At 42.3% G+C, this 72,089-nt stretch overlaps 1 protein-coding gene across 1 annotated transcript; it reads left to right on the forward strand.

Moving 5' to 3' along the window:
• Positions 1-2,262: 2,262 nt before the first annotated feature.
• On the forward strand, positions 2,263-30,322 carry EDEM1 (ER degradation enhancing alpha-mannosidase like protein 1). The gene is made up of 12 exons (XM_048857381.2): positions 2,263-2,914; positions 8,007-8,079; positions 13,835-13,938; positions 16,380-16,551; positions 19,255-19,438; positions 20,080-20,254; positions 20,896-21,016; positions 21,954-22,124; positions 22,787-22,860; positions 24,082-24,178; positions 25,643-25,831; positions 26,758-30,322. The coding sequence occupies exons 1-12, from the start codon at positions 2,472-2,474 to the stop codon at positions 26,845-26,847; spliced, it is 1,893 nt and encodes a 630-aa protein (XP_048713338.1). The 5' UTR covers positions 2,263-2,471; the 3' UTR covers positions 26,848-30,322.
• The last annotated feature ends 41,767 nt before the right edge of the window (positions 30,323-72,089 follow it).

The following is a 72,089-nucleotide window of genomic DNA, read 5'->3' on the forward strand; positions in this document are numbered from 1 at the left end:
AAAATATATAAATTTGCAATAGGATCCATGTGTGTAGATAGGACTAGATGGTCAGGAGACCGTGAACTGTCAGCTGACGCATTCCAACCGACCGCAGCAGCTGAGGTAAGGCAGGGGGAAGGGAGGGAAGCGGGGCTGGAGCTGGAGGAAGTGAAACAGTCCTTAATTTATCCAGGACTGAAAAGCCAATAGAGTTCTGTTGATCAAAATCCCCATCCCCTTTGATTTCACCCAGAAATGAACTGGAACCTTGTGTCATTTTTAATGCAAATCTGATGTGCACCAAGAGAGACACTCAGTAAATGGACCGCCACATTCAGCACTAGCTAACTAGAGTGATGTTCAAATGACAGTGACGCTATCTCTAATAAAAAAAAAAAAGTGCATTCCTGTTCTATTCTGCCACTATTAATAAGCCACATAGTAATCTATACTTTAATTAAAGGAACTGAGTTTGTGGCTCCAACTTAAATATAAACCCTGAAATTAGACACCCAAACGGCAGAAAATTCAGAACTTTACCCTTTTCTTTTGTGCCTATGTAGTATATTTCAACATAAGTTGTATGCATATGCACCCATTGTTTTGAAGCCTAGGCATATCCAATTTGGTAAGGGATGGAATTTTAGGCTTAAATCTGAAATTCCTGACCTTATTAGTTTCAGACAGAACCATACTTAATGGTATTTTGAAGATAATCAAGTTATTTTTTCATAGTTTATATATATATTTCAATATTTTTGGAGCCTTCTAAGCAATGTTTTCCTTGCTGGTGTCCCCCCCCCCCTTTTTTTTTTGATCAACACTAATTTCTCCCCACATTTGCCATGTTTTATATGACTAATTTTTGTCTAATTTCAAGATATTCCATCCCAAAATCCTGACAATGTCAAACACACTTCAGGGAGCAACATTTGTTAGTTAACTCTTGATGAGGTCATGTTTTTATTGTTCCTACAAAAAGTAGTTATTTTAAAAATTAGTAAATGGTTAGCAGATTTAAATACAAGTTACATAATTAGAATCAGGAGTATTTTCCATACCCAGATTTAAAAACAGGCTGTGTGTATTATATTTTATGGTTTTGTTTTGCTTCTCTGGTGAGCCTTTTGTCCAAGGACAAGTGCAGTATAGTCTAAATATTTGACAGTGCTGTCTCTGTGGAAGAATACATCCTGCATTTGTAATGTTGGACTCTATAAACTAACAGATCTTCCACATCTCTAACTTATATGATCTATATTTTTGGACTTCCGGCCTGACTTTTGATGTGGCCTACAGACCTCCCAAAAGCCCTTGGTTTTACATGACTGTCCCACTTTGACCTACACAATCCCCTGTCCACACTGAAGAACCTCCTGTCCTAGGGGGCTGGCTAAGCTCAACTCCTTAATTGAAGGCATAGGGACCTGGTGCATGGGGTTGCAGCGCTGATCATTCAAATTGGGTGATCAGGCCAAATTCGAGTGAGTGGGACTGCAGCCCCAGGCAGTGGGGTCAGGCGGTAATGCCCAGAGCAGGGATTTGAGGCTGCCAGCCCTGCAGGAGCTGTGAATGCAGGGTGAGTGTGGGGCAAGCTCGCTCTGCAACTCCTACCCCGCAAGGCTTTCCCAGCCCCCAGGGTCAGCATCCCCCCCCCTACAGTGGGAGCATCATCCATCCTGCTTTAGCCACTTGATACGGGGGGAGGTTAGCGGCTTCCTTAAAAAAAAAAAAACAACCCGGCGAAGCGCTCCTTTCTGGGAGTCAAGGAGCCGAGCAGGAGCCGGTCGCAGGATAGCAACGTGCAGCACCCTGGCTGAACCGCACCTGCGGACTCGACGCGCTTTTCACCCGGCTACAGCCCCCAGCCTTGCGAGCAGAGGCTGCAAGGGGCCCAGCCGCGCAGGTTCGAGCCCACCGCCAGCCAGCCGGGGAGCGGAGCCGGCCCCAGCGCGCGGGGCCACTTGCCGCGGCGGACGCTCCGGTGTGGGCCCTTCACAACCGGACCGGACGCTGCGGAGGCCAAGACTCCAGCTCCCCAGCTCTACCCCCGCCCCGAGCCGCGGGCGGCGGCCCGGAGCGGGCCGAGATAGGGAGGGAACTGGACCGGCGCGCCGCCGTCACAGCTTGCCACGTCAGCTCGCCGGCCCCGCCCCGCCCGCCCCGCCCCGCGGCGCTGTGCGTGCGTGCGTGCGGCCGCATCCTCAGAGTGGGGGGAAAGGGGGGAAGGCCTCTCCATTTGATTGACATCCCGCGGCAGCCTATGAGCGGAGAGGGCTGCCACAGGCAGGGGACGTAGAGGGCGACGCTGACCAACCAGGAGCCGGCACGGGGCGGCCGGATTGACCCCCGGGTCACAATATGTCCGTTCCCTTAAAGGGCCCGCCGGCTGGTTGTTGTGCTGCAGGGGAGAGTCGGGGTTCGCCTTTGGCTGGCGAGCTGGCGGCGGCGGGGTCCCTTTAAACGATGAGCGTGGGCAGCGCGCGACCATGCAATGGCGGTCGCTGGTGCTGGGCCTGCTGCTGCTGAGGCTGGGGCTCCACGGGCTGCTGTGGCTGGTGTCCGCGCTGGGGCCCGGCCTGGGCTTCCACCACCGCTTCCCCTTCGCCCTCCCGCCGCGCGGGGCCCCGGACCCGCCCTGGCTCGCGCGGGCCGCCGGCGGGGAGGCGCGGGCCGCGGGGCGCTGCGGGCGCGCCCACTGGGGCTGCCTGCTCCGGGGAGGCGGCTGCGGCGGCGGCGGCGGCCCGGCCGGGGGCGATGAGTACGAGAAGCGCTACAGCGGCGCCTTCCCCCCGCAGCTGCGGGCCCAGCTCCGCGACGCGGCGCGCGGCATGTTCGCCTTCGGCTACGACAACTACATGCGGCACGCGTTCCCGCAGGACGAGCTGAACCCCGTGCACTGCCGCGGCCGGGGCCCCGACCGCGCCGACCCGTGAGTGGCGGGGCGGGGAGAAGGGCGGGGGGGGGGGAGAGGAAAGATGTGGTTGGGGGAGCAGGGGGGCTGGCAGGGGGGTGGTTTGGCTGGGGGCGTTGGTGTGGGTTGCTGGCAGGGTGGGGGCTTGGTGTGGAGGTGGGTGGTTAGGGGAGGGAAGAGAGGGCGAGGGTGGGAGGGGGCTGGCAGGATGGGGGGGGTTGGTGAGGAGGCGTGGGAGCTTTAAGATGGGGTGAGGGAGGGAAGAGGGGGACTGGCAGGATGGGGATTTGGTGACGAGGTGGGGGCTTTAAGATGGGGGCTGGGGGAGCAGGGGGGCTGGCAGGGAGGTGGTTTGGATGGGAGGGGGTTTGCTGTGCGTTACTGGCAGGATAGGGGCTTGGTGAGGAGCAGGGGGCTGTCAAGATGGTGGCGGGGGGTGGCAGGTGGGGCTTTGGGGAGCAGCAAAGCCTGTCTAGAGGTGAGGGAGAGGGAGCTGCTTGGAGAGACCTGGCCATGGATACCTGGTTCATTTCCCTGGCCTTTGGTGGGTGTGGCTGCCTAGGGCCCAGCTGGGTCATGCACACCCTCTGCCCGAAACATGCAGAGCCTAAGGATACTGTCATCTTTACGTGGTGCCTTTTGTGTTGAAGAATTGCAGTCCCTTTACAAACTGTACCCAAGCATTGCTTCATTGCTCATGGACATGCAGCCATCTCTGGGGTGCAGCATGGCGGTAGCTCCAGGGTGCAGAGCAGTGCAACAAGCTAACTTCTCTACTATGGCTCCTTGCTCTAGTTGCACCTATCAGTAACTACTGAAGAGCATCCTCTGTTTCTCTGTGCATTTCTTCATATTCTTATTGTTGCTCTAATATGTATGTTCCTGTTGTGGTATCTCTGTCTCTCCTAGTGTATATCTGTAGATGAAGACGTGTACAGTAGCAGCCTGCCAGCCTATGTAGTTTAACTAGATGCCCCAATAACTCCAGGAAGTGTTTAGTGTTAAACCAGTCGAAGTCCAAGGCCACCCTCCCCTTTACACCTATCTGCAGGTTGTTCAGGAGGTGAGCATTAATTCTATCCCATCTGTTTTAAAGAATAGTTGTAATCAGAGAATTGATTGTAGAAATTAAAGTTGGCAGTGCAGAGAAGTGAAGTACCCAGCTCCTAAACTTTTATAGGGAACTGTGTGTGACTTGCATTGACTATCATGGGCATAGGACAGCTAAATCCCCTAATAATGCTTTTAAATTCTAGGATTATGCCTCTTGAGTCACATATGTTCAGCTTTCAATAAGAAAACACAGCAAGCATTGCTATAACTGCCAAAGAGCAAACTATAACTTTTAAAAATCTTGTGTCCAGTCAAGTTATGATAAATGGCATCTTTTCAGCTTTGTATTTCCCTTCTCCACCCAATACCATGTTAGAATGTTAAAGAGCAATAATTCAGTAATATAGAAAAATACTTCTAGGTAATTTCTGACCCAAGTCCTTTACCTCGGTGTACATTACTTTTGTGTGTATGGAAGCGAGCGGATCACTTGATTACATGCTCTGTTCAGGTTTCAGAGTGGTAGCCTTGTTAATCTGTATCAGCAAAAACAACGAGTCCTTGTGGCACCTTAGAGACTAACAAATTAATCTGGGCATAAGCTTTCGTGGGCTAAAGCCCACTTCATCAGATGCATGAAGTGAAAAATACAGTAAGCACTAATATATATCACAGCCCATGAAAAGATGGGAGTTGCCTTACCAAGTTGGGGGGGGGGGGGGAGGGGGTCAGTGCTAACGAAGCCAATTCAATTAAGGTGGAAGTGGCCTATTCTCAATTGTTGACAAGAAGGGTGAATATCAGGAGAGGGGAAATTACTTTTTGTAGTGACCCCATCCATCCACTGCAAAAAGTAATTTCCCCTCTCTTGATATTCATCCTTCTTGTCAACTATTGAGAATAGGCTACTTCCACTTTAATTGAATTGGCCTCATGAGCACTGACCCCCCACTTGATAAGGCAACTCCAATCTTTTTATGGGCTGTGATATCTATATAGTGCTTACTGTATTTTTCACTCCATGCATCTGATGAAGTGGGTTTTATCCCACGAAAGCTTATGCCAGGATTAATTTGTTAATCTCTAAGGTGCCACAAGGACTCCTCGTTGTTTATGTTCTGTTCATTTCATCTGGGGCACCTAGCATTGGCCATTGTTGGAAGACTGGGCAAGATGGACCTTTGGTCCGACCCAGTATGGTCCTTCTTATGTAATAGTGAGGTTTGGTTCACCTGTTTTTAAGGCTAGTGACTTGGACAATAATTTCCTTCTTTTAATGTAGTTGAATGAACTTGTATATGTGGTCTTGATTAAAAAAAAAAAAAATCCTCAACTGTTGTGAATCCAAATAGAATTATATCATGGTCCAGGTATCTTGTGATATATGTAGAGAAATGGCTTGGCTTTCAGCATTGTTTCCACTCTCAGATGTGTGCTTGTAAGGACATTATTAGTTTTTGCAAGCAGAATGTACACTTTAGTAGCACTAGCTGGTAATACTGCAAATGCTTATGTTGTTGAGTTAACATTAGATGTTATTGTTTCAGTTCCCTTAAAAGCAGCCTTAAAAAAGTGAGACTTCTTTTTCAATTAAATTTTCTAACTTTCATGCTGTAAATGGCAAAGTCTGTTTTTGTTTGGATTTTTCTATGTGGGGAGAGAGGGGGATTTGAATTGAGAATGAGTGCGGAATATGACCTATTAGACCTGAAGTGAGGCAAGTGTACTACCAGAAAGGATTTTTTTTTTTTAAATGCTCTTCTCCTCTACAGACATCGGTAGTCTCCTTTTTGATACTGCATTTTAGTAGCATTGAGTGTTGAAACAAACATGAAGGTAAAGCCACAGGAAGCACTTGGGTACATGAAAGTTCATCTCTGTACATTTTTGAAGCTGAAAGTAGGGGTTTTTTGGTGCAGGATATTTTTATTAGCAAGTATAGATTTACAACTATATGTATAACTTACTGGCATCCACTGCCCAGAGACATTTGGCCAACTTAAAAAACAAAAAGAAGTCAAAAAAAGGTCAGCCTGTCAAGTAAATTGCAGAGCAAAATATGCAGCATCCTCGCTCTACATATGATAACCAAATCAACCTTATATAAAACTATATAAAAGCTCTTAGCTTTTGTCTTGAAGAATGGCAGTCACAGGTCATCAGTGGATAATCCCAAAGAGCCACTTCAGCAAATACCTTAAAAACATAAACCTAGGCCATTGCTTAGAATTGTCACTGAGTTCTAGCTTTGAGAAATGAGAACAAATTAACTTTCTCTTATTCTAGAGAGAGCGGTGTTCAATCGGACATATTTTTCTTTAGAAATAGCTATTCACTGATGGCAGAAAAGAGCTAAAGCACTGTGCTATGAAATCTACATAGAATATTTAGGACTGCTCGGGGCAAGAATCACGTTCAGATTTCAGAAAATTTGTGCTGATAGTAGCAAGATAGCCATGGATGTTTTACTGTTGCTATTACTATGTCAGAGATCCTCTCTGGATGAAGGAAAGCCTCTGTTCACCAGCTTTGTGCAGGTTTCTTTCTGGTATTTTTGTAGTTTCTCAGCTTGTAGATGTTTGCATGCCTGTATGCTTTCTTGTATGCACAGCAAATAGCAAATGTGTGCAATGTGCTCTGTAAAGTCTCAGTTCCTACTGTTGATTTAAAACCCTGGAATGATGCCACACTTTAGATTAGCTGCCTGATTGAAAGCCCGTTGAAGTCTGGACTCTTAAGAATTGTAGTCTTTTAAAAAGAAAGCTGATAAATTTTTAAAGAAATAACTTTAGAGACTTGTCATTCTTTATAATGAATAAAGACACATTTGTAGTTGCAACAGATACACAGTTGAAATGAAGTTGTTTGGGTAAGTGTATGTGTGTTACCTGTTTACATGGTAGAGGTTTTACTAGTATAACAGGCCTGCATTTAATTCTTCTTCATTACATAAGCTGAACATTTGGTCTCGAATGCAATACTTCCCCACTCCAGCCCCCGCTTTTTTTATTTAAAATAACAATTCCAGATTTGATAAAGATATAACAAATGTGTCCATCTGACCTGTATATAATTTATGGTTCTGCTCACGTCTGACATACTTTCTGCACAGACAGTATCTTTTTAAAATTATATATATATATATATATATATATATAATTTTTTATATATAATTTAAGAAAACAGTTGATGAAGTTTGTTTTATTAAAATAAATATGAACTATTCTCAACTGCCCTTCTACCTGGCTGTCACAAGCAAGCTACTTTTTATAGGTGTAAGGAGCTCAGATCAAGTGTAAGTAGTCTTTTGGCCTATCCAAGGCCACGATCAAGTGTCTTGATATTTTTGGTCTTTTGGCCTCGAGATGAAAACCTTGTCTGTTTTCTCTTAAAGTGAAAAAATTATCTAAGTTAAGTGAAATGGATGGCGGCAACAAACTAATCCTGTCGCCCATGTTTATTTTAATAGAACAAATAGTTCACTGTGAAAAGGCTGCACAATGAATACACTATTTAAAAAAAAAAAGACATTTACACTTGAAGTGAATAGAGAAGATGGAAGTGACATGCTAGACTTGAAAAAACAGTTTGAACTCCATCATGACTTTCTCTAGGCCCTTGGCACAAAAAAAGAAAAAAGTTGAGTAAATTCACTGTATTGTAGCCTGGAGAGAGCCTAGGCTACAATAATGCATCAGAAACACCTTCAAATGTATCGGCTTGAGTCCTGAAGAGGAGTAAGAGGCCTTTGTAACCTGTTGAAAAGTACTTTTTTGCCAGTCAAGACAGGGTCATAGGGCTCAGTTTTACCCCCATGGGAATCCAAAGCAAACTCCTTAGCAGCATCAGACCCTTACACTCCCCCAAGGTAATGTTTTATATGCGTGGAAATAATTAAATACCCAAATACATATGATAGTACTTAGATTGGCAGCTTATTCTCAGACTTTATTAACAGAGCGTGGTGCCTGGTTAAATGTTTTTAAGATTTATCTTCTAGTATGGTGATTGTAACTAGATAATTCTATCAAGTAACATTTAACTGTATTTGTTTCAGTTCAAATCTGAATATCAATGATGTCTTGGGAAACTACTCTCTAACTCTGATTGATGCACTGGATACCCTAGCGGTGAGTTGTCAAAATATAAAAGTAAATATCTTCAAATTATTAGCAGAAGGTAAGAATCCACAAATTGCAGTGGCTTAAGTATTTTCCAAGAGGACATGGATGGTGACTGGAGTTGCTTTTTGGAGGGAGGGAGGAAGGCAAGTGGCAGGCTGGAGAGGCTAGCACACTCATTATGGAAAAGTCTAAAGGAGATTAACGGAATCTTTAAGCTCTTGTCCAGGCCGCAGTTGTTGATTGTGTTAGAGGTAATTTTTGATTGCAGTAGTGCTGTAAAGCATTCTCAAGCTGTGCAGATGCTGTACATATGTTAAATGGACAAAGCTCTATAATTTTTAAAATTGCAATTTTTTGAATCAACCTAAATAGATAGAAATCACCATGAGAGAAAAGGGCAACATAGGAAATTGAAAAGAACAAACTGAATTTTGCAAATTGAGTTAAATTTGTTTTAATGCATCTGGGTAGTGTTGTCAATGATGAGTCTCTTTGCTAATTAAAACCTGATGGCAGTGTCTTAACTGGGGTCAGAGGGACTGCCTGAAAAAGAGTAAAATCAGTTGGGGAGGAGGCTTGAGGGGAGAGAGACTCAAGACACTCTTGGAATACATGGTTCTCTTCCTGGCTTGGTTCCTTCACTATCCCAAGCTCCTGGGCCTTGATCCAATAAGTTTGGATCACTTTTTGTATGTCTCCTCTTCCATTGACTCCTATATCAGGCCTACTCTACCCTTAAAAGTTAGGTCAACATAGCTATGCTGTGCAGGGGTGTGAAAAATCCAGAATTCTTCCGTTGACCTAGTTGACCTCTCGGAAACAGAAAAACCCCTTCCATTGCTGTAGAAAGCCTCTATGCTATGGTGCTACGGTGCTGTTGCTCTGCCACAGTATGACCCACAATGTAGACATGGCCTCATTCTATATCTGCTTGAATGTAAGAAACATTGTTACATGTTGACCACTTGCACATACCTTTTCCCCCCTCTTCCCACCCTTCCTTTGTTTAAATATAATACGTGATTGTGTTCTGTGTACCTTCTTGGACAACAGGCTACACTTTTACGTGGTAGGCTTTTTCTCTTAACCAAAATTTTATATTTACTTCTGTGAAGAGTTTTCAAACTTTATGAAGTCCTGAGTACAGAAGGAAGAGTACTTTGCTGATTTGATACAATTTTAAATAGCCTTTCCATAGTCTCATTTTTTGCATTGCAAGATCAGGTTGGTTGTTTTAAACTGGATGCCTTGGAACGCAGTCAGATAATTACCATTTGTCTACAGCTATTGGGTGGACAATGTCTTCTGCAAATGAATTCTACAGTTGCATGGTTTTCTTCTATATACTGTCTTTCCTGAAAGATCACAATGTATTTTTGAAAACTAAAGCACTTCCTCATCACTAAAATGCATACGTATCTCTGTGGTGAAAAACTGCAGCTGTCTGATGGAACACAGCAATGGTTTAGAGAACTTAAAGCAGGAAATGAGGTGAAAAATGTTTTTTAACTGAAATGGTGGAGGGGATCTTAAAGTGCACTTACCAAAGCTTGAATCTGGCTTTCAAAAAAATGAATGTTGACATTTCTGATTTTGGTTTTAAACATAAAGTGTTACGGCATATTTAATGGCCACAGGTCCACTTGTGTTTTTAGTTTCCTCTCATTTCCAGCAGTATATTGCTGTTCAGGGCCACACTAGAGCATTGGCTCAATACTGGTAGAAGAGTGCCACCTACTGAATATCCATGGGCTTTTTCTGTAGCACCTGTAGGCCGTTTTCCCGTTGAGGTCTTCAGCCAACTACTAAGCCTGCTTAACTTGAAATATCATGTTACACCCTTATTCACAAGACTCGGCTTTCTTCTGAGATTCAAACCTTTTCCTTTAGGCGGTTCTTGAAGACAGAGACTTCCTCAATGCACAGCTACAAGCCAGCCTCCTCATGCAGTAGCAGCACTCATTCTGAATACTGGCTAGTCCAGAGGTGGGCAATCTACAGCCCGCAGGCCACATCCGGCCCGCGGGGCCATCCTGCCCGGCCTCTGAGCTCCTGTCTGGAGAGGCTAGTCCCCAGGCCCTCCCCCACAGTGATGCCGCCACGCAGGTGCAGCTGGCTACGTCTGGGCAGCGGGGCTGTGAGCTCCTGTCGCTCTGAGTGGCATGGTAAGGGGGTGGCGGGGTAGGGGGTCCTGAGGGTCCCGGGGAGCAGTCAGGGGACAGGGAGCGGTTGGATGGGGCAGAGGTTCTGGGGGCAGTCGGGGAACCGGGGGGGAGGGGGGTTGGATGGGGGGTCCCAGGGGGCCTGTCAGAGGGTGGGGATGTGGATAAGGGGTGGGGCAGTCAGGGAGCAGGGGGGTTAGATGGGTTGGGGGCTCTGAGGGGGGCAGGAAGTGGGTGGGGGCGGATAAGGGACAGGGGCCCAGCTGTTTGGGGGGGCACAGCCTTCCCTACCTGGCTCTCCATACACTTTCGCACCGCAATGTGGCCCTCGGGCCAAAAAGTTTGCCCACCCCTGGGTTAGCCCCACTGTAACTCACACGTGCCCACGTGCTATTCTTAAAGGGGCAGCTCCCATTTCTCTTATTACATAATTTATTTCACCATTAACAAAAATATATCATAACAAATATAAATCAATACGATTACTAAACACAAACAATATTCTGTTTTAAAATATCTATTCCAAGGGCCCCACAGGGTGGCAGAGCTGCTAAAATAGATCCCACGTCGCTGTCACAACACTAATGCAGCTGTGTTAAGGAAGTGGAGTATGTGGATGTCCCCTTCCTCATCCTGCTAGTGGTTCGCAGTAGCCTCTAATGGCAGCATTAATATATTAAAAATGCAGTTGCTGCAGTCTGCGATACGTGTAAGACAGATTTTCTGAGTCCTTAGTCAAACACGCCTTTGGTTGTCAGCACCTTTTGACTTGGTCAAGAACACCCCAAATAACGCATTGGGTACTTCCCTAACAGAACCTATGACACTCCTTTCTTCTTTTTTTAAAGGAGCAGGTTCTAGAGCTACATGTGTGAAGCTGGAAGTTAAGTGGGGGAGGGAGGAAAACAAGCTCTGTTTATCTTCATAGAAAACAAGTTCTGAGCTGGACTTGAGGCTTCATGGAAGGGCTGAATTCACCTCTCACCCTGGAATACATCTGGAGTAACTTCCATGATCTTAATGGAGTTACACCAGTGTGAGAATTTGGTTTTAAAACTCTTGATGTCAGTGTACATGGTTGTGGCTGAAAGAACTTTATTTTATATGTTTTGTCGACTCTTGAGCTTCTGCAGGAAATGTGGCTGTTTTTATGTTTCCCTCTACATAGAAAAAATTCCTCTAACTTCCTGTCACTAATGTTGTTGAAACCAGCAATATATCTACATCTACTTGCAGGTGTAGTTAGCACAGATCTTGCTAGCATTGGGTAAAGTAAGCCAAGCATTGCTTGTATTGTATTATGCAAACTGTAAGAAATGCATAACGGATCCTTAAAAACTAAACGAAGGCATATGAGTATCAACACACATGAGCGTAAATGAACAAAACGGTGCAGTAAATCTCAGTGCAGGCGACAGAATTCCAGATCCAGGGTGAGCCCGTCATCCCCCTGGCGGAGGGGCAGGCCTACCGACACCTCGGCACACTGACGGGTTTCCGTGTCCGACAGACACCCGAGGACACCATCCAAGAGATCCTACAGGATGCTGCCAAGATCGACACCTCACTGCTACCACCGTGGCAAAAGATAAACGCCCTGAACACCTTCCTGATCCCCCGCATCTCGTTCGTCCTAAGGGGATCCGCCGTGGCAAAGGTACCCCTCAACAAGGCAGACAAGATCATCAGGCAGCTGGTGAAGAAGTGGTTATTCCTTCCCCAGAGAGCCAGCAACGAGCTGGTCTATATCACCAACAGGCATGGCGGTGCCAATGTCCCCCGCATGGGTGACCTGTGTGACATCGTGGTGATCACCCACGCCTTCCGCCTGCTGACGTGTCCTGACACCATGGTAAGGAGCATCGCAGCAAAAGCCCTCCATGATGCAACACAAAAGCGGATCGGTAGAGCCCCCTCCAGCCAAGACACCGCCAGTTTCCTGAGCGGTTCCCTGGATGGCAAATTTGGCCGAGACGGGGGCAACATCGCTTCACTGTGGTCCCGCGCCCGCAATGCCACGCGCCGCCTGGGGAAGCGCATCGGCTACCGCTGGGAGTGGTGCGAGGAGCACCAAGAGCTGGGAGTCCTGGTGCCGCAGATCAGGTCTGAGGACAACACCATCGTCACCCCGAGCGCCAGGGGCCTGCTGGAGAGGACCCTGAAAGCAGCCATCCACTCGCTGTACATAGAAGCCCTGAAGCATAAGCCGGACCAGGGAAAAGCCTTCGAACTGACCAGCAAGTGGGACGCCAGGAACCACTTCCTCGCTGGGGGCGGCTTCACCCGCTTCACCGACTGGCGGTTCATCCACCGCGCCCGGCTCAGCTGCGGCCTGCTCAACGGAGCCGTCTGCCATGGGAACCGAGACAAGTGTTGCAGGAAGTGCGGCTACTCCGAGACTCTGCCCCACGTCCTGTGCAGCTGCAAGCCCCACTCCAGAGCCTGGCAGCTGCGCCACAACGCCATCCAGAACTGCCTGGTGAAAGCCATCGCACCGCACCTGGGGGAGGTTGCCGTGAACTGCGCCATCCCCGGTACCGACAGCCCGCTGCAACCCGACGTGGTTGTCACTGACAAGGCCCAGAAAAAGATCATTCTCGTCGACATCACGGTCCCCTTCGAGAACAGGACCCCGGCCTTCCGAGAAGCCTGAGCTCGGAAACTGGAAAAATACGCCCCTCTGGCCAACACCCTGAGAGCGAAGGGCTACGCGGTGCAGCTGGACGCCCTGATCGTCGGAGTCCTGAGCGCTTGGGACCCCTGCAACGAGCGTGTGCTGTGGACTAGCGGGATCGGTAGACGCTACACACGCTCATGCGGCGCCTCATGGTCTTGGACACCATCCGATGGTCCAGGGACATCTACATCGAGCACATCACCAGCCATCGACAGTACCAGGAGGAGTGAGCCGGTACAACGTTGTGCACCCACTGTGGGAAAAAGACTGAGAGACTTTCCCCATTGGACCGTATGAACTGGAACCATAAACCCACTGAGCATTAAATCCCACCAAATGAGGGTAGACCCATCCACACCATCGTATCCACTCACTATACTCCGCACCTGAACATAGCCGTTATGTGGCTAACTTACCCCCATATCTCAATGTCTGTACTCTGACCGGTTAAACTTTCACCTCCAGTCGGGGAGATGGCAGATTATTATGTAATCCTTACTCCATCAGCTCCTAAATCGAATTTCGCACCCCTTGATAATCTGTACTTTATCCCCTGACAATCAGAAACTTCTATGCTTGAACTCTGTACCGTTTCTTATTTTAGCATTATCTTAATAAAATTTTTAAAAAGGGCCAAAATGTGTTCTAGATACCCTTTCGTACTTCCAGCACTACAACTACTTAGTGAAGTATTCTTGGCTTGTGTAATGAGATAAGTTTCAAAAAGGTGTTGTACAGAGGAAAGGGGACAAGTTAGTGTTTATAAATAGAAACACTGACTATGAATATCAAAGCCACTATTCTCTACCCAGATGACTGACCTTTGTGGCTTAAAATAAAATCTGCATGAATTCTTTTTTCCTCTGTGCAATAAGCTGATAGACCCCTCTATGTTCTTTAATATTATTCTTCAATGTTAAAGGTAATGGGAAATTCTTCAGAGTTCCAGAAGGCGGTGAAGTTAGTGATTGACACAGTCTCATTTGACACAGACTCTACAGTTCAAGTCTTTGAGGCAACAATCAGGTATGTGGTCATAAATATCTGATTAAGTAACCGAGGTTTTACATGTGTGTGGGAATGATTCAGAGAGGTTTCTTTGCTCAAGAAGAAACTTACTGGTCCCAAAAACTTCATTGCTTCCTAATTGTTCACTAGGCATCCTTAGTCTCAGAGTGACTAGAAGGTGTACTCAGTGAACTATCTTTCAAGTGACACTATTGTTTCTTTAAGTGTCAGGGGTAAAACAAAAGGCAGGTGTGCTGTGGAGATCACTTTTTAAGGCAGTCTTTCTTTTAACTGTTCTTCTTATTGAATAACTTTTAATGCTGCTTGCTTAGTCATTTCAAACTGCAAGACACTATTTGGACAGCTGAACACTTTTTTGGAGAGTTTATTCAGTGTATTGATATAAAATATGTTGTTGCGCTCCCTAAAAAGGGGTTCCTGTCAATATACTGTAGACAGGCTTAGCATAACTGAAATCCCCACATCAAAGTAACACTCCAGTATAACTGAAGTTCAGCAGTGCCATTTACTGTAATCTATAATCTGCAAACCGTGCAAATGAAAAGAAAAATAATTTCCTGTTATAAATATAAAGGGACGGGTAAACCCCTTTAAAATCCCTCCTGGCCAGAGGAAAAACCCTTTCACCTGTAAAGGGTTAAGAAGCTAGGATAACCTCGCTGGCACCTGACCAAAATGACCAATGAGGAGACAAGATACTTTCAAAGCTGGAGTGGGGGAGAAACAAAGGGGCTGGGTCTGTCTGTGTGATGCTTTTGCGGGGGACAGAACAGGAATGGAGTCTTAAAACTTAGTAAGTAATCTAGCTAGATATGTGTTAGATTCTGTTTGTTTAAATGGCTGATAAAATAAGCTGTGCAGAATGGAATGGATATTCCTATCTTTTTGTGTTTTTTTGTAACTTAAGGTTTTGCCTAGAGGGATTCTCTGTTTTGAATCTAATTACCCTGTAAGGTATTTACCCTCCTGATTTTACAGAAGTGATTCTTTTTACTTTTTCTTCTATTAAAATTCTTCTTTTTAAGAAACTGAATGCTTTTTCATTGTTAAGATCCAAGGGTTTGGGTCTGTGGTCACCTATGCAAATTGGTGAGGATTTTTATCAAACCTTCCCTAGGAAGGGGGGTGCAAGGTTTTGGTGAAGATTTTGGGGGGGAAAGATGTTTCCAAACGGGCTCTTTCCTAGAAAATAAAACCGGTTAGACGTTTGGTGGTGGTGGCAGCGAAAGTCCAGGGGCAAAAGGTAAAATAGTTTGTACCTTGGGGAAGTTTTAACCTAAGCTGGTAAAAGTAAGCTTAGGAGGTTTTCGTGCAGGTCCCCACATCTGTACCCTAGAGTTCAGAGTGGGGAAGGAACCTTGATATTTCCCAACGCTACAATTCCTCTCTTCTCTCGTTTTGTTTCTTCTCCCAGACATTTGAAAAATATATGCTGTGCAGGAGTCCTAAATATTACCTAGTTGGGACCAATGGATTGATATTGACTACTATCTTACACAAAATCAGAATAAAAATTAATTTTGGTATAACTGGTATTTCAGGCAAGGTCTCACGTGGGTTAAGTTTGGATATTTTTGTCCTCATTTATAATTCCATTACAATCTCATTTTATTGTGTCTTCTCTTGAGTGAATTAACATTGTGGGAAGACACATTCTGCTCTCTAACCTGCTTTTAAAAAATCTTTTAAAAAAAAAACTTTTGATGTGGTGCATAGCCCTGTTTCATTTGATCTTGCAGATGCTGACACTGTATCAAGGTGGAGCTGTACTAACAGAAGAGCAAAAGTCCCTACCTAATCAAATTCTGAGGGAGGGAGTTCTAGGGCTCTTTCCAAGAGTGCAAGCTCTCCATTCCTTATGCTTGGTCTGTGAATCCCAAATGAGGCTCTGCAGCCCAGGACTGAAGTTATTCCTTTTTCCTTCTGCACTGTATACTTTGACTTTAATGATGCAGGAATGTGGGGGGGCCGGGTGGGTTGTGTGTATGCGTGTGAGAGAGAAAGGATGCCACCTTCTTCCTCCCAACTCATTACAGCTTTGCAGTGGGTTACGTCCTCTCTGAATCACTCCTCTTTTTCAACATATGTAATAGTCCTTCACCTCTCTCACTGATGCTTCCTTTTTGAAGCTTATTAAAAGGCACTGTGTGCCAAGATTCTTATAAATGTTCTCCCAGTTTAACTAAATCTGTTGGTATAGTAAAACTAAAGAGAAAATTCACGTATTGTGAATGGAGATGTTGAGATAACTGCATCCAGTCTTAGCTAACTGAAATTCAATAAGACAGCTATGGTAGGACCTTCAGACTGATGGAGTTTTACCAGTGTTTTTTGGAGCATTCGGTATTGGCCACACTGCAAGAGGCAGGATATTAGAGGTCATATTGCGAATTCTGTAGATTTTTTTTTTTAAGGTTCTGCAATCTCTTTTCCAATAGGGTTTTGGGAAGTCTGCTTTCTGCCCACATAATAATTACAGATACCAAGCAACCCTTTGGTGACATGACCATTAAAGATTATGATGATGAACTCTTACATATGGCTCGTGACCTGGCAGTGAGGCTGCTACCTGCCTTTGAGAACACCAAAACAGGAATTCCCTATCCTCGGGTAGGTGTGATACAATCTATTTTGATATACGGGGGTAACTTCCTTCTACTTGTCTTTGTAAGGAACTGCAACTTCTACTTTTTACAGTAGTGAACTTTTTCTTTTGTCTAAAAGGTACAGCTCTTGGCATCAAATGTGACTTACTATATTTTCCAGTACTATGCAGATTTGTTTTGAGCCCACTTTTCCACTCTGTAGATGCCAGGCTAAAGATTAAAAACTTCTCTGATATGCTTAAACTTTTTTTGTTCACAGAATGTAGAGTAGGTAGTTACCTTCTCCTTTACTCTAGCCAAACTGTACAGACTTATTTCTAACTCTTCCTCATTACTCAAGGTGCTACGTGTTGACTTTAAAGTACTGTATACATTAAATATCTTAAGTTACTGATACAGACAGAAGGTCCCAACTAAAATTAACTGTTATCATGCAGGGAGGCATGTCTGTAGAGTTACTTCAGTAGCATCAGTGAATTAATACCAAAATAATGCACATCCAGAATAGAAGCCTGGACATTAAATTAGTTTACATTATTATGTATTATATCAACATTCTAAAATGAGAGGTAATGCGTGGCAGTTGGCTTACCACTGACATACTTACTTCCTTTTTTATATATATATATCACTTAAATGAACTTAGCTGAGTTAGAAAAATCTACTCGCCTGTGGCAAGTTGAAAGGCTTATGGGGCGACTGCCATCAACATCTGCAGAATCCAGACTTTTGCTTAAAATGTTTCTAGTCTTCAGTGTTGCAAAGGAAACATTCCAATGCTGAATAGTAAATCAATGCAGTCTTTTTTTCCCCTGAGTCTGCAAATTGACATTTTTGCCAGGTTCATCTGTTTGAAACTGGGATGGAGGCTAAGGAAAGAACACGAAAAACTTTGATTTTTTTTGTGGAAACTTACTCCCATGTTTTGGCCAACTATATAGCTGTTCAGAACTTTCTGAATATTGACATTCTTAAAATCCTGGAGCAAGGGAAGAATTCTTATTACACTTTTTGCAACCAGATCTGTTGTCAGTTTTCACTTTCACCTTGTTACAGCCTGTCTGACAAGTGTCTTGTTAGTTTTTGCTGTTCAGAACATTGTGGGCAGCAATGAAATTGACAAGGATTTGGGACCGTTTCACTCTGATGGGTTGCTCTTGGGAAAGTCCAGTACATCCATATAATGCTGCTCAGGAGCTTCCCCAGAGGAAGCACTCCTGAGTGAAGGCTGGGAGAGGAGAAGAGTAGAGGAGATACCCCTTGAGTCTCCACCACCATCATGGCAGCCAGGAAATGAGGGAGTGGGGGTAGGAACTGAAGACAGCACAGGTAAATTTATCTTGTGATAGACATGAAGAGGTGGACTGAAGCCAAGAAAGGTTAATGAGTAGGGCATGAACAAGAGGTTTGTGGGTTTTTTAAAAAATAACTTATTGCCAGTTAACGTCCTGTTCAATAAGATTAATTTAATGGTGCATGAACAGAACAGCTGTTTCTTTACACTCTGTGTGCGTGCGCGCGAAACTATGGCCGGTCAGTTGTCTTTCACTCTGGCTATTAAGCTTAGTCCTTGGGCTTGCAGGTATCAAGTACATTTTCAAGGCCTGGAATTTAGTACTTGTTAATAGTGCTGCACTGACTGTTTTGCAGAATGAATGCAGTATGGTGGGTAGCAGGAGCCCAGGATTACCCCATAGTGCCCTCTAGCTAATGGGTTTCTTTTTCTGGAGAGAATTCTTATAGGGCGGAGATGGCAATCCTATCTTGATGGCCATTTGTTTCTTGGCTCTCTTGTGCAGATAAAACTGTAAGCCATTTGTGAGGGCCTCTTGCAGCTGCTGCAGGTTTAAGTTATCGCTGCCATTGAGATTCCTTATTTGAGTGTGAAAGCTAATTTCTTGTGCAGAATTATGAGATTCCCACTAAATTGTGCTTTGAGAATGAGAACATTATCTCTGCCATAAAGTAGTCATGGACTCAAATGTGGATACTGCAGTAAGATGATTTTCCTGTGAAAGATGATGCATTCATGGCAGAAGATTAGCTCGTCATTTAGGCAATTGTTTCTAGCTACAACGTTGCAACTTCAGAACGGCACACCTATTCTGCAGCTGAAATGTGGTGTCCTGGCTGAGCCCTCTTTATTGGGATGTATTTCTCTTCTTCACAACAACCAAATTAATTTTAAAGGATTATTGTAATTATTTTTCGAGCTGTTATGTTTGCATCTACTGCATGTAGTATGGACGTGTACATAACAATGTATGTAGTATAAAGAGATTGCCAGTGTCCTTTCATTCCCAGGAACAAGGGAACAAGTTCAGGTGCACCGAAGATTAAAGCTGTAATTCACAGTTTACAAACCTAAATGCACAAAATTAAGCACCTGAATTGCATAGGTGCTGAGCACTTGCAGTTTAGTAGTTGTGCGCTGAGCACTTCTGAAAATTAGGGGCTCTTTACTTAGGCATATGAATCCCACTTAGGCATCTAATTTTAGGGACCAAAGTTTGAACTTGGATTGCAATACATTCAGCTCTTGCTTCAAGTGGTGGGAAGTTGATCTCTTCTTGCTTTATGTAACTAATGCACACTCCATTAAAAAAACCATGGCGTCTTTAATACAGCTAAGAGTGGAACTTAGAACATTGTAGCACTCGTTGCTCAACGTGTCATGCAACTGAAGCTCCTTGTATCTGTTTCACAGGTGAATCTAAAGAAGGGAGTCCCTCCTGACAGCAATAATGAGACCTGTACTGCAGGAGCTGGCTCTTTGTTGGTGGAGTTTGGCATTCTTAGCCGGCTGCTTGGAGATTCCACATTTGAATGGGTGGCACGGCGAGCTGTTAAAGCACTGTGGAGTCTTAGGAGCAATGACACTGGACTATTAGGTAGTCAATGCTCCTATGTGATTTCCAGATGTCTTAGTCACTTCAGCCAGAACAGGATGTATTAACTGTCTTGTCTCCCATCCTTCTATTTTTAGATACCCGACTTCTTGCACAGTAGTGCTTCACACATTCTCCAGTATATAAAGGGCACCACTTATCTTCTATCTGACTTTGATATTGTGGGCTCTCTACATATGTACGCTTTTTATCTGTCTGTGATATTCTGTGGATGTACAGGGAAAGCATCAGAGATCGAGGACACAAACCCCTGATGGTTGGATTTTTCAAAAAAACCCCACAATTGTGAAATCAGTTTGAGTATGGCACAAACTTGAAGTTCCTACATGTGTAGGCCCTATTAACATAAATTAAAATAGCATGTGAGTAAAGGCTGCAGGATAGGACCTTCAGTCTTCGAATAACTGCATGAGAGTACTAAGCTTGATGATAATTAGTTCCTTGAGCAAACAAACATTAACTTCTTGGCAATACTTTTTCCTTAAAGTTATTTTGTAACTTGAATATGTGCAGATCATGGATTGGGACTTTAAAAATGAGTTGTCGCTTGTGCTTCCAACTAAAATATGCACCAGGAAATGTTTGACATAAATCTTTGTCTTTCTGTCTGTCTATCCCTGAAGGAAATGTCGTGAATATTCAAACTGGCCACTGGGTTGGAAAACAAAGTGGCTTAGGAGCGGGTTTGGACTCCTTCTTTGAGTATCTATTGAAGTCTTACATCCTTTTTGGAGAAAAGGAAGACCTAGAGATGTTCAATGATGCATATCGAAGTATTCAGAACTACTTAAGAAGAGGGTATGTTTCCCATAGCTATCATTTTCTTAAATTTACAAACGCTCCAGTGCTGGGTGATGAGTTGTATAGTGTCAGTTGCTCTCTTTGGAGAAGATGTGCTCTCAAAGAAAAATTTTCCTTGGTGGAATTATCTGGCAACTGTTGTTTTTAAATTGGTTTGAAATTTGCACCAATAAGTACTCTTATATAGATCAATTGATGGGGGAGAGGAGAAGAGAAATGGTAAATCACTGTACATTTAAACCAGTATTTACTACTTGGGACAGTAGTGAAAAAAGACAAACCATCCCAGAGGGAGGGAAGGGTGTATGGGTGAGTGCGAGAGAGAGAAACAGTACTATACATGCTCGTTTCGGGCCCAGTCTTACCCCTGTTGTCAGTGGTAAGGCTCCCATTGATGTGAGAGTAGGATTAGGCCCTGAATTTATATAAATAATTAATATTATCTGGGATTAACCCTGTTTTCCTAATAAGGTATAATAACATAGGCTCAAAAAAATATTGCATCCCCACATCTGTAGAACTCACTGTTTCTGTGATAGTTGTAAATTATGGCAATGTTGTAAGAATTTAGCATTAATGTGCCTTGTGCTCTCCTGAAAATGAAACATTCGTGTGGTGGTGGTGGTGTTGCTTTGCAGACGGGAAGCCTGTAATGAAGGTGAAGGAGACCCTCCTCTCTATGTTAACGTAAATATGTTCAGTGGGCAGCTGATGAACACCTGGATTGATTCCCTGCAAGCCTTTTTTCCTGGACTACAGGTAATCTCAATTTTCAGTCTTTTGGAGACTAGGTAGTACAGTGGGTTGGTTTATTAGAGATGTTCTTTCTAATGCTAGTTCTGGCGCCAAGTGAGAGTCTGAACGACAGGTACCAGTTTCTTCCTTTCCCTGGGGGTGCTCAGCCCCTGCCCCGCCCCTCCTCCCCCTCCTCCTGCATGCTGCAGAATAGCTGATACGTGGCGAGCGGGAGGTGCTGGGGGGTGGGGGGGGAGGGAAGGTTGATGGTTGGGGCCACCAGTGGGCAGGAAGGGAAAGGTGGAACTGACTGCCAGTGGGTGCTAAACACCCACTAATTTTTTTCAATGGGTGCTCCAGGGCTGGAGCACCCACGGAGTTGATGCCTTTGGGCTGAACGTATCCTAGAGTCACCTGCAAACCCAGCAACCAGTTTGTCATGGCTGACTGTCTGCAAAAGAGAGGGCCAAGACTAGATAGTAGGGTAACTCTCTGCCTAAGACTGAACTGCATCCACAAAGCGGTGCTGAGAAACTTGGCTTGCACTTCACTAGACTTAAACTATTCCCCAATTTTCAAGAATTAATTCTGATGCTAATCTTACCATTTAGGGATCTGTGATGTGTTGATGTGAGCTCCCTCGTGCCAGTGTTTGTGGTGTGAATGAAGTAACCGTATGATTCTGCTTTTATTCAGGCCTCTTCCCTCTTGAGGCGTATGTTACATCTGGGCATCCAATGCAATATGTGGGATGAAAAGTGAATTACTGTCTTTGCATCCAGTGAAGTGAGCTGTAGCTCATGAAAGCTTATGCTCAAATAAATTGGTTAGTTTCTAAGGTGCCACAAGTCCTCCTTTTCTTTCTGCGAATACAGACTAACACGGCTGCTACTCTGTCTTTGCATAATGTGAGCACAGTATTTATTACATGCACATGTTTATAGCTGTTAATTATTTCTAGGTTTTAATAGGAGATGTGGAAGATGCTATTTGTCTCCATGCCTTCTATTATGCCATATGGAAACGATATGGAGCTCTTCCAGAGAGATACAACTGGCAGTTACAGGCACCAGATGTCCTCTTCTATCCACTGAGGCCAGAGTTGGTGGAATCTACCTATCTTCTTTACCAGGTACTTCTCATTCTCTGAGGATATGGCCTATATAAATGTTGTGATTTCGGAATGCACCTCTGCTTTTTCTGTTATGTATTTGGTAATGGTCAGGCAGCAAACCTCATGCCAGTCCATAAAAAATATTCTTTTATACAGAAGTGTCCCTGGCTAGCTGTGTTTTAGATACATAAAACAGTATGTGCTGCTTGCTTTGAAAAGACGCTGTGCTATAATTCGTCTCTTACACAGTCAAAATGCCGCCTTTCAGATGTCCTATGTAGCAGATCCTTGAACAAATACTTATATGGCAGAAATAATGTTTAAACTTGGTGTGGCAGCTGTTACAGTGAAGCAGGATCTGTGCCAGGGCAGGTACCACCCCTCCTCTCAGGCTCACTGGCACAGTTTCTGATTTAGTCCAAAGGCAGCCATAATACTTCTTTTAAACCATCAGCTTCTCTCTGCCAGAAAAGTTTCCTGCATCTGTTCTTCCAGAGGACAGGCCCGGCAGGACCTTTCCACTGGGGCAAGTTAAGAAAAGCCCCAGGAAACAGTGGGGGCACTGAATAGCCTGCCTAGCAATGTCTGTCTTGAGAATGTGCTCCAATAAACCCCCACCATAATAAATACCAGCTTGACAATATTTTGAATTCCTGACTTTTTTTTCTTTCTCTACACAGGCCACAAAGAATCCTTATTACCTTCATGTAGGCATGGATATTCTTCAGAGTCTGGAAAAATATGCAAAAGACAAGTCAGTTTTCAGAGTCCTTACCCTTCTTTCTCCTGTCAGTGTGTATTTGTTTGTTAAAGACTCTAAATTATCTGAAAATGTAAAGAGGTGATCAATATTTTTTCAGAAAGATGACAAAGTACTTAAGTTACATTTAATAATAAATTCTGGAGGTTTCTTCTTTGAGTCAGCATATACATGTGATGTAACTGGCTTGTCTTCAGGTAGAAATCTGCATCTTCAACTGGGAAGAAATATGCAGGGTGTTTTTTGAATGATTTCTAAATTTTATTTATTTTAAACAAAAAATCCTTTCAGTAATGTCTTTTTGTCTTGATACTATTTTTTTCTGAGAATTGGGTCAGTTTTTGGCAAATGGGAGGAAACCGATTTGCTTAAGTTCTCGTAAGAGGAATATTCCTACCCTCAAACCAATCTCCAGTTTAAGTTTGGACTTAATCAATATTTAAGTGTTCTCTGATCTAGCATTTTGGTTTGAGACTACCTCCTTGTCAAAACAAAAGTTACTTTTAAATGTTGCCATTGATTTTAGAGTATGGGCTTGGTACCTATTTTACTAATATTATTGCAGGACTCATACAGGAAACTTCAGGTAATAAGGTTTTAGACCTATCTGCTAAAATAAATACAGTGATGCCAAATAAAACGCTGTGAAATGTAGCTTCTCTGTGTTGCACAATGACCCTAGATTATCTTTCACTTGCACATTTTTAGGCACAGAATTTGTTCTTTATTACTTTTGAAAAGTCATCCAACCACCAAATATTTGTTCAAAACTTGTAAAATATAACTGCAGCTAGAGTAATAGGCTGAATGACAACTGCCTTTATGTATTTCTAATGATTTGTCAAGTTGTGGCTATAAGGAAGACCAAGAGATTGTTGGCAGCCCTCTTCAGTTTACCAGAAGTTGTTAAACTGTGAAGTCGTAGATCAGGACTCTGGTCAGAGAATGGCCATACAATCTGGATTCTTGCTACAAGTACCGTATATTATATTGCACTGGTTATTCCAATACATGTGTTTTAGGGTAGTACCGTATAACGAAATTTGTGGTTTAGTACTGGCAAACATCTATCTTTTTAAAGTGTGAGATGTCTCATCTTATTTTAATTTTTACTTCAACCCATGTTTGGCATTTGGTCTGAATGAAGTTATGAATGTGTTTTGTTCCTTAATGTCAAATGTGATGGAAATAAATCCAAACTAAATTTAATTTTAGGTGTGGCTATGCTACATTGCATCATGTCATAGAGAAGTCGAAAGAGGACCGGATGGAGAGCTTCTTTCTCAGTGAAACATGTAAATATTTGTATCTGGTATGTATTTACTTTTATCACCACCACCAAAAAACTTGGGAACTTTATATTAAAAGGAAGAAGCTTCTTTGTAGGGACTGCAGGCAAGCAACAACAATAATAATAGAAATGCAGGACTGGAAGGGCCCTTAAGAGGCCATGAAACCTATCCCCCTTCCTCTCTCCCTTGCTGAGGCAGGATTAAGTATTCTTGGACCAGTGGTCACCAACCAGTTGATTGCGATTGCCGGTGGTGTAGCATGGCTGCTACTAAGGCAGACTCCCTACCCTGGGCCCACGCCACTCCTGGAAGTGGCCAGCACGGCCCTGAGGGTGGGCGTCTCCTTCTGTGTGCTGCTCCTGCCTGCAGGCACCGCCCCCAGAGCTCCCATTGGCCGGGAGAGCTGCGGGGGTGGTGCTTGCAGAGAGGTGCTGCAGGGGTGCGTTGGCCTCTTCTGGGAGCAGTGTGGGACCGGGGTAGGGAGGGAGCCTGCCTTAGCCTCGCTGCGCCGACCGGGAGCCGCCAGAGGTAAGTGCTGCCCAGCAGGAGGCCGTACCCCAGCCCTGAGCCCCCTCCCAGAGCCAGCACCCCATACCCCCTCCTGCACCCCAAGCCCCACCCGGAACCTCCTCCCGGAGCCAGCACCCCACACTTCCTCCTGCATCCAAATACTCTGCCCCAGCCCTGACCACCTCCCAGAGCCAGCGCCCCATACCCCCTCCAGGGCCCCAGTACTCTGCCTCAGCCCGGAACCCCCTCCCACACTGCGAACCCCTCGGCCCCAGCCCAGAACCCGCACCCTCTCCCAAACCCCAATCTACCCCAGCCTAGTGAAAGTGAGTGAGGGTGGGGGAGAGCGAGTGACCTGGGGGGGTGGGGAATGGAGTGAGCGGGGAGGGGCTTTGGGGAAGTGGGGCAGCCACGGAGTGGATCCTGGGTTGCCCTTACATTCCAAAAGTGATCTTGGGTGTTAAAAGGTTGGAGACCACTGTCCTAGACCATCCCTGACAGCTGCTCGTCTAACCTGTTCGTAAGAATGTCCAGTGGCCTAGCTTGCACAATGCTGGAGGGGAAGGGAAAGGCTGGCTGCCATAATGATTCATGTTATAAACTTATGAATTCCTCAGAAAAATATCTTTTGTCTGCACACTTCATGTAAGCACTTACTTTAGTGCAAAATGAATGCTTAAAGTATTCAGCTCTTGTACTGAGTCGTCCTCTTCTAACTACCACCAATTTTTCTGCTTTTAGAATTAAAAACAAAAACAACCCCCCCCCACCCCCAAAATTATAGTTTCCTTTTACTCTAATGGAAATCTGTGCCTCCAATCTCAAAAAATCTAACAAGATTGTTTGGTGTACTGACTTGTTTAGTGTCATGTTGAATTATTGCGCATGCATTTGATGAATGTCCTGATAACAAACATGAGTTTCATTAGATGGATAGCGTCATGCTTTCTCTCTTTTCCCTGCCTCTTGTTTAGTTGTTTGATGAAGAGAATCCAGTGCACAAATCTGGAAATAAATATATGTTTACTACTGAGGGGCACATTGTGTCTGTGGATAAACGTTTTCGTGACTCGCTCTGGCAAGATACCTTCCCTGAAGAAGAGGAAAGGAATGCAGAAAAACTAAAGCCTAATGAATTAAAAGCCATGAACTCCAGTTCTAACGTAAGCAGTGTATAAAGTGTCTCCGGCTGTGTGGTTGGAGAAAAGGGGTGGTGAAATATTACACCTTGAGATATCGGGGAGAGGAAAGCAACTTTGAAGTGGTAACTAATGAACTTTGTTCAGCAAACCTATATTCAGATGTTTAAAAAATCCTGAACCATCTCAAGAATTTGAAAATTACAGTGACTGCCTCTCGGAATGGGTCTGGATGGCTTGGAATACAGGAAATTGCACAACCTGTCAAATTGTAGGTCCCTTGCTCCAACTGTCCTCTTTCATAGTAATTGAAAGTAATTGTCATCTGATTGTTAGGGGATGTGCCCAGAGTAAATTGGTGCCCTCCATTCATTTCGTAGAGGTCAGCTTTGTGCATTGCCCAACCGCCAGCTCAGACTCAGACTTTAAAGCCAGAAGGGACCATCCTGATTATCTAGTCCGACCTCTTGCACGTTGTAGGCCACAGAACCTCACCCATCCACTCCTGTCATAGACCCTCTAACTTCTGACTGAGTTACTGAAGTCCTCAAGTCACGATTTAAAGACTTTAAATGGTGGATTCTCAGTAACTTGCTCTAGTTCAAACTTGCAAGTGACCTTTGCTCCTCCATGCTGCAGCATGTGAGAAGCTCCAAATACAAACCAAGAGAACACTACTTGTTGTGAAGTTTGCCTAAGACAGAATGTGCGGGGTACGAATCAAGGTTCAGAAGGGCGGGAGAGTGAGGCCCCGAACGCTACAAGGTACAGCAGCACTTACTGCCACAAGTAGTCCTGCTGGTCAGTGAGACCACTGCATCTGGTGCTAAGCTCTACACTTGTTAGTGTTTGCAGGGTCAGTGCCTGAGATTGTAACACTGTAGTACGGAGAATGTACATGATTGATTATACAGGTTTTTGAATTATATGATTTGTTGCTTTGTTCGCAGTGCAATAGGGTTCCTGATGAGAGAAGATATTTGTTGCCGCTGAAGAGTATTTACATGAGACAGATTGATCAGATGGTGGGTTTGATCTGAATTTGTTCTTCAGAGTAATGCTTCATAATATGCAAGGAGGAATGTGGACTCTGATTCTGATACAAATATCTACAACTGTACACCTGCGATGCGTCCTTACATACACTGAGTCACTTAAATAGCCACTATGTTTCTTAAGGATTTAACTATAAACTATAATAGTCTTCTAAAGTGAAATGTTATAAAGCAAAGGGAACTCTGAATACAATTTGATCAGAGTTCTGTCCTGATAAAATTTCATACAGTAAAGCTTGTATTGCAAATGAAGGCTGGATAATCTTGGAGTACAATTTTTTTTTTTTAATTTAAAAAAGCAACTGGCATGTGCCATGAAAATCATTTTGCTACCTTTTTGTAGCTGTATTGTAAATGATGTTCCTCTGGAAAAAGTTTAGTATCTAAGTTGAAAATGTTTGGAGTTTTGATGGAAAGGAAAGGGAATGTGCAATTTTATCACCAAATTTAATCATTTGGATTGTTCAGACTAGCAATAACAATGCTATTTGTTCCTCAGGTAGAAATATTTGTAGTGGGTTTTGGTTGAAACAAAGCTTTGTTTAGAATAACAGCTTTGAGAGGCAACTCCTAGTCATAAAATAAAAGTTCTCAGTACCGTCATGAGATGTTTAAAACAGTGTTCTTAACATGAATTTGCACGTTCACAAAAGCAGACTAGCTATAGAAACCAATAATTTAAGAACAAGGTGCCTTTGTTTGTAGGGGAAATGCACAAGCCACTCTGAACTCTCTGAGCTGCTCACCTTGTATTGCTTAGTTGAACAGATGTTCAAAATATTCTTTAGGTTCTTTCTGTCATGTACCGAATCTAATGCCTTTTGTAAAGAGATCCTGAAGAAGTATACAATTATCTGACAATATGAAAACAAAGTAATTATACTGTTGGTAGTGCTTTTGGGGTTAGTGCCTTAATAAGCTTACCTTCTCTCATGAAAAAAACTGAGCTTTTCTTTGAGTCGGAATATATTTTTGTTAAATTGAATCAGTTACTTTTGGAGTGCCTTGGTCATACAGTGTTGAGTCCCAAAGAAAATGAAGTTGGTATTTTAAATACTGGAAGGATGTTGCCTATTATGCATATCCCAAAGAATGTTGCATTCTTTACACCTTTTTTCTGTGAATTCAGTCAAATATTGTACTGTATGTGCTGATGTGTGTTGCCATGGTTGAGGAATTCATACAAAGCCTACAGCATGCTGAGATCCCTCTATCGAAAACAGTAGTAGTGGAGTGCATTCATCAACTTTCAGGAGGTACACAGCACTTCACAGGTCAGGCCCATAGTGGCTAGTAACACTGAGCTCAATCTTGCCTGTGAAAGTCCCTTTTGAGCCTCCATGATGAGTGGCGGTAGGGGGAGGGAAGAGTGGAAAACGAGCTGGTTGCCACCTGCCCCTCAGCTGCACCAGGTGCAGCTCAGGCATGCTTGAGGATTACACAGTGTGAATACTTGGGAAGAAAGCAAGTGAATTTGGGACAGTTTGTCATGGAGGGGAAAAAAATTCCTTCAACTGAGACTGAAACAAAACTTATTTTAAGGGTTACTATTTTTAGTGCTTCTCATCAGTTAAATCTGTATTTTAAAATCTCTTTTAGACTGCAGTTAAAATGTATTCAGCTACCACATTGTTTCCTACTTTTAAGTAGAGCTAAAACTTAAATAGGAATTTCAAAGTAACAGAGCCAAACTTAATGTGTGTGTGTATATACAGATCATCTTAGTCTTCTGACAGAAATCCAGTTCTTCATAAGCCATATGTTGCTTTCATAAAACATTTCTAACAAACATAATGAAGTCCATGTATTTGAGGCGCATGCTTAACTTAGTATACAGATGCATCTCAGGGACCTCCAACTAGACTTCTCTGTTCTTGCTAACAGATTTATCATGTATTCAGGAATCAAAATCTTGTCTTCCTATTTTTACCTGGTAACTTTTGAGGATGGGGGAGGAGGGGGTGACTTATGACAGGTAGCAGATATAAAGTTCCCAAAACATACCTGTATAAGGGTCTGGTGCCTTTTTGAAGTTAGATACACCTTGAGCTAAAAAGTATTTTTTCTTAATTGTTCAAAACTATTACTGGAATATTTCATAGTCACTTCAGTGCCTATTTTAAAGCAAAACATGCTTCCAAGGTGTTATGATCCAAAGATGTATTAAGGGAATGCAGGTGACACAGTCTTAACTGGGGATGCCAGTCAGCCTCAGTTGCTAATTTAAGTGCAAAGGGTATTATAGAAGAAGCCTATTCTGCCTACTGGGGAAGGCATAAGCAACAATATCTGGGCATTCAGAGATGCTGCTACCTGGGCGAAGTCTCTTACCTGTCAGTGATTTGAAGTGAGAAACTTTAATAAAGTTAGTAATGTGAAAAGAAACCTACATAGAGCCTCCAAAACGTGCAGCTTACAATTTTATTGTAAGCAATTAGTTCATGCCGACAGTTATCCTGGTGACTTCTTCTGCTGACAGCAAAACCTCCCCGATCCTCAGCTGCGCCCTTTGAACACCCATTATATGCCCTGCTACTTACAGTAGTGTTTGTGCCTTCTGAAAAATTGAGCCGAAATGCAAGTTCCGGATGGAGGTTAAGTAAAAGTATATGTTAAATTTGGGTAATTCTCAAAAGACCAGTTGGTTTAACCAGGCTGTACAATTTTTATTTTTCTCAAGTTTTTAATTTTAGGATTATACTTTTCTTAATTTTTATGTGAATTGCCAAAATTAGACTGACCTTCTTGAGTTGTGGAATTGGGCCAGTGTGGGCAGCGGCAGTGCAGGCTTCTCTGCTCTGTCCAGCTCGTGTGCCTCAGCCTTGAATTAGATGAATAAATTTATATCTAGTACTGAGAAGAGTTGGCTCTCCAGGACTTTTCAGTGCTTGTTGTCTCAGAGCACTAGCCACAATGCCAAATGGGATGTAGTCACCTGTCTGCTAGAAACAGGGCTGAAGTCACCAATTTGCTTTTCATAATCACCTAATAGCCATCATCCCATAGTAATAAACTTGGGTTGCTGTGGTACTGGATTTAATCTGGTGACCTGAAGGTGAAAGACACAGTCTCCTCAAACGATCCAATTTCTCCCTCTCCTTGCACCTCGCCTTCTTAAAAGTATTTTTGAAATAAAACATGTCAAAACACAGGCCATGTCTTATGTTTGGTGCACTAGTGTGAAAATCTATTTTTAATTAAGTATTAGAGCCAAGTTGAAAACACTGCTGAGATTACTTGCTTATACTTATAATGTTGTACGTCTCAGTGTAATGTGCAATATAATTTTTCTAATTAAAATTGCATTGTATGTATGTATAATTGTTGTAAAATGTATTTAACTGGGGGAGGGGAAAGACTTGTAAAAGGATCAAATGTTCTTTTATAAATGTCCTAAGAAATTTTGACAAAATTGCTTAAAGTAAGGTTTTACAAATTTGTATTAAAAGGCTATCTTTGACCTTTCTGTTTGTTTGTTTTTTTCCCCCCCCTTCCTCTGAAGAGGGATGTAAGAGGTTTTAACAGTGTAACTTTGGGAGTACCATGGTGCAGTTTTCAGATTACACATCTTCATTTCTTTCATGGACTATGTAGTCTGTACATTTCACCCCCCCCCCCCATCCTGTACACTTTCCAAAAGTCTTGCTTAGTTGTTGGCTGAGAAGGCTGGACTAGGTTATGAAGTGGGAGTTTTCTGTAATATTTTTATTAAGCCGATGTATGCCTCAGTTTCTCCTATATTTCGCAAGGCTACCCAGTGGGCAGGGAGGGCATTAGGTAAAGGACAGTTTGCTCTCAGGACAGGGTAAGAGAAATAGATGTGAATGTTTACTAGCTGTCTGAGCTTGAATGGATCATTGATACGAGGAAGGTCTCAGCCAGTCTTTTTTCAGTGGAGAATTTAAGACCATGGCAAATCCAATCTCCAGGGCACTGGGCATTGGTTGTTAGGTGTCAGAGGACAAACAACTGGGAAGATGTGAGGTCGGAGGGGGATAAGAGTTGGTTGCAGGAGGGACTTGGGCTATACTTTAACCTTCATTTCTCTGTGCTAACCCAAGGACTTCCTAGGCTGTGTTTCAATTGACTAATAAACCTGACACTTTTGACAATGCTATTTGAATATCACTGCAAATGCTTGGTGAGGTACTTTACTCCCTGAAGAGTGTATGAGTCTCTACCAGGAGTCTGTCTTAGCGGGCCTTGCTGAACAGAGCTCACAGTGTGAAGCAGAGGAGTGCTGAAGCCCCAGAGATCGTCTAAGGAAGTGATGAGGCTATATGCTTTACCCAGTGAAGGAAGAGCGTAACACCCCTTGGGCTGGGATCTGGCACATTGAAGGGGTTCTTCCTAGAGACTTTGAAAGCTGGGGCCATAGCCCTGATCCGGTGGATCTGTGATACAGGTAAAATCAATAGAACTAAAAGCCCCCATACAGGGAGAGCTGTAGGTCTTACAGTCTCCTGTGACAGCATTCACACCCTCTTAGACAATATGAACAAAGGGAAGCACAGGACGGCTATTTCTGCTACCAACAGTGTTGGGAAAAATGAAAAGCTTGTGAAAGTTCTCACAGTACGGAGGAAAAATTTAGGAAAAAATATTTTTTTTCTATATTGCACAGTTTCCCTTAGCTTGCCAGGTGTCTGAACTAGTGTTACCAGCTGTAGCCTCTCAGGTATAAAAATGCCAATAATGAGCATATTCTTCCTGTCCCATATGGGATTCATGTTGGGGGTGGGAGAGAAGTATGTTTAAGGAATTGTTTCATACTGTAAATTTAACTACAGATCCAGTCCCTTTAGTCTGCCATGAAACTGCAACCATCTAATCCCTGGCCAGTGTTCTGCCCTCCTACAGCCAAAGAGCCAGCTGTCATCCTTGCTTTCTCAACAAGCTGAGTGCATTGAGACCTGAGTTTTTCTGGGGAAAGGGAGTGGCTTAAACCAAATCTTGTAACTTCCATTTGCCTATGGGAAAAGGCAGCCTTTTCTGCATGTCCCTGCTTGCCTTTCTTTCCTAGGCTATACTTTGCTTCCACTGCTTTGGTGTGCTTGTCCCTCCTGCATTCTCCGGCTCCCTTGCCTCACTTTTCTATCAGTTGCTATGGTTGGGTTCCAATGCAAAACTATAGTAGGGTGTGTTGGCAGAGGAGCCCTTCTATGTCTTACAGGGCTGTTGCTCTGAATAGTTTAGTAGGCAGCAGGTTTAAAACAAACGAAGTATTTCACACACTGTACAGTCAACCTGAGGAACTCCTTGCCAGAGGATGTTGTCAAGGACAAGACTATAACCGGGTTAAAAAAAAACTAGTTGAGTTCATGGAGATAGGTCCATCAATGGCTAGTAGCCAGAATAGGCAGGGATGGTGTCCCTAGCCTCTGTTTGCCAGAAGCGGGGAAGGGGTGACAGGATGGATCACTTGATGGTTACCTGTTCTGTTCATCCCCTCTGGGACACCTGGCATTGGCCACTGTCGGGAGGCAGGATACTGGGCTCGATGGACCTTTGCTCTTCCATTATGGCCATTCTTATGTTGTTAGTTGTAGGCCCTTTAATGAGTGCACCTTTCTTGCCCTGCAGCAGGCTATTACTGAAGATATGGGACAGCTCCCAACCATGATAGCTGGGAAGAGAGAGAATGAATGCAAGTGGGTGGGGTTTCTGTAGTGATGCTGTTTTTTCTCCCTCCTACCTGTCCTGAAGACTGCATCTTATCCCCCTAGACACAGAGCTGGTCATGGTGACCCCTGTATTTGTGACCTTCAGGCTCTTTTCATCACAGCTTATCTAGTCCTAAAACCGTGCAACCTGAAAAAGCTTAGCAAGTCAGGCTGCTGTTTGCACTTCTCCCCACCCACATTCTGCTCTCTGTGCTTTCTCCCTACTGAATAGAGTCCAGTTCCAGGTCTGTCTGATATTCAAAGCCTTTATGGGATTCATCAAGCTTATAGGAAAGAATGCCATAACATTTCACAACCCTGACCTTCCACTGGAGCCATGAAACACTTTTGACAACAGGAATCCTGTGAGTGCAGGTGACAGGATTTTCCCAGGTGCTGGATCTACACTGTGGAACTTGCTTCTGCAAGAGCTAAGAATAACCATGTTCTTTTGTAGCATTCAGACCTAAAGATAAAACCTATTTCTTTGATGTAGCTTTCCTTATTTGCTATACCCACCCCACAGCAAGTCACTTGCTCGTACAAACATAATCAACTAAAAAGCCCTATTAAACCAATCAAGCTGTTTCCTCTTAAGAAGGGACCTAAATATTTGTAAATATTTTTATGAGAGGGAGGGAGGGAGGGAGGGGGAAATGTCATGGGGTCATATAAGTAGCTTGACAGACTACAGCTGCTTTGAGGCTGACTTCTGGAAAAATCAGGGCTCAAACTGGGCTGATACACACCATATGCCCACTGGTACCGCTCCAGTGCACCAGCTACCTTGCCCTGTCACCTTCCTTCGGTGATAGCTAGTGATGTTCTACTCAAAAGTGCAGCTGCTGACCTGGGGTATTAAAGCTTCATCTCAGGCAGCTGTTGTAGCTCCTGGAGCGGTAGAATCACCTGGCACCATTAACTATGGGAGGAGAGAATGAGCAGCAGCTGCCCCTGCTTCTACAGACTCCTGACTGACCAGCAGTTGCTGTTGCTCCCGACCAGGGTAGGGGTCTGGACCTTCCCTTGTTGCAGCCCGTGCTGCTGTTTTCTAGCTGGTCGTGAAGAACTCCAGGCTACTGCTCTATCCCAAGAGGCAGCAGTGGGTGGGGCTGGAGAGTGGCTTGGCCAGGGGTGGCAGTGTACTATTGGAGGCCCAGGACAGTGTTGAGAACATAACCAGGGTGAGTACTCTCGCTTGTTTGTTTCCAGTGAAACCTGAAATCACTTACCCAAAGTTATCCTAAGCAGAGCCTAGCGCATGCAGGGAATTTAGCTTTTGAAACTGGACTTTGTTGCCGTGTTCCCAGACTGTTTGAGTCCTTTAGTCTGGGTTACGGTGATTGGAAAGGGCTGTTGTGAACAGCCTGGGGCATTGCCCATGGTCTCAGAAATGTAAGATTCAGAATAGTCTTGAAGCAAGGCTTGGTCTTTACTTTTTGTTTGTTCACTCTGTAGCCTTCTCTACTTTTTATTATCTGCGCTGTGGACCTGACCCAAATCCCACTGAAATCAATGGGGAACTTTCCATTAGCTTCAGTGGGCTTCGGATGAGGCCCCAGGTTCCGGATCTATTGAACATAAAGTCTATCAAACCTCAGACCATTGCACTGGGATTTTGCAATGTACCTTAGATGGTCCAGGATTTTGTCTTTGCCTGCTCATCTAATACCATTGCTTCTTACTTTAGACAACTAGATCTCACTTCAGATCCACTTCCAAACTGAATTTAGCAGGGCCAAAATTTTGTCAGCTTGAAGAAAAGAACACTAACCCTGGTCTGACATCCTTCAGATAGGTTGCTCACCTATCAGTTGCCCAGAAAAGAAGCACTTGTTCATGCCCCCTCCCAAAACCCCACTTCTTTTCCTTATCCTTTTTAAAAAAATCTGTGTTTTGAAAGCAATTTATTTGTCAAACTGTATAGCTTTGTAAGAAGGCTGAGTTTATTGAATATAGCTCCTGTTAATATTTCCGCTATTTAGGAAAAAACATAAGAAAGAAAAGCTAGTTTTCTAGCTTGCAATTTCTTGGAGACTGGAGAAAATGAAGGCCACATGTAGTAAAGGAGTTTGGCCCAGACTTTTAGACGTATTTAGGCATTGCTGTGCTCAGCATTGCAACACCTAATTGCTTTAGGAGCCTAAATGTCATTTTCAAAATGGATTTAGGTACTTATGAGCCAAAATCCCATTGACAGTTGATGAAATTCTGGCTCCAAAGTGCTTAAATACATTTTGAAAATAATTTAGGCAATGATGAGCCCAGCAATGCCTAAATGATTTTAAAATCTGGACCTTAAAGCCTTACAACATGAGAGAAAACCTCTAACGCTTTGGGAGTGTTGAGTGAATATTTTCTCAAACTATCCCCATTATGAGCCAATAGAATCAGAGCGAATACAGAAAAGGGGTAAGATTTTTCAGGTGGCCTCTGTTCTAGTCTATTACATTTAGCATTAACGTTGTAGATGTGATGTGCTTCCACAAGAGACCACTCTTGCTTCACTGTTTGAAACCTTGCTGTGCTTCAGACATGGGGGGGGGGGGGAACCAATTGTAATAATATCTTTTAAGCTGAGTGTTTGGAAGCGTAATTTCATGGTTTTCATGAACCTTTCTTTTCCACCAAGTGGGTCTGTGCAAGGAGCTGCAAAATCTTAATGGAAAGATGACTGACAAAAGCTAAAACGTAAATATTCAGCTGTTGGCAGACTGCGAGCCATGTGGTCTCACTGGAGGATTTGGCCCTATAGCTATATGAAAGATTGCTCCCCTTAATTGGTAACATTGTTTTATCTAAAGAGAGATCAGAAACTATTCTCCAAAAGCTGTTTCCTATTGCTGCTCTTTGGCTTGTTCATCACTTAAACTGATCAGAGGGGCATTTGGTTGTAAAGATCAGATCGGAATAACATCTGATTCCAAAGGTAAGGGAATTTTGCTGCCTTGAATGTCACTTGGCTACAGGTAAAGAATATTGCAACTTGTGGGCATGCGCACTGGAATCCATTATAACCTTATTGACAACCTTGGCAATGAGATACTTAACATAACTCAATTTCTCTTTGCAAGATGGGAGACATGAGGGTTTCACACCCGTTTTAGGGGAGCATAAGTCCACTGACTTCAGTAGAGTTACTCCTGCTTGACCTTGGTGTCAGTGGAAAAATTAAGCTAACTGAATCTGTTGATGGGTCTGATTTGAGGAGTTTGCTGTTCTATGGACTAGGAGGTAGCAACTATAACTATCAAAATGAAGGTTGCTGAAACTGACCCCTACAGCAAGATGAGGCTATATCTGGATGATTGTAGGTCATTTTTCTTATGTACTCGCACGTGCTGCTGTAGTCTAAGAAGCAATTTGTGGGGAGGAGATATAATTGATTCAATGGATTGAAGCCACTGTAGAAATGATTCAAATGGGTTCTATGTATGTCAAAATACTAGGCAAGCTGAAGGACGTGGCTGTTAGTGCTGATGAATGTTTCAAATAAAATGTCATCCCTAGCGTTAGTAATTCTGCTAACGTGGATTATAATTGCAGTCTGTTAGAGCTGCTCATGGGAGCCTGGCTTGTAAATCTCAGCTGGAGTAAAGTGGGGGGGAGGGAATTGCCTGTGCCTGTCAAAACCATCATTCTATGGAAAAATGCTAATAGCAGAGCATTTACGCCAAGCCCTCAAAAAGTCGGTGGGGTTCTGGCAGATTTTTTGCCTCAGGCACATTCATTTACTGTCAGTCAAAGTGTTGGGTGCATACTGTACCTTTCTATACCAACTGTAATTGGCTGAGATACCTTGGCTTAATGGGAGGTGGATGCAAGTCAAATGCATTAACCTTGTACAAGATGACCGGTCCCTAGCCACAAAGGTACTTGGGCACCTGTGTCTGTGATTTAGGTGCCTAAATCACAGTTTTAGTCTCCACTGTGATCTTTTGTTGAACACTGTAGATGCCTAAATTCACTTGGTGCCTACATTTTCAGGGAAAAAGTTCCCTTAATGCCTAAGTTTCTGCCTTTGGGCACGGTCATAGGTGTTCCGAAAACTAGAGTGAGACCTCAATCTCATGCCTAAACCCCAGAGCGATCCACAGTGGGGGAAGAGAGGCATTCAATCACCTGCACCCCTTGTGGGGCCCAGCCTGGTAGATGTGTTCAGAAGTTGCCGACTGAATCTGGGCCCATTCAAAACCTGCCACCAGGTGGTGGTAACGATGCTGGTGCCGCCAACCTTAGACATTTTAGTCCACTGGTTAGAGCACTTCACCCTAACCGTTGGATTGCAGAGTCGCTCTCGCTGTCTCATTCTCTGGCCCAATGAGTAGTGTCTTTCTGTCCTGCTGATTCAGTTCCCCTATTACTCATATGATCATGAAGGCCTCTCAGCTGAGGTGAGCCAAATCCTCTTTAGCTAAACGGGGACTATTGCTATCACTTTTTTTACTAGTGAAGGCACAGTCTTAAAGGAAGGATAAAGAGCCCAGTAAGAGTTGAAACTCCTTTTATTACCTGCTATTCAGGGCTTCCTCGCCTCTTTGAAGGTGGTAGGTTTGTGTTGGTGCTGCAGGAGGGAGGATAACATGCATAAGGGTTAAGTATAATTATTATTGAGTGAAAGTAAGCAAGCATTTAATTGTTGTAAATACAACACCCAGAGAGATCAGCTGATTTTGTACAAAAGCGGCCGTGGAGTTCTCATCAGAACTAAAGAGAGGCCACTTGAAATGCTACCTTGCATATGCTGAGGCCTATGTGAGAATCGCAATGCTCTGTAGAGGGCAAGCTTGAAGCCGAGTAGTCCATAAAACCATATGGCATCTCCAGTGCACTTTTATCCAGACATCAGGAAGCCTCACTTGTGACATATGAAAGAGCCGACAGGCCATGGCTTAATCCAAGGATGGATTTATTTACAATGAGCAGTGAAGGGTACTTCATTATGTTTCGCAACTATACCGGGATTGCTAATAGATAATAGAGCTCTGAGGCGTTTGATGCAATAGAGTACACTGCTGTACGGCAACATTTCACCTGTCCTGGAATTTCCAGAGCTGCAAGTGCCAACAACAGACCACCTTTCTTCACTGGTGAATTTACAATATTATCCGAGCCCCCTCCCATATTGTTGAGATCAGTTACTTCTCTGGGAGTCAGGTTTTTTTCCTTTTTCTAATCCACCTTAACGGGACCCAGGATCCCCTGAGGATGTCATCAAGGCATCATCCGTTGTGGTGTCAATAGGACCTGATTCTCTCTGATCTGAACCCAGGTGATTATTTAATGGCTGGGGGAGAGTTGCTGGTTCAGAGTTTCATCCATCCCAAACACCACCTTTACATTTGACATAAAAGATAGACCTGAGTTTGTGACATTAATGGGAGACTTGGATAGAGACTTGGATTGCTTGGATAGACTTGAATAGAGAGACTTGGATTGCTGCTGTTGTGTTTTAGTGTAACTGCATAAATGAAAGAGTTGAGGTCTGACAGCCATTAGAGGAAAGAGAAATTAGAAATGTCAGTCTGACTCATTCAAGAGAGAACACATGTAATATTTCTGTCACTCTGACTCATTGTTACAATTTCTGAAACTGAAAGGCATCCCTTCCAGAAATAGAAGTGATCACTGTCCAGACAGCTTTATGACTGCCCCAGACAGATGTCATCGTATGCTGTTTAATAGATGCCTTGGTGAACCCAGTTCAAGCCACCTGATGGCAGCTTTTAATATGGAAGGGGAGAATCTGTTTCTCTGTGTGACCTTAATTCTCTTTAGTGGCTTCAGAAGTGTGTTATAGCTAGAATGAAGGGACCCTGCTAGCAACAAGTGGTACTATCTGCCTCAATCCAGGGGCTTCTCATGATTACCTGTGTATGTTTTTTATGAGACTGCAGGGGTCTGGAGCTGGAATTAAATGGTGTGTGTATGACTGGGGAGGGGATTAGAAATTAAGGAGCACTGATGTATGGGGAATTGAGCTTTCCTCGGCCAACCTCCATGACTATATCCACGATATGTATGTCATGTGACCTACATCAAATTATATATAAAATGTCAGAAGAACAAATTATCTGTAATCACTGATGAGCTGCCAAAAGCTGAAGAACCGGCTCCTTCAGTCGCTCCGGGTCTTCGGCGGCACTGAAGGACCCGCCGCCGAAGTGCTGCTGAAGACCCGGAGTGCCGCCGGGTGAGTAAAAATTAAAAAGGGATTCTCAGGGGAACCTCCCCAGCCGAGAGCTCAGGCGAGCCAGATGGGACGGTCCTGCGGGCTGGAGTTTGCCCACCCCTTTAACAACCGGTTCTAAACTGGCTTCAAAATTTAACAACTGGTTCGCGCGAACCGGCTCCAGCTCACCGCTGTCTGTACATTAAATAAGGATTTCAGCAGCATACAGCTCAGCCTTCCATTTCAGTAGCTTATTGCTAGTAATCACTCTTGCATCGGCAGCAATACAACCGAATACAATAAAACTCCTTTATCACCAAGTTTCCTCATGAGCTCCTGGCATATAAAGTGCCATGATGGAAACAAGATCCAGGTGAAATTGCAGTGTCTTCTCTGATCCAGCAGTACCTTCTTCCCCAGGAAATCAGGAAAGTAATCACTGGCTATTTCAATCTGAATTTTGCAAGTGATGGTGCCATCCACCTCCTCTTTTGTATGGCTTGCCCAGGTGGCTGCATGAGTTATCACGGCAAGGTGAATACAGGGCCTGATCCAAAGGCTGCGGAAGTCAATTGAAGGACTCCCATTTGTTTCAGTGGGCCTACTTCCACTGAAGCACAGCTGGACTCACTAGAGAGGTTTATTGTTTCTGATAAAGGCCTGTAGTATAGATATGGACTGAGTCTGCAGCGGTGTCGCTAAATGTGGTTAATACTCGGGTGGGTTTCAAACAATATGTCTGCCTCTGGGAGGAAATACCAGCCTCATTCATACAAAAGGGCTTGTGTGAGGGACTACTCTCAAAGCCACCTGAGCTGACCTAGAAAACTACTCCGAGCTTAATAAAAGCATTATTTTATTGGTTGGCTCCAGTGTAGGAATCTTTCCCAACTCACCCATTTCAATCTGATCCCTTTGGATTTTTGATCTTGTATTTGTACTTTTTAATTGTCCTGTGCCTGAAGTGGTCTCTCAGCACCGTGAGTGCTTTGAGGTACTATTGCTGGTTGTCTTGAGTCTCAAACTTTCTTTGTGGCAGGGCAGTGGCTTGCCATCCAACCTGTTCAAAATGAGTTCATACACTGTAAAATCTTTCTCTCAGGTCCTTATCTAGCCCCCATTGCCATAATATCTGAGCACTTCATTGTTGTCTTTGTGTATTTTTGCTCAACATCACCCTGTGAGGTAAGGAAATGCTATTATCCCCATTTACAGATGTGGGGAACTGAGACCCAGACCTTCATCGGTACTTAGGTACTTAACTACCTATGACTATCTGGGCCTGAGAGATTGCGTGACCTGCCCAAGGTCAGGCAGAAAATATATGGTGGAGCAGGGAATTAAACCTCGTTCTAACCATTGGACCATACTTCCTTCCATTGACTTAAATGGGAGAAGAGTTAGGCCAACACTGAGAGCATTGGAAAACTCCATAGTTTTCCCATTTTTTATAAAATAATGGGTCAGCATCATTCCTTTCAACAGCTTGGTGTAGTCTCCTATTATGAACAGCACTGAGATATAGTCCATCTCTACATTGCAACCTTAGCTATAACTATAAACCGAAAGGATATTTAAAACAAAGTCATTTAAGCCAACATTTTAAATAAAAAAAAAAATAAAGAAGCATACTAAATCTATTGCTATTAAGTGCTACATTTCAGTCTGCAAAAAGAGCAATTAAAGTCTGCATGGAAAACTCTAATAATGTGTGTGAGAGAAAATATTGACATACCTGTTTGCAAACTTATCTTTTGAGAACATTGTTACACGTTTCTGGAGCCATATGACAATAGATTAAAAACAAGCCGTTTACCTACCGTAGCAGACCAGCATACAACCTTAAAAAGCAGTTAGAAAATAATCAAGATCTTCCTTTATTATTTTTTAAAAAATAATAATTATCTCCATCTTAAGGCCCAAAGGGTTTTACAATACTTGCAAGCTGGATGCCATTAATTTTTCATAATGTTCATTTATTGTAATTTGGTTTTCTTAACACTAATAGTTCTTGAAAAGTACCATGTTCTAGAATCAATTACCTTCATCATGTAACAGCAGCTGTGGCAATGTGGCATTCCATGTTTGTGTCAAAGAACTGCATTTGTTTAACCTCAAGTGGAATAAAAAATCAGAGGGTTTGAAAAATCTTTCCAGTTTTTTGCTCCTTTTACAGCAGAGATTGATTTTTAAATCAGGCTTGGGGCGCGGGGGAGGGCTTTATTTTTACTCCAAAAGGAGATTTAAAATAAGCATTTTTAATAGAACAAACAGTCCCCATACTTTGAGATGCATCTAAATGAAAAACAAATTATACAATAGCTATTGATTTTTTCTTCACAATAATTATTCTCTGTCAAACATTCTTATTATTTTACCTCCATCTGCACAGCTCAGTGTAGTATAACTATGTGACAGCCAGGCTTGTATTTGTCCTTAATTCTTTCCATCCCTCTCACAGAGGAACAGACCTTTTGTCTTTTTATTAAATAATATGACCCTTTGTAGAGCAAAGGGCAATAACAATAATTAACTCATAAATTAGCAGAGGCAAAACCAGATCAATACAATTTCTTTAAACAGATTTTTTTTTTTTAATGGTGACTTTTTTGCTTTATTAACCAGTCTTTCCCACCTGATTATACCATGGGTACATCTGAGTTCTTTGCTGCCTTTAGGGGCTGAGCATGTTGCGTGGCATTAAGAGGTGTTATAGCAAGTGACATTTTGAGGGGGGGTTATGTTCACCGGATCACCAAAATATGGTAGCTGCTGCCCGAGATTGCTAGAACTGAGATTCTGTTGAAGAGGTTGGGGCGAGGTAGAGATGAGAAGTTTTTAAACTAATCATCTACGTGCAGCTGTTTGGGACAAATTCTATACTCGCCCCTTAAGATTAGACCAAGGTTTATTGGAAGAGGTTCCACAAAGCCTGGGCTAGATTAAGAGTCCTATCCTGGTTATTTTGTATTGCTCTGACAGTGTAAATCATCTGTAAAACCAGCAGATCCAAGCCCACAAGAATTTCATCCTGCTCAGAGGAATCCTCAGGTGGCTTCTAGGAGCCATTGTGGCTGCTAACTCATTGTTCCTTCTGAGTAAGTGGGTAACCCCTGGCTGCTGTAATGGCTTGTGCATGTATGTTAATACCACCTTTCTCACTCCCCACCCTTGTCTTGGACCTCTATAAGCAGCAAGTTACCAGGATGAAGTCCATCTTGTAACTTTTCTCAGGATATGTAAGAATTTACCTCAAGGAAACCCAGTGCCTGGCAAAGAAGTGGCCAGTAATTATGTATGAAAAGAGTGAGGAGCATGAATGAGCATACATGGAGATTGTAAGGGCCAACACACAGCTCTAGCAAAGTTTGTGAGGGGGGAGTAATTAAATCTTAACTCTGAATTTCCTGGGTGTTACCACTTTAGAGCCACATTCTGTTTTTAAAACATTTTGATTTTTTTTGTTGTTGCTTCTATGAAAGAAAATAAGGGGGTAAAAAATAAGGAAATAAACTATTTTTCCCTGATGCAAAATGACATGTCCCTGAACAATTACATAAATAAATTGCCTCTAACTTGAAATAGATTCCTATTACTTAAGTAGAATCAAAGGCAATGAGGGTAAACCAAGATTAGCAGCAAACCCTGGCTAGCTAATGGTCTAGAGAAGTTCTGTCCTGCCCCTCAAGGTGATATCAGGTGCTAGGTATGTATGCGTGAGTATGAGATTATAACAGGGAACTCCTCAGATCTCTGTAAGGAATATTGAGGTTGCTCAGTGGTAACTCAATAACTTGAGGATTTTTTTGATGATTTGGTGAAAATTAGGGGGGGGCGGGAAGAGAATTTGTAGGCCAAGTTTCAGCCTGAAGCCAATCTATTATGACTCTCATATAAGAAATCCTATTTTTTTAAAAAGGATGTATTATGGAAACAGTAAGAGAACCTTATCTATATTGCTGAAGTAAACCAGCTCCTCTTCATTAATGCCTCAGGGATATAACACAAGCTGTTCATTAGGTAGTGAATTCAACCCACATATATGAGATAATCTGAAATGTGAATACACTCCTAATGTGCTGGGTTATGGTTTAGGAATTCATGTGTAGGACACTGTACAATGATTAAGTCAAGCCCAACAAGGACAACTAACTGGAGCCTCGCACTTCATTTACCACTCTGAGATGTTTCACTCCAGCCCTCCATAAAGCAGGCATATGTCAACTTTAAATAATATATTTCTGTTTTTCTCTCTGTTTCTCATGTGCCTCTCCCCATAGTATCTATGCTCCACCCAGAGGAGAAGAGAGTCGTCTGGCAGCGTGTTAGCCTCACTCAGTTATGATGTGCGCCTGTGGACCTTTTCAAAGACAGGTTTTGGTGGAAAGAAAGTCTCCGCAGCCTTGTCGAAATCTCCACATTGTGGAAAGACCTGTACAAAGAGGGAAACATTGCAATATGCTCTAGGGGCCGAATCCAATGCCCACTGAAGTTAATGGAAAGATTGCTGTTTACTGCAGTGGGAGTTGGATTGGGCCTAGAAGAAGTGAGACAAGAGCAGTTTCAGCACTGAAGAATTTGACATTTTGGAACCCCTTGGACACCTGAGATGTCAGACCAAAAGCCTATTGCAGTTTGAGGGTTGGAAGGTACCCAATGAGGATCTCTTGGGCTGATGCGGGTGGTGACAACATAAAAATGCTACTTTTAGCCTCCAAGGGCCTGAGCTTTTCCCCACTTTGAAGTCAATGGCAGTTTTCCTACTGGGGCCCCAAGTATGTCTGCTTATGTGTTTTTGCAGTGTTTTCGCAGTCCACTTTAGGTTGGTTTATGAAAGTGTGTGATAGACTCTTCCAATGCCATCTGCTCTGGTGAGCTGCCACCTGCTCAATAAGAAAGGGTAAGAAGAGCACCTCATATCGACACTGCCCTTCCATGGTTCTCTCAAAGTCACTGCTAGAGGGAGAGCTTTCTTAACATGCACAGTCTGTAGCCTGCCGTGAAAACTGCAAGCAGGCTGGGGACCAGAAAAAAAAAAAAAAAGAAACCTGGGGTAAACATATGTACGTTTTCCTGTTTCCAAGCTATTGAAAAGATATTGCAAACATTGGAAAATGGAAAAACTCCTGAGTTCTAATACCAACACAGACATAGTGTGCCACATGAATACCAGTCTAACTTAGCTGCACCTGTGCTTATGAATTAAGACTACTTTTGCAAATACAGCTCGGTCCTCTGCTTTGGTTGCTTGGCTGTTTGATAAAGCTGTTGGCACTTTGGCTAGGCTAGCTGGTAAGACTGGAATGTGCAGCATACATTCAGGGGCACTGGAGCAGGTGCTTCCATGTTCACCCTTAATTAAACTGCACAGCCAATCGGTAAAGATAGCAGGTGGGAATGGAGCATAGAATTGGGTTGACAGTAAATAATTTAGGTTTGATTTTATTTTCTGATTTTTCTTTTTCTGCATTGGCTTCACTTTCCCCGAATGGCAGAATCCCCACAGTCTCTGAGTGACTTTAGGTGACTTAACCTTTCCGCCTCTGTTTCCCTTTCTGAATTGGGATACTAGTTTTGTCTTTATTAATAACAATTTGTTACTTTAGCACTTTTCATCAAAGGTCTTTTTTTGGTTTACACAAACATTAACTAATTTTACTTCACTAAATCCATATTTTATATATAAAATAGTTCAACCATTGAGACTTTCACCTCAGTTTAAAGAGCACATACTACAGCAAAAGAAATAATAAATTTGATCTGCTGTCTGAGGAATGTTTATTACCTAGGTTCCCCTCATACAGCCTCTTGGGAGGTGATGAGCGATGACCATGTTTGCTATCATTCTTTTAAGTTATACTATAGCTGGGCGAAGTCCTTGCTAATGGTCATATTGGATTAGTCAGAAGGATGCCCGTACCACTCCAGATATCTCATTAAGAAAACTCGGTGTAAATCATGTTTTTGTGGAAGCATGAATGCATTGACTATCCACATTTCCAATGAAAAATGACCCTCACTCTCCAGCTTTCCCAGTTGCAGGTTGTACTGCTCCTCAGTTGTTTATTTCTTTGAGCAGAAGTTGAATACGCTCACTAGCACTTGACTTTAATGATGACGTTTCTGTGGAGGCATTGGTCACTTGCAACTCTATAGTTAAACCTGAGTTCTATTTTGTACTGAAAACACAGATTCAGCCTCTTCATTATGTATTAAAAAAAATAGCATATTCTCCCCAATCTTACAGCAGTCACTCTTTGAGCATATTTTTATGAGAATTTGAAAGCAGACCTGTTAATTGAGTTCAAATGAATGAAACTGGGTTCTTTAAGGAATTAGTATCTGTCAGTTTTTTGTCCCAAATTATCTTAAAAATGTAATAATTTAGACACTTCAAGCCTACTTCAGAATTGAAATGTTGTGCCTAGATTATATTTAAATAAATTAGTTTTTAATTAAGTTGTTAAGGGAAATTTTTATCTCATTGCTGTGATTATTAAGGCTACAAACAGGGTCAGGTCTACAGCTCAGGTTAACTTAAGTAGGGCCATTGAGTGATGTGTCTGTCACAGTCATCATCATTCTGCGGCTGCTAATTTGCATACCACAGTTCGATTGGTCGTAGTGAGACAAGGGTCAGAGGAAGACTGAACACATGTATTAAGAGTTTTCACTGGTTCATTACTTGGCCCAATGGTCACTGAACTGTGAAGTTTCTGTGGTTGCAAGCTAGCTGGAGAATCCATGCTTGCAGGGCTGTTTTTGTTAGAATGAGAAGCTGGCGATATGATTCAGGTATATGCTTGGCGTAAGCTTGTTTATTTACAAAAAATGTGCACCAAGTCCCGTTTCCCTGAATGCAGTACAAATGAACAAGAGCAGGCAATTCCTTGCTCGGAAATCTGAAACCCTCCAGCAAGTTCTATGCCTAAGAAGCTCCATTTTTTTTCTGCTTCCTCTAAGGGTCAAACTCACAACTGCTTCTCCTAACTTTCTGCCTTCAGCGCTCCTAGCCTGAGACGCCTAACCAGGAAATGCCCCCTGTTCACGTGGCTTTGTTCTGACCTGCCATGCAGTCTAATGGCTCAGGTGGTAGCTCCCAGCCATTGTCTATTTTTACTACATTAAAGGGGCTTGATTGCTCCTTCTGTTGAGCCCGAAAGGCACAGCTATTGACTTTAACAAGGGCTGGGATTGTTTTTTCATCGATGGGTATGTCTTCACTACGAGTGCTAAAGCGGCCCAGCTTCTGTCAACCTTAGCAGTGTCTATCCCAGTGCTTAGGTCCGCTTATATGCCTCTTGAAGAGGGGTAGATTTCTTATATTTCTGAGTGAAATAGCTAGGTTGAAGTAAGTTGTGTGTGTGTGTTTGGTTTTTTTTTTAAGTGTAGATCAGGCCTAAGACTCATTTAATGGTAGTTACTTGCACTTTTCTGTCTTTAAAACTAATTTTCATCTGGTATGAAACTTAAAATGCTTTAATCATCGTTTTGTTATTACAAGTATCACTACAGAACAGAGTTGTCTGAGTGCTTTGACAGTACATTTCCATATGCTAATATGTTCTGGATTTCTTTTAATAGTAACTTTAACTCTGGATTTGTAATGCTTAGTTATGGAATAATTGTTGCAACCTTATAATGCCTTTTGCCCTTAAGTTTCTGAGATGTACCCTCACCCTTAACTCCATTGTAACTTAGGGTTGTTTGTTTTTTGTCCTGGAATTTACATAAATGCTTAAAAACCTTTTGAGGATCTGGGTCACAGTGCCTTTCATCTGCAGGCCTCCCCAAACACTTGGCCAAGTTAAGAAAGTAATACAAAAACAAAATACGGGGATCATGTCATCGGTCAGTGAAATGCAGCCAGCTCTGGAGTGAAAAGTGGCAGCTGCTGAATCGCACTCGGCTTTACAGAACAATTAGGATAAGAAGTGAATAATGTGTTGTGTTGTTTTGTTTCCAATTAAAATAGCAGAATGTAACTCTCTGAACTGGAATTTGGTCAAGACACAGTGCTTTTCCCATGAGAGAGTATGGATGTTGAGTGCCACAAGATCTTTAATGACTGCAAGAGCTCCCAACATCAGTTTTACATTTCCTCCAAAAGATGTTAATTCTAGTGGTACAGGGCCTCCTGCAATAGTGGCTCAGTTCTGACTCCGTGGGAAGAGTCCAAGCTATCAAATGATACCAAGTGGGCTTTACCTTAGAAAATTTGCATCTAAGTATTGACCCAGGCCCTACTTAGCTTGAAGATCTGATGGAATCAAAGCATAGGTAGAATGAATGCAACCTTCAAAGTTCTCTTGAACCTCCAAAGGTGATTAATATGAGATACAATTAGAGTGCAGTGATACTATCAAGCATCTCATGGTAGAGGAAGTTTTGATAAAGGGTAGTGTGGCTCTTCAGGTTTTGCCCAAACAACTAAAAAAGCCAACATCTGGAACTGATTGATTAATAGTACAATTTCAATCAGTAGGGGGAAAGGGAAGAACAGTATTCTGTGCTGTGAACTTGAGATTCATTGAGGCTAAAGAGGTTAACGCATGATGGTAAGTAATCATGCTAAGCATGCAGAGTCTTCTGAATTTCAGAACCATGTTGATTTCTGCATACTTCACAGACTTCTTTTGTACCAAAACATAAACCAAACAAGCAAATAAAGCCCAAGAAAGAATAATATCATTGAAGAGGGCTTTCAAATGGTAGGTTTTGGACTTGAGTAATGAAAATGATATTAAAAATATATTATTTATAATGTGAAAAATGCAGTCTTCCTCTTCTGTTGACACACAATTATTAGATTTTTGGAGGATGACTGTACCTGAATTTGTTTTGCTACTGGCACAACATAAATGGCATCAGAACTTTTTGAACCAAGGAAGCAATTTAGGAATTCAATACTGTGGTAAAGAAAAACAAATAGGTCTTGTCTGTTAGCATACAATGGCCCTAAAAAAATACAACTGCAATTTTATGGCTGACCTGTGCTGTAATTTGATACTGGTGGTTCATTAACTGAATGCACATTTATACTCCGGATGCAGAGCAGTTAGAAAAACAAGTATCTGTGCAGATCTCTTTGTAGGACCTATCAGTCAGAGAATGGAAGCCAACGCAATACTTAAAGACACTCCTCAATATGCCCATGCATTGCCTCTTTATTAACAAAATCCCTGGAGACTTGAAAGCAGATGAAATGTTTTGCTTCAGGTTTTGGAGGCTGATTTATTTTCAGGTCAACTAACACTTGGCGTAAATGTGGTTGCTCGAGTGCTGGGGCAATATTAAAGCACCAGGGCAACTCCATAATATGGGCTCAGCAAAGCAAGCATGAATGGCAGGAAGGACCAAGAACCACTGAGAGGATTCAAAGCTTGTCTATACAGGAAATTGACTAGTGTATATATTTAATTATTATTATTTATTTATTATTATGCCGTTATAGCTATGCCAGTAATAACTCCCCTGTGTGGACACTTTATTCTGGAATAATTACTCCATTTCCAAATGTTATTGCGCTCTAGCTATGCTGGTCAGTTTTCCCACATAGACAAACACTCAGTGAAGGTTAGTCGTTGGACTCCCATTGATGTTAGGAGGTAGCCTGCTGTCGTATTCTAGCAAACGTCTCTGAAAGAAGGCAGACTAGGACTTTTGACTCTCAAATGCTATATAGACTTTCAGAGAGTGTCTCTCTCTCTCTCCCCCTCATTTTCAAGCCATTTAGGCTGGGAATACACCTTATGTTGCTATGTAGTGATCCCCAGCTCACTACGTCATTAAAATCTTAAGAGTGAGCCACGCACAGACATTCTTGACCAGAGGAAGTGAAGCAGCAAATACAGTAGTGGGCTACATCCAACTCCCAATGAAGTCAGTTGGAGTCTCTCCATTGACTTAATAGGAGATGGACTGGGCTCTAGGAGCAGGGAAAACTTAGTGTGGGATTTAAATTCTGGGCTACACTAATAATGTAGCCGTGTCTCAAATCTGTTTTAAAACTTGGTTCAAATGCTTACTGAACTATTTTCTACTTTATGACCCTACCCTGTGAAGTGTTGAGGACTAGCACACAGTAACCCTAGAGAGACAATGCAAAGCTAGCCACATCCATTTTCAGGTCCATTTACCATGCACCTTAATTTTTGGTTTCCTTACAGATCCCACCTTTTTTCTTATCCACTTTCCCACACCCATAAAGGCCCTACGTTCGAGTAACCTTCCTGCTAACCGAGGCTGAAGGCAGCTCCCGAGGTAACTGAAAAACACTGCTCAGAAGTAACTCAATGCTAGAGCCAGTCAAAAGCAATTCATTTTCCCCCTCAATTTTGTTTCTTAGATATTTATTTCACAGCCTTTTGCCCACAGAACTAAATGCACCTCCCTTCCCCAGGGCGGATCTTGCTGCCTGTAAGTGATCCCAGCTACAGGGAATGAAGGTAAGAATTATGTTGTTGGTTTTCAAACGTGATCATCATCATAGCAGTGCATGCTATGCATAGAGATGAGGGCTCACTTGCTTCCTTACCTTATTAAAAGGGATTTACAAACGACAAGCATCTCTAAAACATAGCAGACTGCTACTTCCTCCCTGAGTGTTAACACTCTCCAATCATTGTAGTATACAATTCCTCTCTGTTAATGGGCCTGATAAACTCTGTAAACTGGCATATTCCGTGTCTGATTTTTTTTTTTAATGCTAAAACAAAACTGCCTAGATCAAATTGATTTTACTGCTATTATATTTATTATGCCGGAAGAGTCAGACCTAGTTTGATAATATCAGAGTTCTTGGTTTGCACAATGCAATGAAGAAACAAAGCTCTTTATTGATGGGGAAACCATACAAAGAACCTGAACAGAGTTTAATGATTTTAAAAAAAAACTAAAGGGAGAAACATTTTAACACTTTATAAGTAGATCCATGGATTTCATTAACTTGCATTCAGGTTTTTCTGGGGTGGGTTTTATTACCTTATTCATTAAAACCTGACCAACAACATACATTAATTTAATACAACTCAGTTGTTAGCTGTTTAAAACAGCTATACTAATTAACCCCTTAACTCATACATTCCTCACCCACTGAGCAAAAATTATCCTGGCATTAAGCAAGAAGATTTTCTTAAAAAATAAGGGAAAATAAAAGGAGGACAAAAAGGATGTGCTGAGTGAATTCTCCAGTTCTAAAGATTTCGTTCCGATGAGAGAGATACAGGATATGTTTATATAGACAGAGAATGTATGTGTGATGTATATTTTGCATACAATATGCCAGCACCAGAAGGGTATGCACTATAAGTTTAACCTAGAAATCAAGTGGTATTCATGCAGTCTCCATACCCTTCAGATTTTGGGTGGCCCTTGTGGGATTTGACCAGGAACGCTATAACGACTCCAGAAGGTTGGTCAGATTCATATAGCCACTGCAACAACCAGATGGTTCCCATCTCAATACATATTGGTTTGCATACTCTGGAATTCAGTTTGGGTTTGGAGGCCAGATGCTATCCCTTAATTAATCCTCTGACTGTCACCTCCTTTAAGCAGAGGTAAGGGCCCATTTTTACACTGTTTGGGGCAATGAAGCTAATTTTCTCCCTGAAGAAATTGATGGACCAAGATGGGTTCCACACTTCTCTAAGGGAAAAGCACTGTAGAAAAAGAACCACATTATCACTGGCCAAATCAGTATTATGATTAATTTTTATCCTCTTCTGATTTGCCATCAACTTCAGCTCGCAGCACAGCTTACAGGTAGTGATGCTGAGCAATTGGAGTCTGATCCTGCTCTCATTGAAGTCAATGGCCAAGCTCTCATTGACTTCAAAGGGCAGAATTGAGCTGTCATTCCTCTGCCGCGAGGGTGCGTTCATGCAATGTTCTGCCGTTTTGTATTCCGCTAACCCTGCTACTGAACATGGAAAAAGCAAGAGAGACTGGCTTCATTGCCATCATCAGACCCAAGAAAATACAGTTTCTTTGCTTTCCCATTATAGTGCCTGGAGGTAGATAGGGTCTCCAATGAGACCAGTCTGGACTGAGCTTCAGCCAACCACGCCAGAAGCAATACCAGTATGGGGAAATAGGAGGAAACAATGGTTTGCAGTATTGTGTTGCAGCTACACCACTAGATGGGCTTTAGATTGCCTTTGCTATAGCACCCTATGTACTGTCTCAAGGTAGCTCGAGGCAAGGCGTTAGATAACAGAAACCATGTTCTGATGTAAATTATACTTGTGCAAAATTGAAGCCGATGGGATTGAGTGGATGTAAATTAAAGGCCCTGGGAGTGTAATAACTAAGCCAATGGATCAGTAGCTAACACACACAGCAAATAATTCAAACTTTTCTAAGCATCTTGCACAGACTGCAAGCTTTAACTTATTTTTTTCTTTTAGTCTAATTCATAAATCCTAAAGTCCCTTTGGTCCTGGAGAAGAGATTCGCTTTGTAGATCTACAAGTAACTGTTACTGAAATTCATTCTATCAGACATTAATTTGCATGTGTTAGCTTGGGGATATGATAAAACAGTGGTTTGTTTTTGTTTTCTGATTAATGGATTTAATTATTTTGTTTTTGCTTTCAAAGACTATGGATTTCACTGGGATTCTTCATGGTAAAAGTTCAGCAAAATCACTCCAGGCCAAGTTTCCAGGGCATATAACTAAAAGAACCCAGAGGATTTACAGAACAGATGGATATGTGTTTTTTTTTTTGTTTTTTTTTGGAGGAATATTTTTCCTTCCTCTGGTTTCAAAACCTTTATAAAAATGGTTGGAAAATGTGGGGAGTTTTTAGGTGTTTGCTGGTTAGGCCCGAATCCATCAAAACCCTCATGCATGTGTTTAAAGTTAAACACATGACTAGTTTAGTTGTGGCCAAAGTTAGACATGGCCCCTTGAGGGCCAGAGGTGCAAAGGGATTTAGGCACCTAAAGATGCAGCTAGGCATCTAGTGGGATTTACAAAACATGAAAGCAGGTTAGATGCCTCTCCCACTGAATTTCAATCAAACACAGTCAGGTACTCTTGTAAATTCCACTAGGCACCTAACTTCCTCTTTAGGTTCCTGTCACCGTGCCTCAGTGGGTTGTAGCTAAAAAGATGCCAGATTCAGGACAAACGGATGAGAAATAGGGCAGACTCACCCCAAACTGGTGATTATTCTGTTATTATTGTTCTATTCTATTATTCTAATACCAAGCCAGACACAAAAGTATACTTCTGTCTTACCACACTGGTTAACAAGAAGTCCAAAACACAGTCTCCTTAGGCATCCCAGCCCTTGTTTCACCACCCAGACACTAGACTTGATGATCAGTGGTTATTGAAAATGGATCTTCTCAAACAAAGGGTTCTTCTGATATCAAAAGATCAGACACATAGCCAGGTCAATATATAACTCCGATCTTACCTCATAATCACGCTGTTGCCAATCCTATAATATCTAATATTGAACTGTTTATTTATAAGAGAAAAGAAGAAGGAGAAAGTTAAAATGGTCAAAGAAATCATACGCATACAATCATTGCAAAGTTCCTGGATCAGGTTTGTAGCAGTGATGGTACAGACTACTGGCTTGTAAAGTCTCTGGTAACTTCCAAAAGATTGGAAGGTCCTCAGTCCATAGTCAATGCACTCCTTTTAGTGTAAGTCCAGAGATCAGAGCAGGAAAGAGGCAACATGGAGATGATCTAAAGGTCTTTTATATCCTCTCTTTGAAAAAGAGACCCTCCGGCACATGGCAAAACTCACAGCACAGTTTGTGGAAAATTACAGGCATAAGATGGAGTCCAGGGTCACATGAGTAAGTCACATGCCCTTACATGGCTTGATGACTCATAGGAGCAGCCATTACCCATATTCTGGCTAAAGTGTCCACAGGAAGGCTCACTGGGCAGGGACAAGGTTCTTCTATGGCAAATTTTGAGAGTTAAGTGTTCTTTAATGGGCCATCAACTAGAATAGTTCATTCACAAATGTGCTGGCCAGACTGGATGTAAGTGCCCTTGTGGGTGTTATCCCAGGAGCAAACACATTTTGAAATATAGATCTATATAGCCAATATTCATAACTTCCGATAGAGTGATGATATATGGATATAAACATACTTAGCAAATCATAACTTTTCCGTTGACACCTTTCATTATGTACCTTTGTACAAGATTTGTTGCAATTGTCTAACAGTGGCAATATTAATGATATAAATGGTCAATCTCAATCATACAGCTCCTAAATCCCTTTGTGAATCCGTCTCCAAGTGCTTTGCCGAATTGGGTCCAACAGTCCATTGATTTCAATGGGATAACTCTGAGTGAGTTACTACTTTGAGTGAAAGTTGCAGAGTCCATCCATTCTAAATTGATTTTTAATTATTTTAAAATGAGTTAAAATGCAAATCATGTATAATAATTAGATGAGGCAAATCTTCATTGCTTTTGTCTCAGTCTACAGCTGTCCTGAATGACCATTTTAGAGTAGTACACTAACATTAATAGATACAAGTAAGTCTGTAATCTGATTTTCCTGGAAGCAGTAGAGAGAAAATTGATTCTAAAGATTTTCTCCTCCAGCTAGGAATGAACCAATGCTTGACTTACAGAGCCCATATACTTGCACATCATCCTCACCTTATGGGAAATCATTAGCGTCCACAGATACGAGCTGTTATACACTAAACTTTGGGGAACAATGCACCCCCCAGGGATCACACTTCCTTCTTCTCTTCTCTCTTATAAAAATGTGACCAGAACAAACACTCACAATGTCTTTGGATGTGGTGTAACCCAGTCACCGTATCTGGATTGATCACAACAATAACATTAATTTTCCATTTGTGTTGCTTCTCCAACTGTGCAAGCACTGAGTCCGTTCTTTCTTTCTTTGACAGTAGCATGGAGTTTTAAATCTATACTGCAAAAAAAAAAAAGTTTTGTTCTTAATTCAGGGTAGCTAACCCTTGTTTGTAGGCGCCGACTCCATGGGTGCTCCAGGGCATGCTCCCCCCCGCAGTGCCTCCCATCTGCCGCTGGCCCTGCCAATCAACTCCTCCCCCTCCCTCCCAGTGCCTCCCACCTGCTGTGATCAGCTGTTCCACGGCATGCAGGAGGGGCCAGGAGTGGGTGGAACTGGGCAGAGGTAGAGGCTTGAGGGGGTAGGGGTGGAGCCTGGGTCAGAGCGGGGGTGGGAAGAGGTGGGGTGGGAGGGGGCAGGGCTGGTGGCAGAGTGGGGGGTTGAGCACTCCTGGGGCCCAGAGGAAGCTGGCGTCTGTGCCCGGGTTAACTAATTCTGGTTAAAATAGCAGTGAAGACACAGCAACTCGGCTTTTAATTCGGGTCAGCAGCTCAAGTTCAATCCCATGCTCCGCTAGAAGCTTTTACTTGATCTGCTAACCCTAGATGCCCTGTTTTCACTGCTATTTTAACCAGAGTTAGCTAACATGGGTTATGGCCACACCTTTTTTTGCAGCACAGACATACCTTCTGATAACTGAACACTGGGTAGTGTTATGCTTGTAAGAAACACACGGGATCTTTATCGGGGAAAAGGCAATGCACTGTGTTTATTGAGGATACAACAATTAGCATATGCATTTGAGATCACACACACTCACTCACTTACTCTGTCCCGCCAGTTGATGTTATAGTTACCAGTCCAGAGTCGGGATCAATTTAGTGGCTAGCTAGGTTGACCATGGGTAGGTAGGAGCCGGGTTCTGTCGGTCACAACACGATGCTCCGGGGAAATCTTTGCAGGACGAACCCAAAGGTTCATGGCCAGGCCCCCTGTTTATATAGTGATTTTCCTTCATTGGGACCAATGAGTTTTGCACCGTCATGCTGTAATTGTTGTTTGACAAGTGCTTGTTTTCTTTAATTGTCCTTGTTGTTCTTTATCTTGTCTCTCAGGGAGTTACCCCATGCTGGTTTTGATCACAACTATATTGTTCCCATTCATAGGTGCCTGTCTCATCTTTAGAGTCGTCAATCTGCCCTTCTCTGACATTTCAATAGTTGCAACCCTCTGGCGCCCTTGCGTCGGTCTTCAGTTCCTCCCTAGAACATCTGGTTCGGTGATGGCCTTCACACTTCTCTTCTAACACATACCGTTCCTCATGCACACACAAAACAGAATTGATTTACACAGAACACTTGAAAAGAAACATTAAATTGCAATGCAAGAGAAAAGCAATTATTGCGTTTTTACTTATTTTAAAATGCTAAACCTACAACAAAGTGGTGACTCTAAAAGGTCTGTTACTGCCTTGAAATCAGCTCAGACACAGATTCCGGCTTATGCATCTTTACCAAATGGCCCATTAGGCCATTCCTTTCTGCTACTCAAAAAGGGTGGCTGGCAGGATATAATCAAATCATACACCAGTACATTTAATACCTGCTACATTATTCTTCCTTATCCTTTATTCGAATACAAACATAAAATCCTACTACTACAGTAGCACTCAATTCTTTGAGCAGTTCCACTGAAGACAGTGGGACAACTCCTGAAGTAGATGCTACTTATCAAGATGAAGGGCATTGGAATCTGACCCATCATCACGATAAGATAGAGTTGTGCTTATTAAAGTCCTATTTGTTGATCCTTTTCAATCATAAAGCCTTTTAGTTAAAACTAAAAGCTTTAGTTCTTACGGTGCACTGAGTTAAAAATACTGTGAATTTCACAGTATCAAGCTGGTTACATCTTCTGTCTCATTACTTTCTGTGATTACTGTCCTCAGAAAATGCAAAAAATGTCTGTTGGCAAAGGGGTGGGAAAGTGTTTGAAACCTCAGAGCTCAGTTAGAGATGCTTTTGAAATTGCATGCTATTGCATTATTTAATGCTACCACTTGCAAGAGTGAGATCGTTTTTCTGATCTGTAAGAAAAAAACATTTAGTTTAGTTTAGTGATGCAATGTGCTGTATGATTGCTGCAGGAAAATAATATTGATTTAAATTATGCATGAAGTTTTAGGGCCTGAAAAAGCCCTCTCAAGTCAGTGAGAGTTTTTCCCTTGACTTCACTGGACTTTGGATCAGGCCTTTAGGGATGGGGGTGTGTGTGTGTGGAGAAAAAGAATTATGGGAGTAATAACAAAGTTATTAAGCAGCTTGACATTCCCCCAGTCAATCAGTCTTTGCAGATAGCCTTCTCTTAGGGGTTTTTGTTTGTTTGTTTGTTTTTTAAGTAAATGGCTGTAATTTAAAGATTAAACAACTCAAAAGTATTCATAATTAGTCATTTGATCACCATCACAATAAAAATATGATACTAAAAAAGTTAATTTTGGGAAATGCTGTTTTATACCTCACAGAATGCCAGAGCAAACAGTAAAATTTGAAAGCACTGGGACATTACACCAGAATATGTTAAAAGCTGTTTCAAGTTTGTGAATGGGATGATATCTTATTGCTCAAAATCGGATGTCTCATGTGAGTCCTTTGATTCACAGGCCTTAAATTTGCCAAAATAACTGTGGGTCAGTGCAAGAGGTGGCTCAGGTCTGGGATACCACATCTGTAGATGGTATAATGCTTGTTTGAGAGCCCTGGAATAGATGTATGTCATAAATGCCAGGGCACATACTGTTTACTTTAGCAGCATTGCGCTTAGAAAATTATCTCCATTTGTTAATGTCATGTTCACCACAGGATATTGCTGGTAAACTGGGGTGCGAATGTGTGTCTATAAATATCATACTTTAGCTACACCCGTGCTTGAATAATAATTATTATTCATTAATAACCACAATACTTATATTTGATGTAACACGTTTCATCCATAGATCTCAAAGCACCTTACAAAGAACACAACATAGAATTTTAAAAATGTCAGAAATCTAGGGTCAGACTCTGATAATCTTACCCAGGCTGTCGTTTTATAGATGGGAAAACTGAGGCAAAGAGGTGAAGGGACAATAGAGAAGATGTAATTATCCCAAAACCAAGGCTTACTAAATCCAGGGCATACGAAGTGAAGGTTACACTTAAAAGAAAACCAAATATGTTAAGTTAGGGAAATGCACAATTAAGGCACCAAACAACCTTAGCTTTGTCCTGTAGAGACGCTATGAGAAGACAAAATATGGGGGGGAGGGAGAGGGAAGAGAGAGGTTTTAAAAAACAGCTTAATCTAATCTGGTACCACAAACAAATGCCATAATCACAACTGGATGGTTATTGCATGGTACCCTTACATGATAGAGTTAATCTTGTTTATGTGCTTTAGCTTTTTGGTAGGATATCTTCTTTTAGATAGATCCTTAACTCTGAATATCCTGAGTTTATAATGTTTGCTTTTGATATAATCACATCATCACTGTAATTTTTTTTTTTACCCTTAAGTTACTGATACATACTCCCATCTTTATCCACATCTTCATGTATTATTTTTGCCTGTGAATCTTTGTGTGCACACACACAAAACAAATTAGAGGTATAACCCTCCCCCCCCCCCAATTAGGTCATCTAGTCCATTTATAAGATGTATTTAGAATGAAAATCAGATCAGTTCTGGGCATTTAGGTAGCCCATGGTCTGAGTTTTAAATGAGCAATTGGGAATACTTCAAGTGCTCTCAGCTGCACCAGGAACCCCTCAGCATCCCAGGCTCAGGGACATGAGTTCTTCCCCTTGCACCTTGCGTTGGCCTCAGTTCCTGTGCAGCAATGAATTCCCTCCTGGGTGTCACTACAGCAACTACTATGCAGTTTTACATTTGGACCAAACTAGCATTCCAATTACAGCCTGATCCGGCTCCCAATGAAGTTGATAGAAAGTCCCTCCCCCCTTGTCTTCAGTGGGAATTGGGTCAGGCCCTTAGGGTATGTCAAGCTAGCTCAAGTAACAACAGCAGTGAAGCTGTGGCTGCATGGGCTAGCCCAGCTGACCTAGGACCCCGGGTGCATATTTCAGAAGCTGCTCCCTGCGTTGCTGTGGCTTCCCTGCTATTATTGCTCAGGTTAGCTTTGATCTTGCTCAGGGGTAACCAATTATTTTTTGTCAAGGTCCAAATCCTTGGTCTAGGGATTGTCAAGGTCCAGACTCCAGAAAAAACAATATAAAACCAATAACAATACTGATAAGTAAGTAAATAGACATCACAGTGCATTCAAAAGCATCTGGCGGTCCGGATTTGGCCTACTGTCCACCTGTTGACTACCCTTGAGTAGCTAGATGAAAGCTAGTTTAGCTTTGTCTACACGCTTCTGATTACAGTGTAGACCTACTGATGCAAGAATTCAGTGTGACTTGAACTGCGGCAATAGTCAATGGGACTGAGCTGCTGAAATGTCAGGAACGTAGCATATAGTAGTGTCTTATCATCTCTTATTCAAGCATTACTTTGGTGGGAACTTTGGCTTCCATCAAACATTGAATGAACAATTTCTATCTAGGTAACTTTCAATACGGAATGGGGTTGCCATTGCTTTTAGCACAGCAAGCATGCTCCCATTCATTACCATGGTAGCTCCCTTCTAACACCCTACTGTGAGTTCTGTCTGTTGGCAAAGCATTCCCCTTCACCTTTTATTTTATTATCTGCTTTTTTCAGTTTCCCCGTGAAGGAGGAACAGTATAAAAACAAGGGTGCACTATAGATTCAAAAACTATCGGTTTTAAGTTGAAATTAGGGAATAAATTGAACTGAAGCGGAGTAGAAAAATGTCATGCCTGCAGAGAGATTGCATTCGCTTTTCTAATATAACAGTAACAGGCACAATAAATTATAGTGGTATCTTGAAATTAAAATTTCTTATTCAGAAATGTCTATGCTTGTGCTGTTGAAAAAACAGATCATGAAGTAATTATCTGGTGATAAAGCTTGTGGGTTTTTAATCAATAGAGGAGGTTTGCTTTTTTAATTTTGAGGTGATGATTTTTAAAAGCTATTCTACAATTTCTTATTAGATTTAGGACTTCTCCAAGGTCTGTGACCAGGGAACCTTTTTACTGATCTTCTTCTTTGGGTGGTTTGAACATTGGCCTGCTAAACCCAGGGTTGTAAGCTCAATCCTTGAGGGGGCCATTTAGGGATCTGGGGCAAAAATTGGGGATTGGTCCTGCTCTGAGCAGGGGGTTGGATTAGATGACCTCCTGAGGTCCCTTCCAACCCTGATATTCTTTTGTGGAGGAGGGATAGCTCAGCGGTTTGAGCATTGGCCTGCTAAACCCAGGGTTATAAGTTCAATCCTTGAGGGGGCCATTTTAGAGATCTGGGGCAAAGATTGGGGTTTAGGGGAGAGGGATAGCTCAGTGGTTTGAGCATTGGCCTGCTAAACCCAGGGTTGTGAGCTCAGTCCTTGAGGGGGCCATTTAGGGATCTGGGGCAAAAATTGGGGATTGGTCCTGCTTTGAGCAGGGGGTTGGACTAGTTGACCTCCTGAGGTCCCTTCCAACCCTGATATTCTATCTATTCTATGATAAGATATCGGAAAGCATTATTATACACTTTCTTCTATTGCCCATTCACCAGAGACTGGGCAATAGAAGAAAGCCAGTGTACGCCTTCAGAGACACTGGCTTTCACGCTTCTGCTTCTTACTCTTGCTCCCAACGATGAAGTTTATAACATAGCAGCTAGCTCTGCATTAATCTTACATCCTTCAATTATATCACTTATATTTGAGTTTGGGGAGTTTTTTATTTATTTTATTTTATTTTTTGCATCGTAAATGCAAAATATAATCTAAAGGCAGAACTTTTGTTTTCTGGGATGTCACCTGCAAAGACTTTCAGGCTAAATTTATGGGGTTTCATGTGCTAAACCACTTGCATTCATTTTCTGCTAATGGTGATCCTGGGACACTTGCTAGGTCCTGACCAACTCTGTCCTTTCTGGCAGTAGCAATGCTTCACAACCAAATGAATTTTAAAAATGTGTGGCATGTTGTGCTAGGAAACCGCATTCAGAGTTTACAAAGCTCATTGTAAAATGGATGGATCTGCAGTTATGTTGAGTTACGTCACCAAAAAATGTTGGTACAAATTAGGAAAGTTACTTCTGGAGCAAATACTTCTCTGCAAATTGTCTGTTTAGCCTTCTAAAGCTCTTTGCTGGGCAGAGGGAAAAACTATAACCCTAGCTGTGAACATTCAACCTAGCAAGCACCCAGACCCCTTCCCCATTTCCACTTTTTAATTAGACAATCTTTTTTTAATGTGTGATCCACAGGATCACATTTGACATCTATTTGGACATTAGCACATTGTTATTGCTCAGCTACTGAGAAGTTAGGGCTTGATCCTGTTCTTACTGAGTTTAATGAGGGTAGCAGTGGGCCTTTACCGTATTAAACTTTTCTGTTGTAATTTCAAAGCTATTGTATTATTGAACCAGATACTGTAATTACAATTTAGGACTTTGCTTTGGCACTTGGATATTGCAATATAATTCCCCGGGGGGATAATCTGAACAGTAACAAATGTGCAACTGTGAAAGTTACATGACATACTTAATATCTATACATATGAAAGTGAAAATAAACAGAAGCATATTAACACACATTATTCTGAAAGAGGGTAATATTAATGCCTTCTAGTATGCAAGTCCTTTACTTGGACTGGCTGCAATCTGGGATTAGTTTCTGTGCATTATGGAACTGTAGGCACTCTGATTTGCTGCAGCACAGAACTTTAGACACCACGTGCCTTCAAAAACATGGCTGCTTCAGCTTCATATTTCATTAGCTGACAGAAGAAGTTAAAAAGGGCAAGCGGAAGGACTGTTGGAGAGACAGAAAAGCGTGTGGAGAGAAGGAGGTGGCAGATCCAGGCCCTTCCTCCCCAAAAGAAGATCTGAATGGCTGGGAGGAACACTTTAAATATTGTTTTACTAAAGCTACTGCTTCCAGCAGTGACAGACCTCCACACTTTTTTCAGACCACTTTGCAGAGGGAAAAGGAGAATATTTTGGGGAAGACAGGGCTCCTGACTCTAGCTTCCTGGGTGAGGGAAGTTGGCATTTGTTGCTCTTTTTTGGTTGTGAGAAGACTTACTCTTCCTGAGCAGTCCTCACTGCCTGCTACAGTTCTGTCTCCACACCGTCATTCCCAGCATTCCTGACAATCTGGCTGCTTCATGCCATGGTTTAGAACTTTTAAAGCTAAGCCTAAAACCAACTGAAACTCACCTAGCTTTTGGGTTCCTCTCAAATCTGCAAGGCAAAGCAGTCTGGCTGAAAGATTTGTAGACACTGATGCAATCCTGGGACCTGTTTTACATAAACCCAGGGATTGATTTATGGTGTCAGATGGAAACCATTAAAAACTGTTTTGTTTTATTTGTGTGGGAGGGGGGAGAGGGGACTTTCACAGGAAATAAGGCAGAACTTCGTGTTTGGGGTGACAGGTTTCAGAGTGGTAGCCATGTTAGACTGTATTAGCAAAAAGAACGAGGAGTACTTATGGCACCTTATGCTCAAATAAATTTGTTAGTCTCTAAGGTGCCACAAGTCCTCCTTGTTTTTTTTCGTTTGGGGTGAGTGTTCTTTTCGGTTGGTTGAAACCCAAAGCTAATAACAAAACTCGGAGTGAGAAGTCTCTCATTCTGTTCAACTCCCTCTAACAGAAACTTAAGAAAATGGTCATCCAAGCCTCACTGAACTGGCACTAGAGGGACTGGCATGGTCTTTCAACTAGGCAGGAATCTTATATAATCAGATTCCAGGATTGTCACCGCTCTGTGTGTCACTCTGAAGCTTAGAATGTCAGAGTCCGTGTGAAATGATGGAAACCGTTACAAGCATTGGTTGCGAACTCTTTTTGTTCAGAAGAGTACCAGGCTGAATTATTACTGGGTTTCACGGTCTGCTGCCATCAATTTTTAAATTCTGAGCCGGTTTGACTTTATGAATTACAGCTGTGCTACAGCAAGGCATGTATTTATGCCATGCCAAGAGTCCTAGACCACTGTGTGGGGTAACTCCAGCCAGTCACCGCCCTTACTCGACAGCTAAAGTACATGCGACACCATTTCTCTGGTTGCATGAGGGTGACTGCACAGATGTGGATTTTTTTTATTTTTATTTTTTTTGGCCCAACTGTTTCAATATTGGGTTTTTAGCTACTAGTAGTAAGATACCAGCTAAACTTGACCAAATTTAGCACGGCTTTACATACCATACAATAACCTCATTGGCTTGAATTTTTGCATTTCCCATGAGAGCCTGATGTAGCCTTCTGTCCTCCAGCCCTATTTCAGCTGAACCCCTGTGTAAGGTCCAAACAGGAGTTTAACCGTTTGTTTCCTGGAAATCAGTTAAGGCCTCTGCAACCTGTAAATTGACCACTGGAAAAATCTGGATTAGGATTTTGAACCAGGTTTGGGGCCTGATCCTCAACTGATACAAACCAGTTGATTATTGATATCTGCATCATGGTAGCGCCTAGAGTCCCCAACCAAGATTTGGTCCCCATCATCCTGGGCACTGAACGTACATTAGTAAGAGACAATCCCTGCCCTAAAGTGGTTACAGTCTAATTGGACAAGACAGAGCAAAGATGGGAGGGAAAAGAGAGGTGAAGTGACTTGCCCTAGTTCACACAGTAGATAAGTAGATGAGCTGGGAATACAACCCAGCTCTTGAGACTTCCAGGACAGCGCCCTATTCCCTAGGCAATGCTGCCTCTCAGAGTGGAGTTCATACCGCTTTTGGTAAGCAGAGGATCTGGCCTTCGGATTTCTAACAACTTCAAAGATGATGAGCTAGTTTGTGGATGAGAAATTTGAATTGGGATAAAATTTGGCACTTTAAAATTCTGATGAATATTAATGAATTTTGCTTAGTTCCCCCTGCTCATCCAGCTGAATAGTGTGGATTAATGTGTCCACTAAAAGCATCTAACTACATTTGGAATTTTAATCCTAAGTGAAGGCTTTCTCCCTTGCTCCTCTCCACCACTGACTCACTTGCTGATCCTTATGACTGGCTAGCTAGACCGCCGCTCTTTGCCTCAACCTGTGAATGGGGTTAGCTATTTCCTAATAGGTGGAAACTGATGAACAGATTGTTTAGGTGACCATCTGTGCAGGTTTGTAATTACACGTGATTTTTGCAATGATCAATTTAACCCAAATGCTGATGAGCTTTGTTTTGAGGGTTTAAAAATCTCAAAGTGAAGCTCGGTGGGTGCAAACCCAATTCTCTTCTCCTTCCCATACCAAAAGTGGTTCACAGAAATTTCTGAGACTCCAGCAAACATCTCCAATTTGCAATACCAGGTTTATTGTAGCTGTTTACCTCGCTACAAAGCTCATGATTTACTCTATTGAAGGATGGCCCTATGATTAAGGGGCTGGACTGGGATTCAGAACATTTGGATTCTGAATTCAGGTCCCGGCTGTGTCACAGATTTTTCTGTTTGACCTTTGTCAAGTCTTTCTCTGACTTGGTTCTTCATTAGTAAAATAGGTGGTAGAAAGGAAAGTTGTCCTGCCTTGTCTATTTAGGCTGTAAGCACATTGGGGCAGGAGCTGTTTCTTACTATGATATTGTTCAGTGCCTCACATACTGGGGCCTCAGTTTTGCATGGGACCTCTAATTGCTACCATAATAATAGTAATAAACTTGGGACTGATAAGTTGTTGGAATGGGTGAAAACTAGGGCATTGTTAAGATGGATGGAATTAGGTTTATCTTGAGTGTTCCTTTGTAGATGGGGTTCAATTTTATTAGGAAACTGTGATGGAAATACAAACACTGGTTTAATTGAGTTTAGTGCTGGTGAAAGGGGACAGGTTAACAGATCTGTGGGGTGACATGCTCTGTTAAAGTGCCGATCAGTTACAGCGTGGACATCAGCAGTCCAAGTTTACTATGCCATGGTGCAAAAAACCTAGATATACACACATTGTCCTTCCAGGATGCAGATGCTTAAAAATAGATCTGCTTGAGGAGCTTCCAGTGAAAAGGGAAACTCCTGTTTCTATCTGTAAGCAATTTTAAAAAAATGGATTATTTAAAATGCTCTGATAATAAAGGTATAAAACTAATTAACAGCTCTGATTATAATTGGAATTGTTAACTTTTTCAAACTACCCAGGATAATGCTGAAGCAAAATGTAAAGTTTCACCTTCTGCATGATGATTTTCTAAATCAGAACAGAAACCGCTGATGAAGACAGCTCTAAAAAATGAAAGTTTTTGCAAGATAATTAGGAAAGGAATTTAAAGTACTTTTCGCCGAGTAAAAATATTGATGACCCTGTTCATGTACTTCCCTGTATGTTTGAGTGGGGCAGCTAGGTCCAGTGAAATCACAATAAGCTTTGCATTCACAGGAAGGACCAAGATTTTGATGAACTTTGTGGTAGGTTTAATAGTAGTCAGCCGTGCATAGAGTCCGTGGCCAGAAACTGCCTCTAGAGGGCAGTGTAATAACGTAAAAAGTTGCCATTCCTCAGAGCAGTTTGTATTCTAAGGCCGATAATGAAGGTATGAACTGTTATTAGGCCTTGCAGAATTCGATTTTTTATTTTTTATCATTTCCAGTGGATAATATTTGATGATTATTTTTAAGCATTTTTTGATTTGTATCGATTTTTACATGTTCACAGCTGTGGGAAATTAGAGGGGGCTCAGACAATCATTTAATGACCGTGGACGTTGAGATTCGAAAAGCTAAAGCTTTATAACTGTTAAAACACAGATTGTCAGCATCCAAGTATACAAAATAAATAGCCGTTAATCAAACTGCCGTTCTCAAGCAGCATTTTACTTCCTGTGCCTATCTGTAAATTTCAGTTATCATCCATGGAAACATTTTTTCATCCATTTTTGTGTGTACAGTGAAACTGATGTTTACTGACATTTACCAATAAAAATCCAATCCTTCAAAGGCTAATTTAGGACACTGAAGTTACTTAAAGGAACAAGATGAATTTATTAAAAAATATTTTTCATGGTATTTTTGCTATTCTTTACAAGGATTTCTGCTATAAGCTGGGACGTATCAGTTGGAAGCGATGGAGGAGGAAGAAGATCTGGGTGTATTGGTTGATTCCAGGATGACCAATGTGATGCAGCCGTGAAAAAGGGGAAATACAGTCCCAGGGTGCATCAGGTGAGAAGTGAGCTGTAGCTCACGAAAGCTTATGCTCAAATAAATTTGTTAGTCTCTAAGGTGCCACTAGTCCTCCTTTTCTTTTGAGAATACAGACTAACAGTAGAGATAGGGAAGTAGAAACCAGTAGAGATAGGGAAGTGTTATTAGAATTATACAAGGTACTGGTGAGACTTTACTTGGAATACTGTGTGAAAATCTGGTCACCCATGTTTAAGAAAGATAAATTCGAAGTGGAACAGGTGCCGAGAAGGGCTACTAGGATGATCAGAGAATGGAGAACCTACCTTATGAGAGGAAATTTAAGGAGTTCGGCTTGTTCAGCTTAACAAAACAAAGCCTGAAGGGAGATATGAATGCACTCTACAAATACATTAGGGGGATAAATGTCAGGGATGGAGAGGAGTTATTTAAGTTAAGGGCCAATGTTGACACTAGAACAGATGGGTATAAACTGGCCACCAACAAGTTTAGGCTTGAAATTAGATGAAGGTTTCTAATCACCAAACAGCCTTCCAAGGGGAGCAGTGGGGCACAAAACCTAAGTGGTTTCAAGACTGAGCTTGATAAGTTTATGGAAAGGATGGTATGATGAGATTTCCCACAATGGCATGTGGCCCATTTTCGACTGCCAATAGCAAGTATTCCCAATGGCCTGAGATGGGAGACTAGATGGGGAGAGGGCTCTGAGTTATTACAGTGAATTCTTCCCCATGTGTCTGGCTGGTGGGATTTACCAACATGCCCGGGGTCTAACTGATCACCGTATTTGAGGCAGGAAGGAATTTTTCCCTCCAGTCAGATTGGTAGAGATCTCGGGGGTTTTTCTCCTTCCTCTGCAGCATGAAGCACGGGTCACTTGCAGGGTTGGATGTAGGGCACCTAGGCACTACTGCAATACAAACACTTGTTCAATATTTAAGATCAGCATCAGAAGACAGGAACCTCCTAGCTGTATTGATACTAAAAGGAGTGATACAGTGCAGAGTTTCGGCTGCAAAAAAAATTCTAAGGAGCATTTTTTTTGACTGATTGCAGCTACAGTGTTAGGAGTGAGAGAGACTCCTATTCCCATCAGCTGGTGTGAGTACCACTTGTGTTTAATGTTAATAGCAGTTTCACAGTTTGCTGTGACAATAATAGAGTTATTGCTGGGAGAGATGACAGGTTGCTTGATTTTAAAAAATTAAGCAAACTAAGATATAAAATATTTCAAGGGATAGTTAACTTTGTATTAGGCTCAACGTTTTGGTTATTTAAGAAAAATATAGGTTTTACAAAACCTACTATGAATAAAGTCCTACTCTTGTTGTTCTATTATTTATTTTACTCTGGTAGCGCCTAAAGCCACCAAATTGGGATTTGGCCCCCATTGAGAAAGGTATTGTGTACACACAGATTAAAGACAGTCCATGGTTACAATGTCTAATCTGAAAGATGATATACTGGACACTCTCACACCCCTTCTCTCCCCTCTAGCACCATTCTGGGCACTGATTCAGTACCTGACCTTCAGAGAAAAGCACTTGAACTGCCAGGTACACTTTCTGTAGTATTTAGCTCAAAATGTGTACACTGGAAACGGTGTTTAATGCCATTCACTTCACGGTTACAGCTTTACTTCCTGACAGAGATCAGTGCAATTAATTTATGCCACCTCTGTAGTTTGATATCTCAAAGACAAAATCTATAGTACTGTAAAATCAGTCAGGAAATTTCACACTCTGCTTCATAAACACACTGTGTACAATGTATAAATGTCAATTTCTCATTCAACTACTGTTGAAATACAGCGTTGGCCTGATAATGCTGTATATAAATGGCGACATAGTCATTAAAGTTTAACTGGCACTACAGTGCATTATCAAATTAATTGAGCTGAGGTGTTTCTCAGGAAACAAAGATATAATTAACTTTTTCCACATCAGTTTTAATGGTTTAAAATAAAAGTAAAATCCTTACATGTGTTACTCTTAAGTAATTGTTCCTTGTTCTGCTTTCTTATCTAAAAATGGGAAGTTATTCTCCACTCACAGCTTTGTCACTTCTTTCATTTTGCTGTTTTATGAGGCTGGTCCAAAGGCCCACTGCAGTTAATGGGAAAACTCCCACTGGCTCCAGTAAGATTTGCATTAAGCCCTGTATTTGTAGTAGCCTCCCGCTCTCCATGCACTTTCCCTCTCCTCTGTACAACCCTTTTAGGGCCAAATTCAGCCCTGGTGCAATTCCACTAACTTCACTGAGTTAGTGTGATGAATTTGGCCTTTCACAAAGCCATAGTCTGGTGCTCCTCCTCATGGTCTCTGTTCCCCATCTGCTGCTTTGTGGTTTAAACTACTGTCCCATGACTTATTTTTGTCAGTTGTAATGTCCTTTGTAAAGGACGCTGTATGCTTTTGGGGCTCTGTATATCGTGATAATGTCCAACACTGTACCGCAGTGATCCGTCCTTAGGTGGGGAAAAAAACTCTGAAGCAGACAACAGCCAAAACCTAGGGAACATCTATAGTATCTGATCATGAAGTTGGTTTCTGAAGCACGAAGCACAGCATTCTACATGCAGCAGGAGAACTGAAATTATGCTCGGGACCTGAGCATCCTCTCTTCTTGACATCTCCATAGCTTTTATCACTCCACTGGGGATGATGATGCTCAGCACCTCATAGATCACAGACTGAATTATACTTTAACGATCTCTGTTGCCAACGTTTACAATATTTGGTGTGGATTTTTTTCCTCCTTAAAGCCCCAACACCTGAAGTGAAGTGATTACAGGAGAATATCTGCTTTTTCTGTTTTTTTTTTCTAGCCCTCCTTGTTGTGTAGAAAATCTTGAAAATGTGACCTGAATGTAACCTGAAAGAACTACCACCAAATGTATATTTTTTTAAAAATTCTAATGATTTCTAAGTCATGATTTTTTGAGGGGGTGGCCTGGCTCATGATTTTACTACTCTAGTTGTTGAGAGACCCAGGTTCAATTCCCTGCTCTGCCACAGACTTCCTGTGTGACTTGGGCCAAGTCACTTAGTCTCTCTGTGCTTCTGTTTCCCATCTGTAAAATGGAGATAATAACGCTTCACCTCACCAGCGTGTTATGAAGATAAATTCACTAGTGCCACAAGCACTTTGAGATCTACTGATGAGAAGCACTAGGTGGTATTATGACTATTATTATTTTTGAAAACTTGGGGTTGGCAATTGGTTTTTCAGGTCAACAGAGGCCATCACCAACCAGTAGTGTTCTGTTGCTGAAAATTAACTTCATCTGCTCATCTACCCCATCAGAACTTGTTGTACTTAATACGCACAGATGCTTTAGCACTGCCAGGCAAGTGAGGTGGTTTTTTGTTTTGTTTTTAAAAAAGGCAAGCTTTAATCTGATCTAGTTTCCAGTGGGTACTATACTGCCTCACATTTAATTTGAATTTAATGCTTCAGGTGGTAATTTTCCTATTGGATACAGTAAGCTGGACAGTGCTGAGTGTCTAAGTCCTAAAGCAATTGTTCAAGTATTCCTGACAGGATGTTCATGTACTTGGAGGGTACTGATGAATGGAATAGTCCTCTTTAAGTGATGTTTTCATATTACAAGATTCTTAGGGTCTGAGTAAGATCAGACCTTAAATAATATCTCCTTCTGGCCTCCTCTCATGGCCACTTTTAAAAATTTCTGCAGTGAAAGAAAACTGAATGGTTGCATGATATGTAATGTGATGTGATCTGAAGTCTAGAAAATAGAAATAAAGAGGTGTGATTAAAGCATATAAAGCCCACATGTTGGGCTCAATCCAAGGCCCATTTCAATCAGGAGAGATACAACCTTTGACTTCTTTGGGTTTTGGATCAGGTTCATCGGCCCCAGTCCTCCCCAGGGCTCCACTTGAGCAGCAATTGTGCCTGCATGGATTCCTGTGAACTTACAACAGGCCTTCAGGTGGTCACAGGGCCCGGCCTGCATGGAGCTCACTGCAAGATGAGGACCTTGGTATATCCTTAGTATTAATTAGAGCTCACATGTAGTGAGAAATGAAGGGTGCTGAGGACCTCTGAAGGTTTTGACAAACTATGCTGAACTTGGACGGTGGCTTTTCACCAAGTAAACATAACGTAAACATCTGTTGAAAACTTCTCAGTGGGGCTTCTGCTTGGCAACTGCCCCTTCTGCAGCTGAGATTAAATAAATGACAAGGTGATACTAGTGTGGACAACTAAAGGGGGAAGTTGTACCAGGGCACAGTATATGCAGAGAAAGCAGCTGGGATGAGGCAGGCCTTCTGGTAGTGCCTAAACACCTGTAAGTCTCTCAAAGGCTCATCTCCCTGTTTGGCTGCCCCATATCTGATTTCCCTGTTTTCCATGTACTGTCTCTAAACAAAAAGAAAAGGAGTACTTGTGGCACCTTAGAAACTAACACATTTAGTTGAGCATAAGCTTTCGCGAGCTACAGCTCACTTCATCGGATGCATTCAGTGGAAAATACAGTGGGGAGATTTATATACCTAGAGAACATGAAACAATGGGTGTTACCATACACACTATAACGAGAATGATCACTTAAGGTGAGCTATTACCAGCTGGAGAGCGGGGCGGGGGGGGAGGACAGAACCTTTGTAGTGATAATCAAGGTGGGCCATTTCCAGCAGTTGACAAGAACGTCTGAGGAACAGTGGGGGGGAGGAGGGGGGAATAAACAAGGGGAAATAGTTTTACTTTGTGTAATGACCCATCTACTCCCAGTCTCTATTCAAGCCTAGGTTAATTGTATCCAGTTTGCAAATACAAATTTGCACTGACTGGCTGTGTGACCCTGGGCATGTCACTTAATCTCTCTGCTTTTCTTTCACTTACTGCCCATTGTCAGACCAGTCTATTCAGACTAAGTTCTTCAGGGCAGGGACAGTCTCTCATTATGTGTTTCAGTCCCATTGTACTAGGCACTGTACAGTCTCAACTGGGGTCTTTAGGCATTAGTGTAACAATAATTAATAACAAGGTGCAGAAAACCATAAATCAGGCCCTGTGTTGTTAAAACTTTTAATAAAGATTGAATATTAAGACGAGGGAATATAAAAATTATTCTTAAAATAAGAATCAGTTATGCCAGGGAATGAAAACAGGCTTCTTGAATTTGCCTGCCTCATGGTTACATTAATATGAAGCATTAATCATTTGGGAGGAAAAAATGAGTTCACCTGAGCTGATCTCGAAGTTGAGCTAGAAAGTTGGGCAAACTAATCATTCTGCAAACTTTCTTTCAGAGTGATCATTTTCCTGAACAATTGGCTGCCGGGCACTGGTTAGTCATGAGAACTACAGAAGCTGGCTTATGCTTCTATACACGTAACGTTGATGAGAGTGTGTGGGTTTTTTGGGGTGTGTGTATGTGATTTTTTTTTTTCACGTGTGTTTTACCTTAGGCCTGGTCTACACTAGAAAAATTAGGTCAGTTTAACTACATCAGTCAGTGGTGTGAAAAATTCACCCCCCCTAAACAGTATAGTTAAGCCGATCTAAATCCCCACAGAGACTGGGCTAGATTAATGGAAGAAATCTTCAATTGAACTAACTACCACCTCTCGGGGAAGTAGATTACCTGAGCTGATGGGAGAACCCCTCCCGTCAGCATAGGTCAGTGGTTTTCAACTTTTTTTTTTTCCATTTGTGGACCCCTAAAAAATTTTGAATGGAGATGCGGATCCTTTTGGAAATTTTAGACCTAGTCTGCAGATCCCTAGGGGTCTGCGGACCACAGGTTGAAAACCACTGGCATAGGTAGGTTCTACACTGAAGCGCTACGTCGGCACAGCTGTAGTGGCTCCGTTGTGCCATTGTAGTTTTAAGTGGGGACAGCCTTCAAAAATATCACATGTCCCCTGGTTTTGCTGGCGGATTTGGTGAGGTCTCTGAGATGCATACTGGAAGCTCTCGGACTCCTTAACTGAAGGATGTGGCTGTCAAATCTTAAACAAAGATGAACTTTCTTTCTTTCCAAATTTTTTACTCCAAAGTCTAATAAATCCCCAAACTTTTTACCTCACGCTTCTAAGCATTTCCAATAATTGCAGCTCCATTGTACAATCTGTATCAGATTTTGTTAATGGCAATTTAAAAGTATATCTAAAGAACTGTTTTCAAATAGTTCTGTTGCCAAGATTAACGTGAAAACACTTAAAGTAGTCCATTCTCTTGTAGGAAAGCTGTAATATATTAAGGCAAGCACTGGGTTCTGAGGGAAACATTCCCTGTCTATATTCCAGGTGGCATCTTTTCCAGTAAGGATTTTTTTTAAAAAAAATATTTATTTATTTAAATAAAAGCAAGCTTTGGTGGCTACTGCCACGAATCAGAATAATAGTGTTAGCAGTAAACAGTTTTAATTTATACAGGTGACATTTAAAATGCAATTAAGATAATTGCTGGAAGTAAGGAAGTCTCTGTTGGTTTAGGGAACCTTTCCAGTTTCTATGGAAATTGTTTAAAATCAGATGAGGAGCTCAATGAAGGAGCTTATGTTTTGGCAAACTTAGCTAGAGTTAGACCTTCCATGGAGCCAGAGAACTTGCTTAATCTAAATGATTGGTGACAGTGCACTAAGCTATTTGATATGTCTAGAAAATACTATGGTAAAGCTTATATTTTAGCAAGGGACCATTCAAATCAGGTGAAAAAATTTCTTGTGATTTTATAAATACTGGGCCAAACTTAGACTCTGATTCTGCGGACTTGTATGTGCCTAAACATGCTTTACTCTTTCGAATTGGGCCACTGCAGTAAACTTAAGCATATGTATAGCTTGCAAGATTGGGGTTTTGCTTTAAATCCCTGCGTGTGGATTGGTCCCACCATATTTCTAGTATAGCATATATGGTGGAATTTTATTTTAATTGTAACCCCTTTGGGGTTTAAAAAGCATGGCCCCTTTAAATCTTTTTCCTAACAGGGGAGCAGTGAGAAAAAGGAGGGAAACTTCAGGGTGTGGCCCTGGAGCCCAGGAAAAAGAAGGGCTGCAGCCCACAGGCCCCCACAAAGCAAAGCAGCAGAAAACCTGCCTGAAGCCTGGGAAGGACAGGGCAGTCAGTCGGGGACACCCCAGGACAGAAGCCAGAAGGAGCACTTGTGTCAGGGAGCCATCGCCCAAAAAGAACAGGCCAAAGCTGGACCCAGTATCACTGCTGCCCAAAGCTGCATGGGGCTGTGAGTACTGGGGCTTGTAACTCTGCATTAAAAATAAGGAGAAAGGCTGCTAGCTAGTTAAGTGGGGAGGTGGTTGCTCTGTGTGGCTTTGCAGAGAGTGGCAAAAACGGGCACTGG

The sequence above is a fragment of the Caretta caretta genome, chromosome 7 (assembly GCF_965140235.1).
Source record: "Caretta caretta isolate rCarCar2 chromosome 7, rCarCar1.hap1, whole genome shotgun sequence".
In the NCBI taxonomy this organism is placed as follows: domain Eukaryota; kingdom Metazoa; phylum Chordata; order Testudines; family Cheloniidae; genus Caretta; species Caretta caretta.

Bases quoted from the DNA above. Each gene is read 5' to 3' on its own strand.
- EDEM1 (XM_048857381.2), top strand. From the start codon at position 2,472: ATGCAATGGCGGTCGCTGGTGCTGGGCCTGCTGCTGCTGAGGCTGGGG. The intron at 19,439-20,079 runs GTAGTCAATGCT...CTATCCCTGAAG, and splicing joins CAATGACACTGGACTATTAG to GAAATGTCGTGAATATTCAA. The intron at 24,179-25,642 runs GTATGTATTTAC...CCTCTTGTTTAG, and splicing joins CATGTAAATATTTGTATCTG to TTGTTTGATGAAGAGAATCC.